This window comes from Miscanthus floridulus, chromosome 14 (assembly GCF_019320115.1).
Source record: "Miscanthus floridulus cultivar M001 chromosome 14, ASM1932011v1, whole genome shotgun sequence".
NCBI lineage: Eukaryota > Viridiplantae > Streptophyta > Magnoliopsida > Poales > Poaceae > Miscanthus > Miscanthus floridulus.
The window spans coordinates 12187866-12259116 of NC_089593.1; the positions used below are offsets into that span (position 1 = coordinate 12187866).

The 71251-nt window shown below is 46.0% G+C and overlaps 3 protein-coding genes and 2 pseudogenes across 8 annotated transcripts; 3 read left to right on the top strand and 2 right to left on the bottom strand.

Annotated features, from left to right (window-relative positions):
* Positions 1-2215: 2215 nt before the first annotated feature.
* On the top strand, positions 2216-4849 carry LOC136505552 (protein LURP-one-related 5-like). The gene is made up of 2 exons (XM_066500725.1): positions 2216-2573; positions 4092-4849. The coding sequence occupies exons 1-2, from the start codon at positions 2283-2285 to the stop codon at positions 4605-4607; spliced, it is 807 nt and encodes a 268-aa protein (XP_066356822.1). The 5' UTR covers positions 2216-2282; the 3' UTR covers positions 4608-4849.
* Positions 4850-6101: 1252 nt separating this feature from the next.
* LOC136504683 (bifunctional bis(5'-adenosyl)-triphosphatase/adenylylsulfatase FHIT-like) lies at positions 6102-8665 on the bottom strand. Its single transcript, XM_066499653.1, has 4 exons — positions 8409-8665; positions 6958-7104; positions 6578-6676; positions 6102-6492 (listed from the first exon to the last, which is right to left on the bottom strand). The coding sequence occupies exons 1-4, from the start codon at positions 8640-8642 to the stop codon at positions 6376-6378; spliced, it is 597 nt and encodes a 198-aa protein (XP_066355750.1). The 5' UTR covers positions 8643-8665; the 3' UTR covers positions 6102-6375.
* Positions 8666-23985: 15320 nt separating this feature from the next.
* Positions 23986-32777, top strand: LOC136502632 (disease resistance protein RGA2-like). 6 transcript variants are annotated; one of them, XM_066497883.1, is made up of 9 exons: positions 23986-28310; positions 28400-28685; positions 28964-29047; positions 29119-29225; positions 29339-29512; positions 29626-29766; positions 29858-30026; positions 31025-31233; positions 32640-32777. In XM_066497883.1, the coding sequence occupies exon 1, from the start codon at positions 24091-24093 to the stop codon at positions 28234-28236; it is 4146 nt and encodes a 1381-aa protein (XP_066353980.1). In that variant the 5' UTR covers positions 23986-24090; the 3' UTR covers positions 28237-28310; positions 28400-28685; positions 28964-29047; positions 29119-29225; positions 29339-29512; positions 29626-29766; positions 29858-30026; positions 31025-31233; positions 32640-32777. The 6 variants fall into 6 exon arrangements, with proteins under 6 accessions (XP_066353980.1, XP_066353982.1, XP_066353985.1 ...); XM_066497885.1 differs by having other exon boundaries at positions 29881-30026; XM_066497888.1 differs by having other exon boundaries at positions 28426-28685.
* A 24087-nt stretch (positions 32778-56864) lies between these two features.
* On the top strand, positions 56865-57662 carry LOC136503048 (EID1-like F-box protein 3; annotated as a pseudogene).
* Positions 57663-57777: 115 nt separating this feature from the next.
* LOC136503049 (phospholipase D alpha 1-like) lies at positions 57778-64276 on the bottom strand (annotated as a pseudogene).
* Positions 64277-71251: the final 6975 nt, after the last annotated feature.

Sequence of the window (71251 nt, forward strand, 5' to 3'; positions counted from 1 at the left end):
TGCTTCCCTGCTGGTCCTCTCTCTCTCTCTCTCTCTCTCTCTCTCTCTCTCTCTCGCTTGCCCACCCCGGCGTCCTCCTTCCCCACCCCGGTGGCTCATTCCCCTAGCCTGGTGCCGCCCCTCCCCCCACCCCGACGTCCTCACTCACCGGGAGCCCCCAATGCTGCAGATCCAGTGGCCCTCTCCCCCGCCCCGACGAGATCCATGGAGCACGAGAGAGATCCATGGATGTGGCGCGGCGGTGTTGCAGGGGAGTGGGAGGCTCTCCCTACCCCGGCACAGCGCCCTCCTCACCCTCGGCGGCGCCCTCTCTCACCCCGGCGACCGAGCTCCCCCACCCCGGTGGCCATGGTGCTCCTCGCCCCCCATCCCCCACCGTCGTCGTCGAGCCAAGCCTGATACTAGTGGCGCTGGTGCTCGCGTGTAGCCGCTCGCCGCCGTATCCGACCCCGACGACTAGATCGACCAGCCCATCATTCCCCTTCTCTATGTTGCAAATGTATGTTCAAGTGTTTTCGGCATTTCAGATGTATGTTGCAATTGTTTCATATGGATGTTGCAAAAGTAGATCGAGGCATGTTGCAAGTGTTCAGAGGCATGTTGCAAGAGTTTATTCAAAATGTTTCACCTGTTTCCAGACGTATGTTGCAATCATTTTGATCTGGATGTTGCATATGTGTTTCACACACATGTTGCAACAGTATGTTCCAAAATGTTTCATCTGTTTTAGTCTTTTGTTGCAGCAAGTGTTTTCATATTACAAGTTGCAAGTGTTATATCTAGATGTTGCATATGTTTTCACACATATGTTGCAAGTGTATGTTCTAGATGTTTCATCTGTTTTAGATGTATGTTGCATTTAAGTGTTTCATGTTGCACGTGTTTCTTGCTATTCGAAAAGTCAGGGGCACCGGGGAATAGGGCGCAGCGAGCCGGTGGGCAGCGGACGTGGTGTGCAACGCACTAGGGGTGACGGTCGGGGGCACGACGGGGTGGGGTGCACCTGCGGGGGCGGGGCGAACGGATGGGGATGGGGGCGGGGTGCGTGGATGGGGGTAGGTCAGGCGTGTTAGGCGTGCGGCGGGCGTAGAGATAAGAATGGTGAGGTGCAGGTTTTTTTATTCGCATATTAACGTTTCAGCGGAAATTTGCACCATCCGACGCTAACTGCCCAGATCGGACGTCCGGGCGCTAGCAACTCCGAAATATCTAATATAATGTTAGAGTCTATCTATGTCACACCCGGGTGATTTACACGCCTCTCTCACACGATTTTTACAGAACATCATTTACCACGTGAACACCACACAAAACATTAGAGAACATCACATGTATATTATATGAATATCATATGTACTATTTTTGGTACTTGGCATTTTTTGTTGCTTTACACGCCTCTCAAACGCGACATTTACGGAACATCGCTGGTATACCATATGAACATCATAAAAAACATCATAGAACAACACATGTATATTATATGTAAATCTGTCAGATTTCAAAAAACATCATTTATATACTATGTGAACATCAAATGTGTATTGTGTGAACATAAAAAAATTCGAGCGACAGCGGCCCAAAAATCTCCCGAGTGACATATAGCTTTACTCTAATGTTAACTTGCTCAAGTCAAACCGTCCTTTACTCGAGTTGACAAGGTGTGACATAATAATCTTGTGGTCTCAAGGCTACAAAATGATACACGCTATCACGTACGGCACAAATGCTCCCCTATCACATATTCATCCACAAACCTTGCTCGCTCTTCGAAGCACTCGCGCGTGTTTAAAGTTTAAACCATACAAATTAAACTATAGTACATTTGTCTACTTGAATGAACGCTACAAGGCCGGTGGTCGTCGGAGCCGTACTGCGACGACGTACTCTCTTGCTGTCTTTGCACCGGCATCACCGGCATCAAGTGGGGGGACGCGGGAGGGGCGATTCTTACGTCTGGTCCAGCTCCAGCACGCACGGTAGGCATCGCCGCATCGGCATCCAGGATTCATTTCAACAAGCATCCGTATACGTACGCCATGTGAATAAATCCTGAATCCTAGCCACGGATGGCGACTCGCTTGCATTGGCGCCACAGCTTAGCCTTTTCACTTGTTCCCATTCCAGACACCTGACCTGCCTGTTCCCTCACGTCAATCTTATATACCCTCTTTCTCTTCGATCGATTCTTTTGCTCTCGCCACACGTACCACTCACCACCACCACCTTCTGTACTTCTTCTTTTTCTTCTTCTTCATCCATCGATCCATCATCTCGCTCCTAGCATGAGTACACGAATACACCCTTCATCTTCGGACGCCGCCGGCCGTGCCCGTCGTCGGGCTGCTGCTGCGGTGGCGGCGGCGGCAGCGAAACGGGAACGCCGGCCGGCGGTGTACACGGTGTGGAAGAGGTCCAGCATGGGCTTCCAGGGCACCGACGGCTTCTGCGTCTACGACGACGCCGGCAGGCTGGCGTTCCGCGTCGACAACTACTCCCGGCGCCGGAAGCTCTGCGCCGGCGAGCTGCTGCTCATGGATGGCAAGGGCACGCCTCTCCTCTCCCTCAGGCCACAGGTACTACGCTCGTTTAATTACTAACCTGCTTATTACGTACACGATGATAGTATAATCACTACACCACCACATCAAAATTCTGACGTCTTTTGCTAAAAGTTAACGATTACCGTTGAACGGTTACTCTCTTAATTTACTGCCTTGTTTGCTTGATGAAAGAAAACAGTTTTATTTCATCCTATTATTTGCACATCCAACACAATATACATACGTGCACTGCTGGTTACAATTTTTTTTTTTTGCACACTTCTGATCAATTCCTTGGAAGCCATGCAAAGGATACGTCGGAAATGTAAATTTGGTTTATAGTCCTTAAACCTTGACAGAATAAGCTACAGTCCACATGTAGTAGTAATCTGTAATCACAAATAAAATGTCGCAATTTCCATTACTGACATGATGATCACGCTACCCCATTTTTCCCTTTCTCAGAAAATGACTGCCCTAATTTTGTTCAATGAGCGATCACTCTTCACTCCAATTATACTTAAAGATTTGCTGACTCGGCAGAAGATTTTAGGCCAACCAATAGGACAGGTAACCAGACATAGAAATGGAATTACCGACAAAAACATCCAAACAAAAATGCTTTCACAAGAAAAGCACTATTATGGGTCTTATTCAGCTGCCACGCATGTACTTTTTTATCTTAACCCAGTAACTTTTTCGCCGCAAGTTGCAAGGCCACTCAGTTGTGCCAAAAAGCACAAAATGATCTCGAAATAAAGTCCTAATCCTTGATCTCTATTCTTAATTTTTCGCCGTCAGTTTTGACTAAGCAAACGCACAGCTACAAAGCAATGTTATATATCGTTTATGATGTTCATTTTTCTCTGTTCATTAATGTCTTGGCACAAGTACAAGGTGTGATAAACTGGATTATTTAGCCACTGTTAAAGCTTGGTCAAACAAATTTACAGTCCACACGGAACTAACGTCATCAACTTACAGTCCTTGTTTCCTCCCTCTTGCCCCTAAATTAAAATGACAGCCCTTTTATCCAATGAACAAGTAGCCCCAGATTAATCAAATATTTCCTGAGTCGTACGAGAGAAGATTTAACTTGGGCCAAGTGAAAAAAAAAGAAGAGCTTAACTACAAAAACAAGCAAGGGCTTGTTTAGTTGGCGAAATAGTACTATAGCACTTTCGTTGTTATTTGACAATTAGTGTCCAATCATAGTCTAATTAAGCTTAAAAGATTCGTCTCGTGAATTTCGTCTAAACTGTGTAATTAGTTTTATTTTTTATTTATATTTAATGCTTCATGCATGCGTCCAAAGATTCGATGTGACGGGAAATCTTGAAAATTTTTGGGAACTAAACACTACCCAACAACCAAAAAGTGATCATATCGGTGTCTTACTTTTACCCCATTTAAAACATTTACTATAGTGCAACACCGATCGAAAGCACAAATTAACATAACCTCTGGTCTGTAATTTTACTGTTATTTTTCTAGTACAAAGCAAAACGACGGCAGCTAGCTAATCAGTGTGAAAAAAATGGTGTGTAACAGCTTCTCAGCCTGCACGACCGATGGAACTGCTACACAGCAACGGAAGACGCCGCCTTCGACAAGAAGGCGTCTTCCAATTCGCCGGCGCAGCAGCAGGTCTTCACGATGAGCAGGTGCTCGGCTCTGCGGAGCAGCAGCGACAACGCAGAGGTCCACATGTCATCCTCAAGAGCTGCAGGCTCTGCTGCTGCTGCGTTGCCCTCCTCCTCCTCGTCTAGCCTCAGCTGCAAGCACGCGCAGGCCGTGTCCGCTGCTCCCGCTCCCGGCTACCGAGTGGAGGGCTCCTTCTCGAGGCGGAGCTGCAAGATCCGGCATGGCAGTGACGGCAGGGAGGCGGCGCAGATAACAAGGAAGAGCGCCGGCGTGGTGTCCAGGCCGGTGGCGATGCTCGGGGACGACGTGTTCAGCCTCGTCGTCCAGCCGGGCGTGGACGTGACCACCGTCATGGCGATCGTCGTCGTCATGGACAGGATCTGTCGCAGGCCGTACACACCGATGGTGTGCTCTTCACAGTAGACAGTTCATGGCGAGACAGACAGACAACCATGTAAACCGTAGCAGTAGCAGATCAAGCAGCAATGCAGCGACAACGACTCTAGAGCATTTTGTGTCGTTGCAGTGTTGATTCATTCCCTCCAAGAGTAAGGACAAATGTGTAAAAAAGTTTTGATTTGACGAAGGTACGCATATACAGTGTGTCCAAAAGGGCAGGTGAAACCGACATGCATTTGCTAATTGCTAGTAGCACCTAGTGGAGGAATGAGGGTACCTGAAGAAAAGCACTGAATTCTTGCCGAGCAACTTCTGTCAATGCTGCATCTCCTGATCAGCAGCATCTGAGAGGGCATACTTATCCCCCACAGCATTTCATTTTCAGCACCGCTATAAAGCAACATTCTGTATTCCCACCACAAAAGCAACCACTTGTCTGCACATGTCAAGTACGCCAGGGCAAGCACACAATTGTAACCAGAAACTGGTTGCTGCAGGCTTGCAGTTGCAGGTGACCTAGCCCAGCGGCAATGTCTTCCGACAGCGACAGGAGACAGCATACCAACACCCTGATCAGTAGACTAGCCATTTGGCAACATGTAAACTTTTGTCGCTACAACTGGTGCCAGACCACGATTCATGAGTCATGACACAATCCTTGATGAACTAAATAGTTGTTCAGCTCAGGGCATCTCATCATGCAAGGGGCATCCAATCCAATAAAACAAAGTTCGAATTCCTGATACCACGCGAGCAGAGCGCAATGGAAGGGATGAAAGCAACTAAAGTCAATGAAATCCAAGACGCAAATCGGTAAAAGTAGGGGATTGAGGATCTATCCAGTTACAAGAGATGTGCTTACGTATGCGTAAAGCAACGCCAAGTGTTAACATTCAAGACAAAGCAAAGCCAGTGCCCCTCTTTACACTCTTATATCACATCCCCCCCCCCCCCCCCCCCCCCCCCCCCCCCCAAAAAAAAAAAGTTAACAGGATAAGACGACAACAAAGACAAATAAAACAAAAAGTGAAAAGCCATGATCCATGTTTTTCAAAGTACTGCTACAAAAGGATATAAAGCTGAAACAATCAGCATGATTTCAATCAGAACATTTGAGTTGTCAAGAACTTACTGTACAACATAAGCATCAGCATGGGGGCATGGAATAAAGTTTAACTAGGCCTACAACAGCTAGGGATGATCAGAATCTTGCATTCATGAATCAGATCAACTTTTGATATTTGGACAGACGCATCATGCAAATAAATAACTTATTCAGTGAAAAGACTGCTGTCAGCCAAGATTCTCCTAGCACAGAACAAAACATAATGAACAGTTGGCGGTAGGAATAAAACTTTAGCTCGCCACAAAAGAACAAAACACAATTTTTCTGTCCTAATCAATTCCGTTTAACAGTATATGGATGTTTGATTTAACTAATCCTGCATAAACTGCTGACAGTGTAAATTGTGACTAATGGTACATCCTCTCTTACAATTTCACAAAGAAAAATATTGCAGTAAAGACATAATCTTCTAGAAAACAGTTGATGCTCCATAGTACACACACAAAAAAAGTTTCTAATCTAAAAGATTTGTCACTTGGAATGCATTCCTTGCAACAAATGATTATTTCTCCACAGTACAAAACATACCACCAGAACTGGACACCATCACAATGTCAGTGTGCAATCGTAACTGAACTGTGACAACGAAGGGCAAGTAGTAAGCCTTATTTCTAGCAAACAGTCAGCTCAACTTAGAATCTAACTACTATACTAGATCATGTAATTCTAGGAGAAAAGAGCACAGTACTCATTGGCCTCATGAGCCATTTCTTCCATGGTTCTATCTTTCCTCTCAATGTCCAGGTCAAGCTTCTCCTTCAATTCTTTCTCTTTCACATCAATCTATCATAGCAAGGAAAAGGGTAAGCTTTGTTTGATTGGATATTGTAATAAAATAACCAGATTGATAGAAAAATGGGCCACGAACCGCGTCATATATTTCATCATTTTTCTCAAAATCCCCTTTTTTCCTCGGGATGAGGTGAATGTGGACATGTGCAACAGTTTGGCCAGCTCGAGGACCATCCTGACAAGTAATATCACTTGTTAATAAGAAACCTCATGGCATCATAACATAACAAAGATAAGTCCATAACAAGCTAATCAATGGTATGAATAGTACAAGAGCAAAATGGAGTTAGCATAGCCTGTATGACATAGTACAAACATATATGATATTCTCCACAATGTTCATCATATTTACGTTTTAGACACCCAAATTGGACACCTTATATACTGTATAAATTTAGTATTGAGCAATGAAAGGATGGGCTGACGACAACAATGAAACTGAAGCACAGACCATACCTGGATAGCAAAGGTAAGTGAAGATGCTTTGTGGTACTGCTCAAGACGCACACCAACTTCCTTTGCAGTAACCCATAAGTCACTAATCTCATCAGAGCTTAGATCAGCGAATCTTTTCACTTCACGCTTGGGGCACACAAGAACATGTATGTATTGTCAAGGAAAAAATGATGCATATAAAAGAACACATTTTCCTCAACATGTGATGTATAAACTTTGAGTCCAATAAATTTATTTGTGTGGGTTTATGAGTTATGGCAGCTTTGCACCAAATGACAACACAACAAAAATTGAATCACAACTCCAATCGCAAAGTCACAAAAAAGTTTTTCTTTAATAAAGCCAACTTAGTTGCAGCCATACAGTTATTCTGCAAGTGGAACTGTTGCATGTCATAGAAAAGAAATAATAATGGCACATTGGCATAGAATTGTAGATGGTCTCCATGGAAAGATGAACAAGATATGAAGTCAGTGGCTCAACAAAACAGAGTCCTTCTCACTAAATCAGTACCTAAAGCAAACTTGATCCCCCTAGATAGACTTGATAATCAGGTCTAAAATGAAGAGAACCAATGCAAATGTTTGATGAAAAATGCTACCGCTTAGTTCCTTTCATATTTGTTTGAATGTTCTTCATGAACTATACTGAAGTGAGCACTGAGCAATCATTAGACAGTGCTCTGACAGAGGAAATGGTTGCACAGGCACCTGAATAGTAAAAACTGCAAAATTGCCTGAAAATAACTTCCAATAAAGTACAGTTCCAGCTTCGCTGAAATAAAAGGATATGACCTGCATAAGAAAGATTCATATTTGTTAAATGCAGTGTCTATGGGGAAAAATGAAATGCAATGTGGTGGTTTAGAGATATGCAAAGCTTAAATGCAATGTCTACGGGAAGCACTAGCCAGTAGTCTCAGGTTTCATCAGGAGAAAATCTTGAATGGGATTGTTATAGCTTGTTCTGTAGGCAGGGATTAGATAAAGCACCATGAGATTGCAGAGAACTTGGTTGGGATTACCAGCCAACACAAAAGGCATTGCCCATGATCCTTGCCTACTGAAACAATCCCTATCCGAGAGGAAACAATCCCTATCCGAGAGAAACAATCCCTATCCGAGTAATGGTGCAGTGGTACACTGTTGCCTTGCCGAATCTGTTAGAAGCAGGGCATGATTCTGAACACACAAGTTTTATTTAGCATTTCGGGAACCAACGTTTGATCAATCTAATTTCCATCAACCACATCTCCGCGAGAAAGATGGAATTTTTATACTTTCCCCCACTTTCTGTCGCGACGACTAATCTTCCAGTTCCAGCAACTCCCAAGCTAAAAAAAATGCTACGGTGCAGTGAGTTCGGGAGTGGCTGCGGCTACGGTAACGAAGCAGGCAAGAATCATGGAAGGCGAAGTGAAAAGGGAGGGAGCATGGGTATGTGTGTTACCCACCCGGGAGCAGCGGGCGGAGATTCACCATGGCGTAGGAGAGGGGCGTGGCGTGGAAGACCTCCCTGGCGTCGATCTTGTAGGGCCCGAACTTGTAGGAAGCCTCCATCCCAGGCGGCGGGAGCGGGGAAGACGACGAGGACGAGAGGGCGCGCGGGTGCGGCAGGCGGCGAAGCAAGCGAGGCGGCGGAGGGAGTGGGAGTGGGAGGAGCAGGACGGCACGGCAGCGCAGCATCTTCTGGAGCTGAAGCCCGAAGGCCCTTTCACTTCCACGGGGAGACGTCGACGGAGCCGGCAAGGATAGGGTACAGATGTGGGCTTTCATGGGGTTGGGCCCGAATTTTGGAGGCCCATTTTGAGCTTACGGAGCAAGTATCAATTTTCCATCGATTTTTTTGTTACTTTTGTTACAGTACCGTACTGTTTCAAGAATGTTTCATCATTATTACCCCCTGACTATTAGCAAGCAAAGAGAATGGTTGCAGTAGGGCAGATGTGTTTCGACACTGCATAAGGATAATGGCGTAAAGACGGAGAAAAAAAGTTAGATGAAAAATTAGACTCCAAGGTGAGGGTAAACTATGCAAAAGCCTCAAAATACCCTGTTTGGTAAGGCTCTGGCTCTTTCTAAAAGGGTTCGGTTTTAGGTCACGTTGAGTAGCTTCTCTAACAATTCTGAAGCAGCATTTCGAAAACGTTTGGCAAAGATAGATGCAGTAGTAGTTTTTTAATAACTTGTATTAGGTTTATAAGGATTACCCAAGGAAAGCTACTTTTTTTTTCTCTAACTCCTCTATAATAAACCGACCTCGACTCCTCCGAGTTCCTTGTGAGGAGCAATTTTTTATGTGCTTTTGACAGAGCCTTGCAAGAAGTCGCAAGAAGCCGAAGTCAGAGTCCTACCAAACGAGGCTTAAGATATAGGTCATGTTCGGCTTACTCCATATTCGATTTGTTCGGTTTCTTTTTTTCAGCTGGAACAGTGTTTTTCTCTCACAATAATTCAGCCGGAACAATGTTTTCAGCCAGTTTCAGTCGAGTTTCAGCCAACGAACGGAGCCTATATTCAGAAAATAAGATACATTTACTATTTGTTGCAAAAGAAAATGCAAAGGTTACTCGAACAACCTAATATGAATATGAAACTTCATATATAGCTCCTAGCATCCGCGCGACGAGAGCGCTGCTGCTACTGTGTGGTTACTGTTCACGAATCGGACGCCTCCACGTGCCTCGTGCGTGTGTCCACATCCTTTTGGGGCGCGTTTGCGGCCCTGTACCTGGCCGACCTGGCTAGCCCAACTGGCCTAGGCCTGGGCAGGCCTGCCCCAAGTGGTGCAACAGCTCTTGTTTGCGCCTGTGTACCCAGTGAGCCCGGCTCAGGCGAGGCTGTGTTTGTCATCGAAGAGACAGCCGGGCTGAGAGGCTAACCGCCACCAACTGCCACACCGAGATAGTGTTTGTCATTTGGCTGTGGTCGGCCAGGCCCATAACAACAAACAGAAATGGACATGAATGAAAGGAGAATGAGGTTGCTCTTTCATAACCGTTACAACAACAGATCAAAGTTTCAGCATGCAATAGTTGGCCTCAGACATGCTAGTTTAACAATTCATAGCATTACTGGCTACATGGGATAATCAAAGTTAGTAAAGAAGAACAGCAGCATCCGCTAGTCAAGTTTTGAAGCCAACAAACGAAGAATTTCATAGAAACAGATAAGAGGCAGCAAAATGATATGTAGCCAGCTAATGCATCGATCCATTGTGTCATCATTGGCCAAAATACAACATTTAACAGTTCTTACACATGGACCACATCATCGACCACATCTCATAAAATAGTAACAAACCGTAGCTTATCAGGTACCAAACCATAACAGAACCAAAGCAGCAGCAGCAACAGGTACCAAAAAATAAAAAACATCATCAGCTACCAAACCCTAATACATGTCGTATCCAGGGAAAACACAAGATGGAGGGGGAGAGGGGTGGTCCATTTCACCTTGGGCTCGGGGTCGTAGAACCGGAGAGGAGGCAGATCTGGAAGTAGAGGAAGCAGATCGATCTAAAGTCGAAGCAGACGGGGACGGAGAAGAGGAGGAACACCAACACGCCACCGAGTACCAGCAGCAGCCGGAGCAGGAACGCGGCAAAGAACCCCCAAGGCGTGGAACGGAGGCAAAGTACGCCGGAGGTCGCCGCCGCCACCACGCACACGAGCTCACCGTCGGTCTCTCAGGAGGGAGGTGGAAGGTGACCAGAGCAAGGAGAGGAAGAAGGAGAGGCAGGGGGAGCGGCCGCACTTATAGGCGCACGTTGGCGGGCGGATTTGCCTTCCCGCGCGGCGGCAAGCGCGCGTGGAAGTTTCACCTTCCCGCGCGAGCCCGCGTCAGCCACCCCGCCGCCGCCCGAAATCGCCTGCGAGCGCCGCGCGTAGCCGAGCTCGCCAGAAACGAACCCTAGCGGCGTTTCTCCAAGGCCAGGCGGCGGCGTCGTATTTGACTCCTGGGAGCCGGGCTCGCTCGCGGGCCAAGGCCACAAACACGGGAGCCTGCAGCCCACGAGCGCAAGGCCGCCCTGGGCCACCCTCGCAAACGCACCCTTGCTCTCTCCCGGTAAGAAGGGAAAATTGATTTCGCATCGAAAGAATGCGAGAATCAAAAAATACTATCGAAAGTTTGTCGTGCTATAAAATACCGTTAAAAGTGAACATTCGTTCCGCAATCTAGCACTCTGTTACTTTCGCTGTTAACGCTGGTTGCGTTCATCCGAGGACTCAGCTTCAGTGCTTCACTCAAAATTCAAAAACGAGCAGGAGCCATGGGAGGACGTCGAGAACAGCCTGTATACATCGCATCAACCTGGGCAGGCCTACGGTGGTACAGCCTCATCCTAGGCAGCTCGCAGCTCAAGCCCAGCGTCTGTCCTTGCCTCGGACGCTGCCGCCTAGCACTCCAGCACCGACGCCCTACGCCATCGGAGACGCACTCGCCCTGGCTCGCCGAAGCTACCTCCGCCGGAGCTACGCCGCACCAGCGTGCGACTCCACCCACAGCAGCCAGCCGCTGGAGCTCGCCACCATGACCCATGGGCAACGGGGCCTTCCCGTCGCCACCCCGCTGCCCGGAGCTCCCCGCACTGGAGCCGAGTGCGGTTAGCACAGAGCACCCCCGTGGTGCGCATCGAAGCCGACGCCGCACCGAACACCGGAGCTGAGTGTCGCCGGCACCAAGACAGTCACCACCGCCAGTCTGCTCTCTCCTTTTCTCTCCGTCCGCTCGCCGTTAGTGGCGCTGTGTGTGACCGTGCTGTCGCGGTCGTGGTCCAGGAGCGACCGACGATTCTTGCACCGGGTACCAGCTCGCCGGACTCCGCCAAAACGAGCGCTTTGGGCTTTCTCGCATGGGAAGGACGATGTGTGCATGCACCAGCCCAATCGATCCGTGGATGTCCTGTGAGGACAGCCGGCTGCTCGGCGTCCACTAATGTGCGTGCTCTCCCAAGAGGACGGCGGAGACGCACGATCCGTTGCTGTCCACGGGTGTCCAATCCGGCATTTTCGCTCACGCTGAGGCCCGCGATCGACGCAGTTACCTGCCCCCGCAGCTACCGGTTGGCGGCACCCATCTCGGACGCGTTCGCGATCGGCCAACCGTCGATCACAGCGTCGAGGCCCACCGAGAACCCACATAGCTCAAGAGGTCGCGGGTGCCGCACGGCGGCACTAGCAGCATCGCCGCTGCCCTGGTCGCCATGTCATAGGCCTTCGTCCTTTTTTGCTTCGGCAAACAGTCCGGCCGACGAGTAGTAGATGGATGGAGGAGAAGAAGAAGGAGCGTACGTCCAGGCTCCCAGCGGGTGGAGACAGACGTCGTTAGCTCCGAAGGTGATGGAACGTGATGGAATGCTACTTTCAGTTAAAGTTTGCATCTTGGAATGGTATTTCACGTGACATAACTCTTTCGATGTATTTTCTGATTCTGGTGATCTTTTGTTATAGAAACAATTTTCTCAAAGAAAAACGCCTCGCCGCCTCCGCCTCCGCCTCCATCTCCCCACCGGCCGCCACGCCCCCGGATACCGCGCCTACCTGCCTCGCCGTTGGCTTCCCTCCTCAGATCCACTTCACCTCCTCCCGTTCCCCAGCTAGGTGCCTGGTGGGCATCTCGGAAGGAGGGAGCGGCTGAGCAAGGCAGAGGTGATGGGGAATTGGGGGGCGATGTGGCAGCCGGTGGCGGCGGCACCTTGCCGGGGTTCTTGGGGAGGAAGAACCGGTACGCACGCGTGGACGGCGTGCTCTTGTAGGAGTCGCAGGACGGCGGTGGCATCCGTGTTCGCGGCAGAGGTGGCAGCTGCTGGAGATATGTCTTTTCCTGTTCCGTCTTCGCGTCCCTCGACCATGTCCTGCTCGGCTACGGTGAGCAGATCTCCACTGGAAGTCTAGAATGGCGTTTCGTTCTTGATGCAAATTTGGTCTTACTCATTGAGCTAAGAATGACTGTAGCTTTCGCTTTCTTCGGTGGTTTATTTAAGCAAGCAAATAAAATATATAATGGTCTAATCTTAGATAAAAAACATATGTTATTTTGCTTAAAAAAGCCATTTAAAACATTTTTCGTAATCAATCTGTTTATGCTCTTGACCGTACTGAAACTGCTCTGGAAATACTTTGGCAGAAATGTTTTCAAGTCTAGCATATGTAATGGGATGATGTCAAACTGTTCTGCAAATTCAATTGGTGTCTCATTTACTGGGATGCTCTTCCTCATACTGATGAAACTGCTGAAATAAACTGCAAAATGTATAGTTTTGTGTCTTTGACATATTTTCACTGACACTATTCTATTCATGTCATCATGTGTTGGTGTGTCCAGACATAGAGGTGCAGCAAGAAGTGCCCTTCCCTCTATTAGATTTTAGGCCTCGCAACATTTGCAGATTTGGACATCTTTTAACTTTTATCGTCTGATATTTCAATTGCAGCTTTACAGAGCTGCTTCTTCTATAATTTACATGCATGTACCTTCTATAGCATAGAGTAAGTTATGTAGACAAGGTTTCTCTATCATTCTTATATGTCTCTCTAAATGGAATTTGATTGATGCTTCACAGGTGCTACCTTATGGTGCCATCATGGCAAGATTTACCACGGCTTGCAGCTTTAAAGCCTGCAATTTTTTCATTTCCTCTTTCATTCATTTTGTTTGATTGACAAGGGAATTGAATTATCGTATGAATTGCCTGCCTGCAACACCTTCATAATAAAAGGTCAGGTCTTCATCTCTGTAGGTGCACTCTTTGATTAGGTGTCTCCTCTATTTAAATAATATATATGTGAATTTTTAATTTTGAGTAAATATTATGTTCAACTTTCGTGGCTGCTGTATGGTGTTTAGGCTAACTATTGGTAACATGAAACTCAAACCATTACAATGGCGTCTTCGAGAAAAAACTACTGTCGTGCCTCCAAAGGTCACACCATACAGGAAAGGCTATGTGTATATATATTTAACTGCAATCTTATTTGAGACAGCAATGAGCATTTACCAATTCTCAATTAGTCCACTCTATGTACAGAGTAGTGTACTTTAAAAGAATAAGGTCAAACAGTTAGCACGGTTCTAATTTATTTATTTCAGTCCACTGTTCTTACTATGAATCTTAACATAACTATGGATATGTTTTTGATAGGACTAGATGCCCTACCGGTGTTACTGCGTAGGTTATAGGGGTGGAAGAGAGGAGGACGTGGTCTGTACTCTCGACGCCGGCGAGGGGCCATGGCGGCGAGAACGCGGCGGCTGCTGCTGCTGCCCTAGAATTCCCATGGTGCTATAGTAGCAGCGACACTGTTCACGCGAGGCATAGTAGGAAGTGGCTAGGGTTAGGAAATCCTAGCTCCCTTCAGGAAGCTGAAAACAATTCTTGTTTCTGCTTGATTATAACTAATACAGGGTTCTCTTTTTATAGAGATGACTGACTTGACCCTTAAGGAAATATCCTAACCGAATCAATCTAACATATCTCTTTCCTAACAAACTAAACCAATCTAATCTTCACGTGCTACAGTACCATGTGCTACAGTACCGCGTGGCCCTTGGGCCGGCTCCACTTGCCATAACATGGGCCTACGCCTTGTATAATGGGTGTCGGTCATAACATCTCTCCCCGCCTGCGCAAACAGTTTGTCCTCGAGCTGGAAGGCAGGGTAGAGGGTGCGGAACTCATCGACGAGGGACTATGCTGTGCGGTGGGAGCCCTGTGGGCTCGTCGAAGATTGCGCACTGCTGCTGAAGCAACAAGTCCATCAGCGGCTGCTGGGCGTCGGCGGAGAGTGCAACGAGGTGCTGCTGTGGAGCCGTCGCGTCGAGGCTGCGCACGCCCTGCCAAAGGACGCGTCTGCCCTCACGCCAGAAGGATAGCGTCATGGCCTCGAAATCCCAGAAGATGGGACCCAAGGTCCGTAGGTAGTCGACGCCGAGGATGAAGTCGAAACAGCCCAAGTCCAATCCGACGCACGTGATGGAAAATGACTCCGAGCCGATGCGGATGGGCACGTGGCGAGCAATGCCCTCGCAAGGGAGCCGGTCGCCGTCGGCCACAGTGACACGGAGCTGCTCACCGCCCGTCGGGGCGAGCCGTAGGTGGCGCATCGTCGCGCCATGGAGGAAGTTGTGCGTGGAGCCGGTGTCGAGTAGCGCCAACAGCCGCTCCCCTTTAACCATCACCGGGAGTAGCATCATATTGTCCGTGCGCATCCCTGCAAGTGCGTGTAGAGAGACCACGAAAGCATTAGCGGCCATAGGCTCCTGGGCGTCTGGAGCCACGGGGTTGGCGACGTCATCCATCGCCGCGGCATCCCTGAGCCCGTCATCGATGTAGTCGTCCGATTTGAGGTAGAAGAGCCGTGGGCACACGTGGCCGCAGACATAGGGCTCATCACAGTTGAAGCAAAGCCCTTGTCGACACCGCTCCAGTTGCTCGTCCGGCGGGAGGCGGCGGAACTGGCGCACCAGGGGCACCCTGTTCGCCGCTGCTGGTCCGCCCCCTGGGGACACAGGGGCTCCAGCTGGAGGAGCACCCGCGCTTGGCACGCGTGGGGGAAAGCCAGGCCGCTGAGGAGGCCGGGCACCCTGCTGCAGAGGCGCTAAAGGCATGGCCGCCGCGCGACGCTCGAATGCCCGGGCCAAATACATGGCGGTCTGAAGGTCAGGTGGATCCCGCATCTCGACGTCGACCTTGATGTGCTCGAGGAGGCCACCCACGAATAGTTCTGCCTTCTGGCGAGGATTGAGGTTGCGAGCATGGCAGAGCACGGCATTATAGCGGTCCGAATACTCCTGGACCGATGACTAGAAGGGTAGCCGGGCGAGCTTGGCCAGCCGCGTGCCATGCGTTGGGGGGCCGAAACGGAGCTGGCACAGGTCACGGAAGCGTTCCCAGGTTGGCATGCCTTCATCTTGTTCCAGCGCATAGTACCAAGTTTGAGCAGCGCCACGAAGGTGGTACGAAGCTAGCCATGTGCGATCCGAAGCCAATGTTCGCTGGCCACAGAAAAACTGCTCGCAGTGGTTGAGCCAATTGAGCGGATCAACAGCGCTGTCGAACGTCGGGAACTCCAGCTTGTAAAATTTGGGAGGGGCATGGGCGCCGTTGGGAGCAGCGGCAGACGAGTCCTCCGCGGATAGGGCGCCGCCGGAGTACCCGCCTCCACCGTAGACGAGGGTACCGTCCGTCCCTCCATAGACGATGCCGCTAGTCGGGGGCGGCTGGTGCACCCCGGAGGACGCCGCGACCGCGGCTGCCGACGGTGTAGGGGTCGTGGCCATCGTGTAGATGGGCGGAGTCGTCGAGCCCATCGCCCACGACGGGATGGGAGACGGCGAGGCCGGCCACCGCAGCAAGTGGAGGGGCACCCCCGTCCCGCTGGTCTGGGGCATGCCGTAGGGGAAGATCGCCTGCGGCTGCGACAACTGTGGAGGTGGTGGTGGTGCCGGCTGTTGTGGAGGGGGAGGTGGTGGGATGAGGGTGGCCAGGGTCGCCTGCATGGCCGCCATGCCGCGGGCAATCGCAGCCACGTCGGTGGCCAAAGATTCCAACGTTAGGGGTGCTCCCGAGGATGCGAACGACAACCCCGACGCGGCCGACGGCGCTGGCGCTGATGGCAGGGACAGGGAGGCGGAGGTGGACGGCGGCTGTGTGGATGTGGATGGAGGACCTGACATCGCTGATACCAGGCTGATAGGACTAGATGCCCTACCGGTGTTACTGCGTACGTTATAGGGGTGGAAGAGAGGAGGACATGGTCTGTACTCTCGACGCCGGCGAGGGGCCGTGGTGGCGAGCACACGGTGGCTGCTGCTGCAGTCCTAGAATTCCTGCGGCGCTACAGTAGCGGCGGCACTGTTCACGCGAGACACAGCAGGAGGCGGCTAGGGTTAGGAAATCCCGGCTCCCTTCAATAAGCCGAAAACAATTCTTGTTTCTGCTTGATTATAACTGATACAGGGTTCTCTTTTTATAGAGATGACTGACTTAACCCCTAAGGAAATATCCTAACCGAATCAATCTAACATATCTCTTTCCTAACAAACCAAACCAATCTAATCTTCACGCGCTACAGTACCGCATGCTATAGTACCACGTGGCCCCTAGGCCGGCTCCACTTGCCATAAACCTACGCCTTGTATAATGGGTGCCGGTCATAACAGTTTTAGTTTAACAAAATAAAATAGCACAAACGTACACATGATATTGTTATGTGGTTTGTTATGATTGAGAGGGAGAGAGCTGAGGGAGAGGCGGCTGCTACAGTACCAGCAGGCACTGTTCATGCGAGGGTGGCTGGAGGCTGGCCGGGGGCCTTGCCCACAGCCGAGCAAGAGGGAAGGGATTTCCTTCTTAATTCTTGCTTGATTAGATTGATACATATCCTCTCCTTATATAGAGAGATTTACTTGACTCCTAAGCAAGCGACCCTTATCTCTAATTAACCCTAACACTAATTGGCTATACATCCAGCCCAGGCTACTTGACTCCTAAGCAAGCGACCTTTATCTCTAATTAACCCTAACACTAATGGGCTATACATCCAGCCTAGGCCCAATAGGCCCCTGCCATACTCTAACAGATATGCTTTGAATTACCTCACTGGCTTAGGTACATTGTTATCATCACCTATATGTCCAATCATTAAAGTGGTCTTCACAGCTTCATCAGTGGAATCAAAGGCATACCATTGTAATTGTTGCTACTGACATCCTAGGTGGCCTTAAAGAGTTGGCAATTTCCATTTTGCCCTCTGATTTTGGTTCATCACCATGTTCTCTTACTAATAGCTGCCTAAATGCCCATGTAAATGGGACCATAGTTTCACATAATGTTTCTTCGAATAATTTTATAGTGATTCTATAAATGATAGGATGGTATATTTGCATTACTTACACATTTTTAGGTTAGGTTGATTTAAATGATTGATGAACTACGATTACACACAGATAATGACATTATTGAGTTAACCTTGCATGACACGATGATTAATCTTTCCCATCAATAGGATATGGGGATGCAATGAGCAGCCTAAAATCAGGCTCCAAATTTTATTTGTTGCATATATATTATTTAGCGTCCTAATACATCCAGATGTTTTTCTTAGCAAAGGTTGCTCATCATTGCTATTTTATATGCAACACATTACTATGCCTTGCTTCGTGCAACCAACTAATTTGTATTACTAATGTAGGATGCAACATGTGTTATGTTACTGCATAATCACATAAATGGAAGATCAGGAGATTGGTTGTTAGGTTCTCTGGTCTACCAAAAATTCTCAAAGTTGACCTTATCCTTCTTCATGAGGTAACTATTCTTTCCCGATCCTCTTTGGTTTAATGTAATTTCTGCTGTCTACATTATTTTTATTACAGGGAAACTCCATGCAAGGTCAGAGTTTAAAAAGAACTGGCTAATTATAAAAGTTGCTAACCTAACCCCACATCCAAACTTGGCCCCAAATAACCATCTGGCCCTGCTAAATAGCAAGGATGAGCGCTTGCGATAGGTATCTAGAATACTTACCTGAATTGATTTCGATCTAGGTTTCAGCTTAACAATAATCATCCAGTTCCTGAATGTCCATTTATCTATTGCAGGGGCAAACGAGGATTGATGCTGCCAAGCTAAGTTTCATAAAAGCCGTTGTCATCGATTATTGCTGCCAGGTTAGGTTTCATAGGCATATCATCTTCAAGTTTTAGCGTTTTGCCTCCGTTTGTCCTAGGTAATTCTCAGCCTTGCAGAGTTGCAGGCATTATCTGCGCCAAACAATGTGCTACCATATGTGGTAAATGTACACTAATGTGGCAGTTACTTTCACATAATAGCATTATATGTTCAACAGAGATTCAACCAATAGCCGTCACATAAATATCATGTTTTTTACTCAGCTACTTATGGTGATTTTGATACTTGCAGCCTCTATACGGTTGTTTTCGATGAGCTTATGCCATCTTCGGTTTTTGTGATTATTTTTAGCCTATGTCGGTAGAGGCAGCAGCTTGGTAACATTGGAAGCCATTTGGTTGATCTGACAGAGAACAAATTGTATACTATAATAGTCAGTGCAAACTAATTAACTAAAACATCGGCTCCTACAGACTGACACTCAATACGGCGCGGTGAAGCGCGTCTGTCGTCCTAGTAGTACATATAAACACATTCTCTGCTGCCTGCTGGGGAATCCCAAAAGAAAACGTAAGACATTGACTGCCCGCGGGTTCTATGGCAAATTAATCAGAAATTCAGGAAAGATGAAATAAAATTCTCTTGAAGTCATAGACATATTGTATATATCGTCGTACAGACACAATACACTTGCATAGGGTAAGCAAATGCAATGCCATGGCATACCTGTATAAAAAATGATGCTTCTAGAAGTCAGATAATGATAATTTATCAGGTTATTAACAAAATGGTACTGCTCGTTCATTAACTTTTATCCATGAAAGTTCTGCAGGGACAACATGAACCGCAGCTGTGTGGCAATGAAAACTAAAAGTACGTATAACCAAACTGCAAAAGGAAAACACCAGTAGTATGTACTTTAGAACCATGTCAATTTATCTGTTTAATTCTTAACAAACCGTTACTGCTGGTTAATTTATTATTAGTTAGTACCCATGCAAGTTCTGCTGTGACAGCAAGCATTACTGCTGTGTTGCAAAGAAAGTTAAAAGTGCGCTAAATTTCATTACACCACAACACCGCATCACTGTCAGATGTCTGACGTTAAAAGTTATATTTATCGATGAATCATTAATCTCTTCAGCAAAGATCTGTGCACATATTAGGTAAAATACCATTATTTTTTTACCTCAAGTGTGACGCTAGCCAAATGGGTGTATTTTCACTGGCGGCTAAAAAAAACTGCAGTACAAATTTATTTTCACTAACGATAACCTTACGTCGTCAACTGCTTGTGCAAATTTATTTTAATAATATGAACCATCAGTGCTAACTTTTGTCTAGCAAAAGAAGCAATTTCAGAGAAACCATATAGACTACATTCACTATGCCACAGCAGCACAAAGGAGACACCTTACCCAGGGGCTGGTTTCCTTCCTTGCGCCGAATTTTTGTCCACCGTGATCCTTTAGCCCCACATGTCAATTGAAATTGAAATCAAATCGGTTGAAATAGACTGAGATGCATTGCGAGTAAGGATTCAAATTGGGAAGTAGATGGGATCAAATTGTCAGGCAGCTGGGGTTGTTACGGGGAGAGGGAAGATAGATCATCTCCTAAATGCCTTTCAGGTTGAACTCATTGCTTGTCTACATGGGATTCAATCGGCTGTTGATTTGGGGATCGGCCGGCTTATTGTCGAGACTGATGCGAAGATGGTGGTTCAGGCGATTGCCACCGATGAGTATGATGATGTTGTTGTAGGTGTTTTGATCACTGAGGTAAAGTCTTTAGTGTCCTCCGCTTTCATTAGTTTCAAGTGCTCTTTTAAGAGCTGGGTTTATAATAGAGCCGCTCATAAGCTGGATACGCTAGGCCATTTGTGTAGTCAAGGAGAGAAACAAATTGTTAGTTCAATTCCTGAATCCGTTCATGTAATTGTTGCTGGCCCCGTTCGGCTTACCTTAAAAGCCGGCTTGTTCGGCTTCTTTTTTTAGTCGGAACAGTATTTTTCTCTCACAATAATTCAGCTTTGGCTTGTTATTTCAGCCAAGTGATCGGGCCCAACAATTTGTTAGACGTTGAGTAATGAGATTACACCTGTTTTTTTTTAAGTTCAAATCCAAAGAAATCCCCAAATCACATAACCCTACAATGAAAATCCATAGCTCTGCTTCAACAAGTATATGATAAGTACAAAACTAGGAAGATTTCCACAAATTAAGAACCTTGGCATTTAATAAATTGAGTTGGGCAATTCTAAAGACGGAACTCATAATCACAACTATTCAGCCACAAGTTAAAGAACCGAACAAGCAAAAGCAATCGGAGATATTCAAAAAAAAAAAAGCAAAGGAGGAGGAGAGAAAATTTGAACTTGGCGGGCAGGGATGCTTGCTCGGTTGCTCCACAGCCACGGTCAGCATAAGCATCCAAGCCACAACTCGAGTGGCACGAAAAAGTCCATGGCGCACGCCTGCATGCCCAGGACGGGACCTAGCCGCTGCTTGTGCAAAATCCTAAGTAGGATCCATCCACTCATTTTCACTGTACAATTCGAATAAAAAATCCAGTACGTACGTGCTACCCGCACCGGAAGCGAGAATGGCTCCACAGCTCCAGCGAACCCGCCTCGTCAGTCGTCACACACATCTCCCTTCTTTATGGGGCCCACTGCATGTCACACACATCTCCCTTGTTCATGGGGCCCACTGCATGGGGCCTCCCGAATGTCGATACAGCACGATCCAATTTGGGCCTTGTTTAGTTCCGCGAAATTTAGGAATTTAGCTACTGTAGCACTTTCGTTTTTATTTGGTAATTAGTGTTTAATTATGGACTAATCAGGCTCAAAACGTTCGTCTCGCGATTTTCCACTAAACTGTGCAATTAGTTTTTTTTTTGTCTATATTTAATGCTTCGTACACGTATCGTAAGATTTGATGTGATAACTAATGTAGCACTTTTTAGGAAAACTTTTTGGAACTAAACGTGCCTTGCTTCTCAAGTTTTGACGTCCGCAAATCCAGTTCTCCGCGCGGACTTACCTTGGGGTCACGCGTGCACACAATCACGGGATTTTCTACTGCATTCTCTTCTCTTCTGCCCTTCTTCTTTTTTTCGAAAGTTCATATATATTAAAACATTAGAACCAGAGTACATAGATTTGGGAAATAAATTCCCAATTACATGGTGGAAACCACTCAGCCGCACTGAAGAGAGCTATGCCTACTTCAAGAGACTGCATCCTAAGAGCAGAAGCTAAGCAAGTAAATTTGAATACGTTCTCCAAATTCGAAACTCCCAGATGTGTTGGAAGGTCTGTTGAATGCCCGATTAGGAAAACGGTGAACACTATCGTCGGGCAATGACGACAAAGAGTCAAAGACCACCTAGGGCCTCCCTTGTGCATTGTAGCTCTAGAGGTTGGAAGCTGAGTGGAAGCTACGAAGTTAGCGACATCGGACTCAGGCCTTGTTTGGATTCAGATAGTAAAGTTTTGAGGTGTCATATCGGATGTTATATGGGGTGCTTGGATACTAATAAAAAATAAATTACAGAATCCGTCAGTAAACCACGAGACGAATTTATTAAGCCCAATTAATTCATCATTAGTGCATGTGTGTACGGTAGCACTTTCTTGTTAAATTATGAACTAATTAGGTTTAAAAGATTCGTCTCGCAAATTAGTCATAAACTATATAATTAGTTATTTTTAGTCTATATTTAATACTCTATGTATGTGTCCAAATATTTGATATGACCGAATGTAAAGTTTTGAGGTGGAAACTAAACAAGTACTGATAGGTGTAGGCAAGGATACAATACAAAATTTTACAACACGTGTTAGATAGAGGGGGGCAGGGTGACGTGGTAGCTAGGCTTCTTGAAGCAAAAATTTCCAGTGCAATGTACACACATTTTTGCTATTAATACAAAGGAACGAAACATTTCTTCTAACTCGCTTCTTTTTATTTCCAAAATAAGTCCACGACCCTTGTCCACTTTTTTTTAATATTTATTTCGTTTTTCTCTTTTCTTTTTGCCCACCCATGGCATCCTGTTTTTTTCGAGAAGACGTTATTTTCATTTTTATTGTCCCTTTTACCATTTTCTTTTATGTTTTTTTGCCCGTCAGATTGACGTCCCTTTTTTGCTCCCTTTTTCTTCCACATAATAAGGGAGTGTTAGAGCTACTGTAAAAAATTCACAGATTTTGGGTTTATAATGAGGCATTTAAGGTTAAAACAATTGAAACAACCGAAATAGAGATCGGCATGTAACTGCTAAACATAAGCCCCATAAATCATGAAACTTTGCAGGAACGCTAATTCTAACATGTGTAACATACTTTAATTTTTCCATGATTTATTGAGGACAAGAACTTCCTATAAGAATATAGCATAGTTTTCATATACAAATAGTGACAACAATTGTTTATTAAACACAACATTATTAAACACATTCGCTGCATATATATACTAACGAGGGTTCTAAAAAAATTTACGAGATTGATTTTCATATACAGATTGATTTTATACGGAATTTACGAGATTGCATCTTTCTAGAAAAAGAATAAACAGCAGATTCTCTCTCTCCTGGCACAGAGGCCACGACCTTCTCTTCCTCTCGATCGGTTCTGTTTGCTTGAGCTTTATCGGTTAGAATCAGTGCTATTTTTTTAATGAAATAATATTTTTTTTCTCTATTAACAAATCAGGACCGCAGATCAGCCGTGGAACAACAAGTCCTGCCGAACGGTCCCACGGCCTTGGAACGAGGCGACATGGGCGACAGGGCGAGCGCAGCCGCTTGTGGGCCGGGGCGTGAGCGCGGTGGTTGGTCGTCGTCGTTCTGCCGGTCCACGGCGAGCACGTGGCGCTTGCGGGCAGGGGCGCGGCACGGCTGGCTTCGCGTGGCGAGGCACTGGGTGGGCGTGGCCGACAGCAGCTGGCCGCCGCGCTGATGGGCCAATGGGAGCACTGGTTGGTGGTGATGGATGATGATGATCACGTGCAGTCTGTTCGTTTGTGAGTTTCAGCAGTATTTTTTCTCACAATAAACTAATATCGATCAGTCTAAATCAGCCCAAAACCCAGACCGATGGTATGGCTTGTACGGGAGGGGAGTATCGAGGCCGAGGTGGAGTTACGCCGCTGTCCCCGTTCTTTTCGAACGCACACAAGTTTTTCCTTCTTTTTGATTCACACCCATCTGTGACTTACTGGTGGGCCCCAGGCATACCCAGTGTTGGGTCCGCCCGTGGGGTGGGTGGGTGGGTGGATTTAGAATTTGGATGGTGCCAACGCTTCCGAGCACGCGCCGTGATGTGATGTGATGTGACAACTCGCAGCCCATTTTATCTTTTCCATCGCATCTTGATGTTTAGTTCCCACCACGTAACTTTACACCGCATCTTGATTGATCAGTCCACCAACCACTCAAACCAATTTCCTCTGCGGCCAGCCGAATCCATCTCTGCCGGTGCCGGTGGAGGAGATGGAGGCGGCGAACTGGCTCCTCGGCCAAGTCCTCAACAAGCTCTCCGACGACTCGGTGAAAGCCTACGTGTCCAGCACCGAGCTCGGCCTCAACCTTGACGAGATCGAAAGGGAGATGCTCTACACCAGAGGGCTACTGGACGAGGTCCAGGGGAGGGACCTCACCAACAAACCTCGCCTGCAGGGGCGGCTCGAGAAGCTCGGCAAGAAGGCCGACGAGGCTGAGGATGCTCTCGACGAGCTACACTACTTCATCATCCAGGATAAGCTGGACGGGACTCAAGAGGCCACTCCGGACTTGGGCGGTGGCCTCGGCGCCAAAGCTCAGCATGCCCGCCATGCTGCTCGCCACACTTCTGGTAACTGGCTCTCATGCTTCTCTTGTTGCCGTTCAAAAGATGATGTTGCTGCTGCCATGTCTCTTGACCACGGTGGCCATGTTGAAAAGTTGCCATTCAACCGGGTGGAAATGTCCAACAAAATCAAGCAGCTCATAGAGGAGCTGCACTCTAACTGTACTCCTGTCTCTGACTTGCTCAAGATAGTGTCAGGCAGTAACCCTCAGCCACACATGCCTGCCTTCACTAAAAGGCCCGACACAAGCCCTGAAGTCACACAGGAGAAGTTGTTTGGGAGGGATGCCATCTTTGAGAAAACTATAGAGGAGATTATCAGTGTGACACAGAGTGGTAAAACCTTGCCTGTTCTTCCTATAGTTGGCCCAGGGGGTATTGGAAAGACTACCTTCACCCAGCAATTAGTCAATGACCCAAGGATTAAGCAATGTTTTCCTGATATTAATGTCTGGATATGTGTATCGACTAATTTTGACGTGCTTAATCTCACCAAAGAGATCCTGAGCTGCCTACCTGCAACTGATAATGAAGGAAATAAAATACCAAATGAAACTACTGCCAACTTAGACCAGCTTCAGAAATCCATCGCAGAGAGGTTGAAATCCAAAAGGTTTCTACTTGTCTTGGATGACATATGGGAATGTAGCAGTACTGAAGAGTGGGAAAAACTATTAGCTCCATTAAAAAAGGACGAGACCAGTGGCAACATGATTCTTGTCACAACTCGGTTCCCAAGAATTGTAGAAATGGTGACAAAAGGAACTAATCCAATTGACCTCCGTGGTTTGGATCCTGATGAGTTTTGGAAATTCTTCCAAATATGTGCATTTGGTAGGATCCAAGATGAGCATGGTGATCGAGAGTTAATTGGTATTGCAAAACAAATAGCAGATAAGTTGAAATGCTCCCCACTTGCAGCCAAAACAGTTGGTCGGTTATTGAACAAAAAACGCTTTAAGGAACATTGGATGAAAATTCTTGACAACAAAGAGTGGCTAGAAGAAAATCATGACAATGATATTATCCCAGCCTTGAAAATTAGCTATGACTACCTTCCCTTCCATCTGAAAAAATGCTTTTCATGTTTTTCCCTTTTCCCTGACGATTATAAGTTTGAGAAGCTTGAGATTATTTGTTTTTGGGATTCAATAGGCATCATAGACTGTACTAGGAAGAATAAAAAAACTGAGGACATAGGATCAGATTATTTGGATGAATTACTGGATAATGGTTTTCTTATAAAAGGAGGTGATAATTTTTACGTAATGCATGATTTACTTCATGATCTTTCAAGGATCGTTTCATTAGAAGAATGTGCCTATATCAGTTGTTCTAGTTTTGACGCAAATGAAATCCCAAAAACTGTTCGTTACCTATCCATTTTCATGCACGATACTCATATTCCGAATTTTGATGAAGACATGGGTAAATTGAAGGAAAGGATAGACATTAAAAATTTGCGGAGTTTGATGATTTTTGGAGAATACAGTAGGTTACGCCTAGTCAATATTTTAAGGGATACATTTAAGGAAATAAGAGGTCTTCGTGTTCTATCTATATTCATGAACTCCCATAGTTCCTTGCCACACAACTTTTCAAACCTTGTCCATCTTCGGTACTTAAAACTTATTTCGCCTTATTACTCAAAAATGCCTTTGCCAAACACAGTGTCTAGGTTTTATCACTTGAAATTTCTAGATCTTAAACAATGGGGAAGTGGTTGTTCTTTGCCTAAGGACATTAGCCGTCTTGAAAATTTACGCCATTTTGTTGCTTGGAAAGATTTTCATTCCAATGTTCCTGAGGTGGGGAAAATGAATTTTTTACATGAATTAAAAAAATTCCATGTTAAGAAAGAGAGTGTTGGATTTGAGCTTGGGGAATTGGGGAAACTAGATGAGCTTGGAGGAGAGCTCGAGATATGTGGGCTTGAAAATGTGAGAACCAAACAAGAAGCTAAAGAGGCCAAACTGATGTCAAAGAGGAATTTAGTTAAGTTGGGATTAGTTTGGAACAGTAAGGAAGAGTTCACTGGAGATGATATCCTAGATAGTATCCAGCCACACTCTAATATTAGAAGACTCTGCATTGTAAACCATGGTGGCTCCATTGGTCCTAGTTGGTTGTGCAGCAACATCATATACATGAAAAACTTGGAGACCCTACATCTAGAGAGCGTGTCATGGGCCAACCTTCCACCTATTGGACAGCTTTATCACCTAAGAAAGCTGAAGCTAAAAAAGATCACTGGGATATCTCATATTGGACCTGACTTCTTCGGTGGCACCACAGAAAAAAGTTTCACACACTTGAAGGAAGTTGAGTTTTGTGATATGTCGGAACTCGTGGAGTGGGTTGGGGGAGCTAACTGTCATCTGTTCTCAAGGCTTGAAAAAATCAGCTGCACTGATTGTCCCATGCTCACTACGCTGCTATTCTCGGGTTGGCCTATTTCTTTTACAGAAGAGAACACCATATGGTTCCCTAGTCTTTGTGATCTTCACATTGATAGATGCCCAAAGTTGTGCCTTCCTCCCTTGCCTCACACTTCGAAGGTATCCCGTATTAAGACGGAGTGCTTGGCTTATGATCGTACTAGCTTGAACTTTTGGAAGCCCTATGAATTATTGGTCTTCCACAATCTTGGTGGTGTACAAAGGTTGACAATTCGGGATGCATCATGCTTCTCATTTATGGATCTTCAAAAGCTACATTCCCTAAGACATATTAAGGTCAGTAGATGTGAGGAAACCTTTTTGAGAGGACTGGATGATGGTGTCGTGCTACACACAGTCCAATCTTTCGAACTGGATCAATTTCCTCTTACCAGAAAATCTTTGTCAGATTTGTTCAAATGTTTCCCAGCTCTTTCTCGTTTGGATGTGAGCGCATCATCAGATGAGGATCATGAGGAAGTGGTACTGCAGTTTCCACCCTCCAGCTCGCTGAGAGATGTCTCCTTCGGTGGGTGTAAGAATCTGATCCTGCCTATGGATGAAGAGGAAGGAGCTGGATTCTGGGGCGTCTCGTCGCTCGAGTTCGTGACCATAATCTATTGTGACAAGCTATTCTCTCGGTGGTCCATGGGAGGAGTTGCATCTCAGACTCAGAGCATCATCTACCCTCTCCCCCCTTCCCTCAAGGAACTCTGTCTTGCGGGTGAGCAAAGCACGCTGCCGATGGCTCTGCTCGCGAATCTCACATCTCTTACTAGTCTAGAACTATTTAATTGCAAGGATATCACAGCGGATGGGTTCGATCCCCTCATCACATCCAACCTTGAGCATCTGCATGTGCACAATCAGAGAGGTGGTGAGACTGAGCCCTATTCTGTAGCAGGAGATCTACTTGCAGCGGTGGCAAGGACCCAAACAATGCCCGCCGGTTCCTTCCAACTGGTGAGCCTTGCGGTGGACAGCATCTCCGCAGTGCTTGTTGCTCCCATCTGCAGCCGCCTGTCCGCTACCCTCCAGAACTTATCCTTCGTTTGTGATTGGCGGACAGAGAAGTTCACGGAAGAGCAGGACGAGGCGCTTCAGCTCCTCACGTCTCTTCAAACCCTGTGGTTCGTTCAATGCAGGTCTCTGCTGTCCCTCCCCCAAGGGTTGCATCGCCTTCCTTCTCTCCAGGAATTACGTATCTGGGGGACTCAAAAAATCAGATCGCTGCCCAAGGAGGGCCTCCCCGATTCACTTCGTGCGCTGCGCATGGATGATTGCAGTCCCGAGATTTATGAGGAATGCCAGAAATTAAGGGGAACAAGGCCAGATATTGATGTTAATTGCTGAGGCGGAAAGCTGAACCTCTGCTTCTGCATGCCTTTCACACCACGCTCAAATCTTCGGTGTACATCGATCTGCAGGTTAGTTACAAATTAAAAGAAAACACCTTTTGCTCCTCTATTTATGATTTCATTAAGTGTGCAAACTGATTTTTTTATTTCTTTTGTAGACTGAATTTACGATCTATAATTTCAGCTCCTCACATCTCTCCAAAGCCTGTCGTTTGAAGACTGCAGGGCTCTGCTGGCCCTCCCTTCTCTCCAGGAATTACAAATCATTGCAATTCAAAATATGAGATCGCTGCCCATACCTGATTTATGAGGAATGCCAGAAATTAAAGGGAACAAGGCCAGATATACATACAATTGCCTTCCTTCATTCCTGACGCGGAAAGCTGAATCTCTGCTTCTCCCTGCCTTTCACGTACTCCCTCTTCACTGGACATCGATCTGCAGGTTAGTTCCAAATAAAAAAACAGCTTATGCTCTTGGATTTGTGGTTTCAATGACTGTGCAAACCGAACTGTTCTAGTTATTTTTTGCATATAGATATGACCCATTGCCATATGCTTCTGTGTTACAAGTGGATCATATCATGTCCAACTATTTATTTCTTTATCCAACAAATTCAATCTCTCCTACAATTTCAGTTCCTGGATCATATCACTTTCTACCATTTTTCCTGAATATTGCATTATTGCACTGAATCTCATACCGTGGATTGGTACTTTTAGGAGGAAAAGAGAATTGTTTCAATGAATAAAGATCTTGGTGCATATGCCTTGTTGATGATACTTTCTAGCAATTTTCCTCTTCAGGTACAATGTTGCATTATTGCACCCTTCTTTAGTTTTATTTGAATCTCATGCCGTGAATTGGTACTTTTCAGAAGGAAAGAAAACTGGCTCAACAAAGACCATGTATTGTGGCACATCATGAATGGCTTCTGACTGTTTGGTTCCACCTTATTATATTAGACGCCCTAAATCATGACACGTAAGCTACTTTGGTGATCTGAATATCTGATATGCACAATCACCTTGTTTGTATCACAGCACTAGTAGTTGGCCCACAGCCCAATGAGATGATATACTGGTTTTCCTTTGCAGGACTCTGCTTCATCATAATGTTACACATCGTTCAAAATCATAAATGAGCCAACCTTGGGTTCTGGCAAACTTTGGAAAACTGGCTCAACAAAGACCATGTATTGTGGCACATCATGAATGGCTGCTGACTGTTTGGTTCCACCTTATTATATTAGACGCCCTAAATCATGACACGTAAGCTACTTTGGTGATCTGAATATCTGACATGCACAATCACCTTGTTTGTATCACAGCACTAGTAGTTGGCCCACAGCCCAATGAGATGATATACTGGTTTTCCTTTGCAGGACTCTGCTTCATCATAATGTTACACATCGTTCAAAATCATAAATGAGCCAACCTTGGGTTCTGGCAAACTTTGGCAAGTAAAGCCAAGGGAATTCTTGACAAGGATGGCTTAGCAACACGGTGCATCCAGAAAATATCAGGTGAGGCAGTAACTGTATCTGAAGATATTGACAGTCACAAATGAACCTTTTGTGTTTGGCATTGTCTCTCACTTCATTAATATTATTCCAGGCTTTCTTTCCTTGTAATTTCAGGCCCGTAACTCTTGTTGTTCATTTGAAAACCACCGGAAGACAGGAGATGCGGCATCACGAGTCAGACCTTTGATCATTTGAAAACCACAGAGGGTCTTTCTGATTTTGTCAACCAGCTTAGTGGATGGAACAATAAAAAATGCATTGTAAGTAATGTGTTTTTACTTAACGCATTTGTTTTTGTTTCTTTATTTCTATAAGAGAAATTTTACGATGGTTGGAAAAAACATGGGTCATCCATTGGGTAATATCGGACGGTGGAAAAATGGAAGGTACCCAACTCAAAGTACCTAGAGGTACCAAACATGTGGGGATAGTACCAAATTAGGTGGGGCTAGTACCAAAATATGTGGGATAAGATCTATTTTCTATTGTATATTTTATTTTCGAATAAGGGTAAATCCGTCATTTTAGTCCTTTTCTTCCTCCTCCGTCTCTTGGACCATGGTCTTCTCTCACCCGTCGAATCTCTGACCATGGAAAGTGTCACGCGCGTGCTCTCTCTCGCTGGATGGCCACGGCCACTAGCAGCCGCACCTGCCCGGTCGATTACGTGCTATTCCTAGCGCCTCCCGAGCTGATGCTGTGCTTGCTCCTCTTCCCTATGCAGCCGGCAGCAGAAGCTGCGCCACCGGGCGAGCAGGCCGTTGGCCGCCGTGCACTTGGCCTGGCAGCAGCTGTGCCGTCGGGCCAGGCTGTCCTCAGCTGCACCATAGTAGTCAGTAACCGTCACAGGTGCCGTGATTAGTAGCGACACGAACACAAGCACCTCCTTTACTCGTACATGGCGGCGGCGGCCCAAACACACTGGATGCCTGAGGTCTTCAGTGCGGGATCGATGGAGATGCACAACTGAGCGGCGGCACCGGGGGGTGGGGGGGGGGGGGGGGGGGGGGGGGGGGGGGTTTGGAAGTGCCCTATTAAACTTGGGCTGGCAGTGGGGTTATGTCAAGTTTGAGACGAACACAACCTCAATTACTAACATACCCTCTGCAATATATTTCTCAATTAATTACTTAAAAAATAGAAAAAGATGAAAGAACCTAGAGGTATTAAGGTACTTTCCCAACCATCGTAAAAGATCTATTTCTATAAATGGCATAACCCTGAGCTGTATTGTAAATTGGCTTCCTTTCTTTAACAGGAAGGGCTCACAATTGTGGATAATAAGAAATCCAGCATCATTGAGTTGAGGAAACAAAGAAAATTCAAATTAGAAGGAAGCCTGCCAGTTCAAGTTCTCATATGTCGAATTCAGCAGTAGATACACATAAACCCAGCGCTCCTGACCTCTCACCATTAACCTGAATCTGCAGCCCAGGAGACTGAACTGTACGCTTCTCGCGATGTCAGGTGCCACGTGCTTATATCTTGATGACAAATACGATATTATACATCCTCTATATAGAGAAACATTTAGTCCTCATTGTTGTCAGATCAACAATAAAGTTTATGTTTTCTAGTTTCATGAAATGGAGTACAGCATTAGTTTTCGGTATAAGGAAAGCATACAGATGTTTGTATTTTCTACTAAAAAAATATTTCTAGTTCCTTTGTTGATCTACTTGTTTCCGGTTCCTTTATTTTGCCAGTCTATTTATTTCTAGTTCCTTCACCCATCTATGGAGTTGTAGTGTAGCCGAGACTCGAGAATTGACAGGGTACCAGCTGAAGTTGCCTAATGTTTTCTTACGATCTGTAGCATTATCAAAACATAAGCATTGCTCCTGCCTGATTTGTTTAAAAAAAGCATCGTGACCATCAGAATAGCAGAGTAAGCTCTTTTCTGTGCTTACAATGAATTAGCAGAATTGTTTTTTTTCCTTAAAACATAAATTTTGTCTTTTCGGAAATTTTAGATGAATGCTTCTGATAAGTTATTCTTTTGTAGTATCTACCAGCAATGATCCCTTTCTCTTGCCCCTATTAATGCTTTCAGGTTGCTAATGCAATGGCTGCTAAAGAAAAACTTCTACTCCATGAACAAAAATCTGTTGAATCTATTAAGTTGCATGCACCAACCAACTCAACCCAAAAGCTTAAGCTGATGGGGAGAGGTGGGCAATTCACTTATATTCCAACACTCCCCCTCACGTGGAGGCTCCCTCAGGCCTCAGACGTGGAATAGGAGCGAGCAACAATTATTTTATTTTAATTGCGCTAACCAGGATTCGAACTCGGGACCTCTGGCTTTGATACCATATTAAGTTGCATGCACCAACCAACTCAACCCAAAAGCTTAAGCTGATGGGGAGAGGTGGGCAATTCACTTATATTCCAACAGAATCGATCCAGATTTTGCAAAGTAGAGATGTGCTCTGCTAGAAGTATAAAATAAGCTGATAAATGAATAGGTGATAACTTCATCACCAAACTGATAAATGAATATTACTACATCTGAATCTTGCAATTAAATAAATTATATAAGTAGCTATTAGTGCTCATCATTTCTGAACACTTGCATAAGGGTTGAATTTTCAGTACTCTGCTTCTTTTGAAAATTGAGCATTACATAAATTTAGATTCATATGAAACTATATTATTATATGGCGATGAGAAGTTTGAGTCCAGTATCTCGTTTCATATTAGCTATAAACTGTTGGTACTGCAAGCTTGTTCTTAACATCTAAAGAGTATCACTACATCCATTAAACTATGGTATATAGTACATGCTGCTGTTCTTGTGAACCGATGAATATAACTTATTTTCTCCATGTTATACTGAAAGAGTCTCTCTAAACAATCCATTGCTGAAACAGATTTGCATGCAACTGGAGATATTGCTGGCCTATGAATCAAGGCTGGCACAGGAAAACTCAACATATGCCTGTGAAAACCGCTTCCTATATGAGATAGTAGATTTTCATCAATTCGCCACCCAGGACGATGCCTTATTGGATGATGAGGGCACAGATGTTGGAATATGATCCGAATTCTAACGTGGGTCTTGCGAGGACACTTGGAGGGCCCGCAGTTCAGGTTATGTGCTTAGCGGATTGGTTTTCATATTGGACTGCAGTCTGTTCGTCCTATATATACATCTTGAAAGCCGCACAGAAAGAGCACAAGACTCATTGTGTATTCTCTGTGTTTTGTAAACTCTCATCATTATATAGTGTAGATCGTTGGTTGGTGCCCGTGGTTTTTTTCCTGCAAGGGTTTTCCATGTAAAATTCTGTGCCTTGTGTTTGACCTTTATTTGCATTATTTGCTAACAACAAAAGACGTATGACCAACATCACACTGTCCTCTTCTTTGCTGAAAATGTGTTGCTGTGGTTGAAGAAAATTCAGCAGATGAACACCACCACCCTGTCCCCTCCAGGCCTGAATCTCCTATGGTCAGCTTGTGTGGACAATCATCGCCCAAATCTAGCAATTTTCATAATGCCTCAAAGTCAAATGCATCAGCATCCGACTTAGCTTCACGCGTGTGACTTTGCCATCTATGATGGGTTTTCAGCAAACATTTTTCAAAGAACCTTCTAAAGAGGTGTATCCTGTTCACGTGGTAAACTAAATCCACACACCTTACCTGTCATAAGCCATTGTTGAGCTGATCAGCAATTGGAGTCGTGTGATAAGCTTAATTGACCTCCTATTTGTCGCGATCTTCACAAATCAACAAGGTAATCACTAATCACCAGGGCTACATTATATTTGCATCATAGTCTAGCGAAAGGCGTGATTACCATTGTTCTGAAACAAAAGAAAATGCTGCATTAAACCCTGTGAATTCAACTTGAAAAATTGCACCTACTACCTCTAGGTTTTGGTGTTAGTATATATATTCTCCTCCTCTATGGTTCCCTCTGCCTCCCCTATCTGTCCTACCCATTCATTTCATGGCAGAGAGAGAGTCAGGCGCCATGGAGAGGCTGGCAGCGGTGGTGGAGTCTTCCTCTACATGCTAACTATGAGTTTACACAGATATGCCTTCACAAGAGTCTGACGCATAGGACAGCGGTCGGCGCACCCAGCCCACCGCCGCACAGCAGAAGAGCACACTGGATCGCCTATTAGATCGCCCCGTAGGCCTAATTCTACCAAGCAACAGTCAGAAAATACAAATACAAAACCATATGCCACCCAGCTCACCGCCTAGCTCCAAAACCAAAAAAAACTCAGCGATCACCCATACGCCGTCGCCAACATCGGCCTACATCGGCTCCGCCATCGGGTCGCGGCTTCTTCTTCCTCCCTCCGCAGTCGGTCCGCGGGAACTTCCTCCAACGCCTCCTACTACTACGGGAATTTTAATCGAGGCGGGCGTTTTTGCTTAACCGAGGCGGCAAGCCAACCACCTCTGTGCAAAGGTCACGGTTAATCGTGGCCTTAACCGGCCAACCCCTCGGTTAATAGATTAACCGTGGCGGGCATCATAAGCTAACCTCGGTTAATACATATTAACCGAGGCGGTTGTCGTAACGTGCCCGTCTCGTTTAAGATTTTAACCGAGGCGGTTGAATAAAGACACCCGTCTCGGTTAAGATTTTAACCGAGGCGGTTTTTATTATCTTGGCCGCCTCAATTAATGATTTCTAGATTTAAAAAATGCTTTTTCAAATTAGAATTTAAATTTTAATTTAAAATTTCGCTAATAAAAACACAGATAAAGCAGAAAATAGATGACAAACATATATTACATTCATTCTCATTCGATGAACCGACATTAAGTTATTACATTAGTGATGTCTTCATCATTGTTTCACAAACACAAATCATTCGTACATCAGCAACTAAGGTCATTCATACATATCATTTTTACCAGAAAAGAGGTCCGGCAAAATGTAATCCGAGATTCGTAACTTGGTGTTCCAGTTTCTGATCCTCTCGAACTTCGGATTCCGCGCTAACTCGTTTTTCTGGTTGAAGAACGTTTTCCCTTCATGCGCGCTCTCTGTGACAAACTTACATATGTCTGCTACTGTTTGTCTGAAGTCTTGGTCGACCTTCTCCCTTCGCCACCATCCTTGTGCTTTCTTGAATTGCCGCCAGCTACTGCTGAACTGCTGCACGTCCTTAGGTACTCGCAAACGTAGAATCCACATAGAACTGAGACATAGGGTTGTTTAGCGCACTGCACGATGTATAATACACAATCATTAGAGCATATATAATAAACAATCAGTAGGAGTAGTAGAACTAGTAGTAGTGAGTAGAGTAGAGTAGAGGAGTAGTAGTAATAGAAGGAGGAGTAGTAGGAGTACTAGAGTAGAGTAGAGTTGTAGGTGTAGTATTAGAAGAGCAGTAGTAGTAGTATTGGTACTTACCGGGAACTCACGTCTGAGTTTCAGTTTCGTGCCATTCTTGACCTTCTTCTTCTTAGATCTTCAATCATAGTAGTCGGGATCTTTCACGTACTTCTTATAAGTGTTGTACGAAAAAACACTAGTGTCAACGACATTTTTAACAAGTATGTTAACTGTAAATGAATAAGTTCGGTCACTTACTATCTCAAATAACTTTCAAATTACTAGTACCCTGCTTTGTTTGTATCCCGCAAAGAGTCAAATATACAGGCCCTTCCGTCCTGAGGATAGATTATAAAGGCAATTCAGTGGCCCATTGTTGTATTCTTCAGGGCTCCGGACTCCATCAGCTCCCACAATCCTCTGCTTTTCGGACACAACCACGTGTTTTTTGCTGTCTTTGGGTATCGGCCAGTAGGCTACTTGCGCGCAGCGGCTTGCTAATACCCACTGATCATCTTTGTAGTCGACACTTTGGAGCTCCACGGTGGTTAGCCCAAAGTCATCCACGACAACCCCCTTTGGTTTGACCCACTGGCATCGGAAGACAGCTAACTGTAGGTCACCACCATAGTCAAGTTCCTGTATCTCTTCAATCTGCCCAAAGTATGTCTTGGTTTGCCCCGTTGACTCGTCGATGCCCTCATATCGAACATCACTGTTCTGTGTCGCGCTCATCTTGTCCTTCTCCTTTGTGTGGAACCTATATCCATTGATGTCATACCCTTGCCACATGGTGATTTGGGTGGATGGGCTAGACGCAAGCCTTGCTTCATCGAACTCTCCATGGGGTATGTCCTATAGCTCTTTGATCCACGTCGTGAAACTAATCTTATGCTATTTCTAGACCCATGCCTTAGTGCGCTGTCTGTCATGAGCGGCACGGATCTCCTCCAAGTTCTTGTCAACATATGGTTCCATAACCACTAGTTGATTGAGGATGCTGTGATGAGCTTCTTGCACCATTTCGTACTGTACATCGGTGTGTACTTTTGTCCCTGTGCAACCCATTCCCAAGGTTCTGCCTTCATGCTAAGGGACAGGTGGGCCAATCGCCCTTCCATCCTGGATGTACCTAGTGCAGTAGCTAACAACCTCCTCGGTTGTGTATGCCTTGATCATAGAGCCCTCCGGGTAGGCACGGTTAAGGACATATATGTTGAGGGTCGACATGAACCGCTCGTACGTCCACATCTAGTGCAGGTACATGGGGACCAATTCCTGTATCTAATCAACCATGTGCATCATCAGGTGTGGCATAATATCAAAGAAAGATGGCAGGAAGCACGTCTCGAGCTAGCAAAGGGTCTCCGCGATGAACTGTTTTAGGCCAGGCAACTCAGCTTCATCGATGACCTTCTGTGTGATGTAGTTGAAGAAGTAGGACATGCGTGTGATGACCATCTTCACGTACTCTAGACCGATAGCCCTGATAACATTTGGAAGGAACACCGTGAGCATGACATGGCAGTCATGTGCGTTGAAGCTGGTTAGTGTGAGGTCCTTCATCAAGACCGGGCTCTTGATGTTGGAAGAGAAACCAGTTGGCACCTTGACACCCCTAAGCCACTGGCACATGGCCCTCTTCTCATCTCTCATCAGGTTGTAGCTCGCGCCCGGAAGGTCGACTTTCCCACTCTGCGTCGCCGGTGTCGGTGTCGATGTTTCACCACCGATAGCCTGCCACGGGGGTACCCGGGGCAGTATGTTCGGGCTTCAGTGTATGCAGAACTCGATGGTAAATGTAAGAGATAGTCGATTTATCCTGGTTCGGACCCTCGATCTTCGATCGAGTAATAGCCCTACATCCAGTCGGCGTTAGCCTTTGCGTTGGATTGATTGTAAAGTGTTGTGTTGTACAATTGTTCTCTCTGAACTCCTCATCTAAGGAGCCCTGCCCTCCTTTATATAGTCAGGAGGCCAGAGTCCTAGTCGGTTTATAATAAGAGTTCCTAGTAGGATTACAGAATAATACTGCTACTAAGAGTATAGGGGAAGAATCCTAATTAGACTAGGTCTTCTCCCTTCCTCGCGGGGTATCCCGTGGGTCCCGTACCGACAAGCCCTCGAGCACTTCATGGTTGAGTTCTGGAAGCCTCGTCTTGTTCCTTCAAGTCTCGTCTGAGTGCTTTCTTGAGCGAAACCGTGTAGCGCTTCGTGAGATCTTTGTGTGGTGTGTACCTTTTTTGAAGAAAAAAGTACTCCCATTTGGATGTAGCCCCCGAGCCTCTTGCTGTTTGGCACAAGGAGCTTGAGGGTCTTTTCTTCAAATTGCCCTGATTCTTCGTCGAAAGGCTCCCGAGCATATACCCGAGTTCTTTTTGTCATGTGGTCTTGAATTTGTCTGTTTTGAAGAAGTCTTCTGAGTGATGTATGCTTTTTGAAGAAAAAAGTGCACTAACTGAGTGTAGCCCCCGAGCCTCTTGCCATTTGGAACAAAAAGTTAGAGGGTCTTGAATCTTATGTCGTTTGAAAAACTATTGTCTTGAAGTAGTTGTCTTCTGAGTGATGTTCACTTTTTTGAAGGAAAAAGTGCGCTCACTGAGTGTAGCCCCCGAGCCTCTTGCTATTTGAAACAAAAAGTTAGAGGGTCTTGAATCTGAGTTGTTTGAAAGGACTGAGATCTTCTCCTGTTGCAGCCCCCGAGCATATATCCAGGTTGTTTTGTTCATGAAGAACTCGGATGCAGGGTCTTGGCATATTCTCTGGTAGTCTTCTGTTGTCAGATATAGTTGTATGGTGGTGGTTGAGTGTGAATGCTGTTTGTTCATGAGTTGTATAGTGTTGGTATATCCTTTTGAATATGCTTGTCCTTGAGTACTGTTCCTTCACGCCTGAGTCCTTTTTCATTGAATTCTATCTTTTCACTGTGTCCTTTGTTAGGCTTGTTTCGTTTGTGCTCCTGGTCCATGTGCACCACTCCTTCGGTCTATAAATACCCTCCTAGAGTGCTATTTTGATTCATTGAGTGTTTTATTGCTTGTTCTGAAGTCTATGTAGTCATGAATATGGCAGTTTGTGAAGTAGAGCAGCCCCTGGGCGTATTTTGCAGTTCTTGTGTGTCTTGTCATAGCTGGAGGGAGTCTTATGATAGGGATTATAGGTAGGCTAATCCCGCAGCAACATTGTACTTGGAAGTACATGGCGGTAGTTGGAGGGAGTCTTGTGATGTGGAATGCGATCCTTCATCTGGCAGTTCTGGGTTGATCCTCGTCGCCTGCCCTGAGACTGTCCGGTGCAGATTAGCATCATATCTAGCATCACATCGGACTTGGGTAGACAGATGCCTGCTGGCCTTCTCTGCTCCATGTTGTCCCGCCGTGTTGTTGATTTCCGCTTTGGATGCACTGCGCCTATCCTTTGAAGAAAACAGTGTAGCCGAGGGCGGTTTGTCCTGCCGAGTAGCAATTTGGAACGCGTAGTCGTTCCAGAGCCTAGCTGTGTCTGGGTTCCTCTTTGCTTCTTTGCTTTTCATGGTACCAAGTTCGTTGGGTCTTGTAAGATGTGTAATCTTATATTTTTGAAACTAGTTATAATGGAAAGAATCTTGTCTTCTGAGTTGCAATTCTTTATTTTCCTGTTGTCCTGGTTGTCGATGAGATTTCCGAGTTCTTTCTTTAAGGACCGGGTTGTTGCGCTCCTTCTGAGATAGCCCTTCTTTGCTCTATTGTTGATGTGTTCTTTTTGGGGTGATATGATAATTCTGCCATGGTGCTGGATGTATAAGTCTGAAATCTGCCCGTTGAACTGTACCGTTGTGTGGATTTGAGCCGTCCGTCATTTTAGCTGCGTCGGTAAATGGACCATTACGTCCTCATGCCATGTTAAAACGGGCCTGGTGGGCCGCGTTTTTACCGATGTAAAATCTATTTAAAGGCCTTTCTCCTCCTTTTCTTTGGTACCCTGCCTTTGCCTTGAAAACCCTAGCCTTCGCAACTCCGCCGTCGCCATTACCGCCGCCATCTGAGCCCCGCCGTCCGAGCCTTCTCTTTCCCTAGTGCCTTTTTGCCTCTGTTAGTACATGGGTAGGAAGAAAGTCACGAGCAAGTCCTAGGTAACCTTTGTGGATGAGGAATCATCACTTTCCGTGATCGAGAACCAAGAGTTCATGGCCATGAGGGCTACCCAGAAGGTTTGGTCGGCTCCGACAACGACTGAAGACTAGCTTCACGAGCTTGTTGGCGATGGCCTGATCCAGAGCAAGGACATTACTAAATGGAGGGCTCCAGGCGAGCATCGGGTCCTTGCTCCAGGTCTTGGTGAGATCATTCTCTTCGTTTCCTTTGTTCGTGCTAGACTTTGCCTCCCAGCTTCTGTTTTTCTTCATCGGTTTCTCGGCTATTTTGGGATTAGCCTGAATCACCTTGCTCCCAATGATGTTCTCCATCTTTCTATCTTTGTTCATCTCTGTGAAACCTTCCTTGAAATTCCTCCTTCTCTTTCCCTCTTTTGTTACTTCTTTCGTTTGAAGCCCCAACCTCGCCGCGATGACACCAGCGTTCTTGGTGGCTGTGGGATTCAGTTTCGCCAGGGTTTTAGAAGTAAATTCTTTGACTATGACCTGGTTGATTCTGTAAGAGATTGGCGTACTAACTGGTTTTATGCTGCCAACTTGATTTTTCCTCTTTCTGTTCACTCCGGGTCTGGTCCCTTGGTTAATGACCGATGGGAAAAGAACTCGGTGATGACTACTGAGCTCCAGACGATCAAGCCCTTTCTCGAGAAGATTTGCACTCTAAAGCAGCAAGGCTTGACCAGCTTCGGTATTATTTCAAGTTTTCTTCGCCGCCGAGTTCAACCTTTGAAGGAGCACGAACATTACGGTTTTGAGTACTCTGGGGCAGAGGACCCTTCTTGTATGGTCCCTACCCTTGAGTTGACCGACGAGGAAGTGCTCGAGCATCTCCAGAAGATGCTGAAAGGAGTAAGCGTCGTTCCGCTTGCTATCCTTGAGTACAGCGCAAAGAACCCGCCCCCTGCTGTGAGTTGTTCTTTTCTTTATTCGGGTACTTTTGATTTTCTTTCGTTGTTTCCACTTTTGCTTAATCTTCCTTGTCTCGTTGTTTTATACTTTTATAGGAATTGGGGCGTAATTTCGCTGATCCAATTCCCCTTGATGATCTCCCTGCAAATGTGGATGCTATGGTAGTCTTGCTGGGGCGTCCTTGACCAGTAAGTTTCAAACTGCTATTATGCTTCCTGATGTTTCTTCCGCATTTTCTGACGTATATGAAGAGTATGTTCCTCGTCTAGTTCCTCGAGGCCCTCGCAGTGTTGGAAAGAGGGGGCGAGCTAAAAGTTCTTCTGGTTTGTCTTCTGCCAAGAAGTCTCGCCAGTCAAGTACTCGTCCAGGTACTCTAGTTGTAGCTAGCATGCTCTTAGGTGAGCATATTAATACGCTCTGTCCCTTTGTTTTTTTTTTGTTTTTTTGTCTTTAACCGAGTACTTTTGTCCTTTTTCAGCTGGTGCTTTGGCAACCTTGGTCGAGAGTGAGGCGAAAGAGGACGATGATGCTGCCCTTGTCACTCGTCGATGAGTTGTTTTCTTGCTTTCCTGTAGTTGAAACCTTCTTTTTGTTCTGACTTTGGTCTTGATCTCTTTGTAGTAAGCGGTCATCGGGTACAAGTTCTTCTGGGGCACCGGCACCGAGTTCCTCTGAGATTCTGGTACCAAGTTCCTCAGAGATTCTGGTACCGAGTTCCTCTAGGGCTCCGGCACTGAGTTCTTCTGGGGTTCTGGTACCGGCTACGCCGCTCCTGCCGCAGAGTGGCGGCGACATCTTTGCTGCCATAGTCCCACCTTTAAAGTCTTCTTTTGGTTTTATGAAGAAGAAGATAGTTGAGTAAGTGATTCCTTGTTATGCTTCTTTGTTTCTCTCTCTGTTTTTCCCTGACTCATATTCTTATCGTCGATTTTTCTTATGATTTTGTAGACCCTCGCCTTCCTTTAACCCTTTGCTGACTTCTTCTCAGTCCTCTGACCCGCCTCTATGCGCTGAGTCTCAAGGCTTGGAATGTTCGGTCGGCGAGGAAGCTGTGGGGGAAGCTGGGTCCCCTACCGCTGTTGATCCTGTTGCTTCGGAGGTGACCGTGGCCACGGCGGTGGGTACTTCTGGGGAGGTAGCCGGGGCTTCCTAGGATACAGCCCTGGTTTTGTCTTCTTTGCCTGCGCCAGCTTCTCCCTCTGCTCCCCTTAGAACCAGTAGTTAGCGTTTGGACGGCGATGTGTTGCTGTAGTTCGACACCACCCATCGTCTGTCAGAGTTGATAGATGCCTGGGGGGCCCTTTCGACTTCCTTTAGTGAAAAGCTTCAGGTGAGTTTTTCTGGAGTTCTTTCTTTGGATGTTTGATCTTTGTTTTCTTCTTATGCCTTTTCTCTCTCTCTCTTTTTGTTCAGTCTTTCTCTCGAGATCATACCGGCTTCTTTTTGTCGTTCGAAAATGAGAAGAAGTTGTCTTCTGAGGTAAGCGCCCTAAAGGCCGAGCTTGACCTCCTCCGGGCCGAGTTGGAGACTGAGCGTCAGATGCACCAAAAGGAGGAGAAAACTCTTCGTGCCCGGGTGGTAGAGGTAGAGAAGCAGAAGGATGCTGCGAAGAACGAGTGCAAATGTATTGCGGGTTCTTTTTATTTCCTTTTGTATTCTAGCTTCCCTTTCTGCTGACTTTTTGTTTTTTCTTTTGTACTATGATTTTCCTTTCCGCTGACCTATTTCTATTGCCTGGTCTAGCTCTCCGAGTTGAAAAGCAAAAGCTCTCGGAGGGTATCGAGGAGATGAAGACGCTCGCTCAAACTAGCCACAATAAGGCTGAGGAGGTAATTACTCAAGCTGAAGAAGAACTCGCGCTTGCTAAATTGATTAGGTGTGGAGCTGATAGAGATCTTGTGTAGGCCCAAAAGACCTTCGAGGACTTGACAGACAAGTTGGCAATGGCTACTGAAAACTGGAAAGCTTTGTGGAAGTCTTTTCGGTCAGTAGCCGACCTTCTTCGGACTTTAGCAGACGATGGTCACTCTTGGGCTCAATTCATTACCCAAGTGCCAACCTGTTTCTAGGAGTTCATGAAGCATTGTGCCCATCTTTGCACCAGGAATGTTCTTGCCCAGGTCCGGGTTCTTTCTCTAGATTTTCCTTTGTCCAAGGTTGCCAATGAAGCCGAGAGCCAAGAGTACTTGGATGCTGTTGAGAGGTTGGAGCCTGAGGTCGATGACTTAGCCAGGAAGATTGTAGATAATCTTAACATTGATGTTTCTTCTCCTGATGACAATGCCTGATGTAATCGACCTTTGCATTCGAGCTTCTGTAACAAAACACTATACTTTAAAACTAAATGGAGAATCTTTATTTTTTGTCAATGTCTTCTTTGTCTGTATTTCTTTGTCTCGTAATCAACTCGGCTTTGGTAAATTATTGTCTTGACAAACTTTCTTGATCTGTCGAGTGTTTGTGTCTTATAAAAAACTTGGTATACGTAGATTGATGTCTTGACAGACTTCCTTGACTTGTCGAGTGCTTGTCTGGCTTTCGTCTGTGACTTGTAAACAACTCGGTATAGGCCATTGTCTCGACAAACTTTGTGTTCTTGTTAGTACTGAAAAGACTTAGGATATCTCCAACTTCTTCTTCTCAGCTTAGCTCGTAGCGTGGTCAGCATCTAGTCCTATCTCTGGTTGCAAAAATATCCTAGGACTATCAAGCCCCCGAGCACTTCATTGTAGAGCTCTAGAAGCCTCGTCTTGTTTTCTTCAAGTCAGGAACAAGCGTTGTCCGAGTGCTTTCTTGAGCAAAACCGTGTAGCGCTTCTTGGGATCTTCTGAGTGTAGCCCCTGAGCCTTTTGCTATTTGGAACAAGGAGCTAGAGGGTCTTGTCTTGAAGTTGCTCTGATTTATGTTCAGGCTTAGTTTCTGTCGTTTTGCTTTTTGGTTCGGGTGTTAGCTTATTAGCTACCCTCATCGGCGTGCTCAAGCATCTTTTCAGCTCTTTTGCTCTCGGCCGGTATGCTCAGGCGTCTTTTCAGCCATTTTGATTTTTGGTTCGAGTGTTAGCTTATTAGCTACCCTCATCGGCGGGCTCAAGCATGTTTTCAACTCTTTTGCTCTCGGTCGGTATGCTCAGGCGTCTTTTCAGCCATTTTGCTTTTTGGTTCAGGTGTTAGCTTGTTAGCTACCCTCATCGGCGGGCTCAAGCATGTTTTCAGCTCTTTTGCTCTCGGCCAGTATGCTCAGGCGTCTTTTCAGCCATTTTGCTTTTTAGTTCGGGTGTTAGCTTATTAGCTACCCTCATCGGTGGGCTCAAGCATGTTTTCAGCTCTTTTGCTCTCGGCCGGTATGCTCAGGCGTCTTTTTAGCCATTTTGCTTTTTGTTCATATTGGAAACAACTCGGGGAAAGCCATAGTGAGACATATGTTTGTCGAGAAAGAACCATCTTTATTGATCATGAATATTGATAGGTCAGAATAGTACATATGTTGTTGATGAGCGCTATCTTTGTTGACCATGAATGTTGATCTCTTATGTCTTGTATACATATTTTCCCTTGAGTTGTTTTCATGCATAGAATCTTTGTAGCTGACTGATGTGCCATGTATTGTTGACTTCTTTTCCGTCTTCGATTATCAACTTGTATGTGCCCGGTCCGATGACCTTTGTGACGATAAAAGGACCTTCCCATGGACTGAGTAGTTTATGGTGTCCGTTAGTTTTTTGTATTCTTCTTAGTACTAGGTCTCCGACTTGTAATGATCGAGACTAGGTATTCTTGTTGTAGTGGCATCTTAGTCCTTGAAGGTATCTTGCTGATTGAAGGGTAGCGTTTACTCTGACTTCTTCTGTATTGTCGAGTTCTAATCTTCGGGTGTGTTCTGCTTCTCCTTCGTCGTATTGTTCTATCCTTGGTGACATCTAGATCAAGTCTGTAGGTAGTACGGCTTCTGATCCGTAAACCAGGAAGAAAGGTGAGTATCCGGTGGCTCTGCTTATTTGAGTCCGTAGCCCCCATACGACCTTGGGTAATTCTTCCATTCATTTTGATCCATAGTCTACTAGTTCTTCATACAATCTTGGTTTTAACCAGCTAGTATGAGTCCATTTGCCCTTTCGACCTGTCCGTTGGCCTCTGGATGTGCGACTGATGCGTAATCTATTCTGAAGCCACAGTCCTGTGCCTAACTTTGGAATTCTATGGCTGTAAAGGGAGAACCCAAATCCATGATGATTCGATTGGGCATGCCGAAGCGGTGCATAATGTCTTGGATAAACTCGACTGCTTTGGTTGCGTTGTATTTTGTGAGTGGTTTGATTTCAATTCATTTGGTGAACTTGTCAATTGCCATGAAGATGTACTCGAAGCTGCCTTTTGCTTTCTTGAGAGGTCGTACTTGATCCAGCCCCCAGCTAGAGAAAGGCCAAGCAGGTGGTATGCAGATGAGGTTGTAAGCTGGCACATGAGCTTATCTTGCGAATATTTGACAACTTTTGCATCTTCTGACGAGTTCTTCTATGTCTTTTAAAGCTGTTGGCCAGTAGAAACTGGTGCGGAATACTTTGCCGACTAGTGTTCTTGAAGCAGCGTGATTTCCATAGCAACCTGAGTGTATTTCATCTAGGATTTCTTTGCTTTATTCAAATGAGACGCATTTGAGGAGTACTCCTGAAGATGTGGCTCTTCTGTAGAGCTTGTCTCCTACTAGGATGTAATTCTTGCTTCTGCGAACAACTCGGGTAGCTTCCTCTTTTTCCGCTGGCAACTTATTCTCTTTGATGTATCAATAAAAACCTGGGTCTATGAAGTGGTGATTACCAAGATCTGGGTGCCTTTGGCTGAGATTTCAGGGGTTATCTCATCGGGTTGTTTGATAGAGGGAGCTGATAACTCCTCTATGAATACACCGGGTGGGACCTTCGCCCTGTCTGATCCAAGCTTTGCGAGGACGTCTGCCGCAATATTAGAATCGCGTAGGACGTGTAGAATTTCTAATCCTTGAAAATATTTTTCGAGCTTTCGTATTTTAGTACAATAAGCGCCCATGTTTTCTTTGGTACAGTCCCAATCTTTGTTGACTTGATTGATTACCACTGTTGAATCGCCGTAAATGAGTAAACGCTTGATTCCGAGGGTAATTGCCACTCATAGCCCATGGATGAGGGCTTTGTATTCTGCTTCATTGTTTGTAGCTTGCCATAATATCTGAAGGACGTACTTTAGTTGATTTCTATCTGAAGAAATTAGGAGGACGCCTGCACCGGCTCTGCCTAGCTTGAGTGATCCATCAAAGTACATCTTCCAATGATCAAGGATGGTACTTGACATAGGTTGTTGAATTTCTATCCATTCGGCAACAAAATCAGCCAGGGCTTGAGATTTAATTGCCTTCCGTGGGGTGAAATCGATATTAAGAGCACCAAGTTCAACTGCCCACTTAGATATGCGCCCCGTTGCATCTCTGTTGTGTAGGATGTCTCCAAGTGGGAAATCTGTCACCACGGTAATCCTGTGGCTTTCAAAATAGTGACGAAGCTTGCGTGAAGTGATCAGGAGGGCGTAGAGTAGTTTTTGCACATGCGGGTACCGGATTTTTGATTCTGACAGTACTTCATTGATGTAGTATATGGGGCGTTGTACTTTATATACACGCCCTTCTTCTTCTCTTTCTACGACAATCGCAGTGCTGATCATAGTAGAAGTTGCCGCAATGTACAACATCATGTCTTCATATTTCTTCGAAGGTGTGAGAACGGGTGAGGATGTGAGATATGCCTTGAGCTTCTTGAAAGCTTCGTTGGCTTCTTCTGTCCACTCGAACTTGTCTGTCTTCTTTAGCAATTTAAAGAAAGGTAACCCTTTTTCGCCCAGTCTAGATATGAAATGATTGAGGGCCGCCATGCAACCTATTAGTTTCTGCACATCTTTGACACTTCAAGGAGGGCCCATCTCTGTTATGGCTTGAATTTGCTTGGCACTTGCTTCGATTCCACGATGACTGACTAGGAATCTGAGTAGTTGTCCTGAAGGAACTCCGAATACACATTTGTTTGGATTCGATTTCCACCTCCATCTTTTTAGGTTTTCGAAGGTTTGCTTTAGGTCTTCAATTAGTGTATCCAGGTTCTTTGTCTTTACCACTACGTCATCCACGTATGCTTCTATGTTTTCGCCGATCTGATCACCGAGGCATGTTTGGATAGCTCTTTGGTAAGTCGCACCAGCATTTTTGAGTCCAAATGACATGGTTTTGTAGCAGTAGGCACCGAATGGAGTGATGAAAGATGTCTTGCTCTGGTCTTTTTCCTTTAATGCAATCTGGTGATATCTTGAATAGCAATCAAGGAAGGATAATAGGGCAGATCCTGCTGTTGAATCAACTATCTGATCAATGCGTGGTAGTCCGAACGGATCTTTCGGGCAGTGTTTGTTGAGATCTGTGTAGTCGACACACATGCGCCACTCGTCTGTATTCTTTTTCTGTACCAGAATTGGGTTTGCTAGCCAATCTGGATGGAGGATTTCTCTGATGAATCCGACTGGCATTAGTTTTGTAATTTCCTTTTTAATTGCTGCCTTCTTGTCTGGTGAGAATCGTCGTAGTCGTTGCTTCACAGGCTTGGAGCCTTCATTGATACCAATTCTGTGCTTAGCCAACTCTCTTGGGACCCCTGGCATGTCGGCCGGCTTCCAAGCGAAGATATCTTTATTGTCCCGAAGAAAATTGGTGAGCGCGAGTTCCTATTTTGCCGACAGGTGGGCGCTGATAGTTGCCATTTTGAGGGATCACCGGTGCCCAGGTCGATTTTCTTGACGCCGGCTTCTTTTGGTGGTGCTAGGATGCTGGGTTTTAGCCGGTATCTCTAGCTCTTTTGGGCTCATTTCTGCTGCAATAGTGGTTATTTCTTTTCTTCCATCATTGGCCTATGCTTTTGCTACAATTTGGATTGCCTGAACATCATAGTCAAATGAGCACTTCAAATCACTCCGAAGAGAGAGAACACCATTAGGCCCTGGCATCTTAAGCAACATGTATGGATAATGTGGTATTGCCATGAATTTTGCTAGTGCTGGGCGCCCGAGGATTGCGTGATATGATGAATCGAAGTCCACGACTTCAAACTTGATGAACTCTGTACGGTAGTTCAAGGGAGTCCCAAAAGTAACCTATAGAGTGATTTGTCCAAGTGGCATTGCTGCCTTGCCAGGTACTATGCCATAAAAAGGCATGCTTGTTGGTGTGATCATCCTGGCGAGTTGTAGTCTCATCTTTCTTAGAGTTTCTGAAAAAATGATGTTGAGTCCAGCTCCTCTGTCGATTAGTACTTTCGTAACAGTCATTCCAGCAATGGTTGGATCTAGAACTAGTGGGTAATGGCCTATGTTTCCTACGCTGGTCCATTGGTCTTCTCTTGAAAATTGGATTGGATACTCTGACCAATTGAGATATCTTGGTGTAGCAGGTTCTGCTGCCATGATGGTTCGTAACGCTAGCTTTTCTTGATGTTTGCTTCTAGAATCTAGAACCCCGGCAAAGATTACTGCCACTATCCCCCTGGATTTTTGGCGCAAGCTCGGCGGGATTCGGTGCTTTTGGGAAAATGGAATGCCTATTTTCTATTGCGCTGGATGCAAATTCTTGGTGGTTAGCACATTGGAGCAAGGGTGAAGAAGTTAGAAGTGAAAACGAGTTGATCGCAAAGATGCTGGCGTTGGTCAACTGACCGGACGCTGGCAGGCTGCGTCCGGTCAGGCTGACGTACGATGACACAGAAGCTGGAGTGTGACCGGACGCTGGCTGCGTCCAATCAAGTGTGACTGGACGCGTCCGGTCAAGGTCGGTACCTTACTGGAAACGACCAGACACTAGGGGTTCAGCGTCCGATCAGTTAAAAGTTGCTGCGTCCAGTCAAGTCAAGTGACCGTTGGAACCAGGACACATGGTCGTCTGCGGGCGACCGAACGCTGAGGTCCAGCGTTCGGTCAACACGACCAGAGCGTCCGGTCGGCCTGACCGTTGCCCAGTGAAGGGGTAACGGCTAGTTTAGCCCTTGGGGCTATAAATAGAAGTGGCCTTCGGCCATGGCTGGTGTGGAGCACCTCAAGGGACTTAGTGTCCATGCTTGTGAGTGCTTGGGAGCCCTCCATCACACATATACTTGATAGTGATCATTCGATTGTGTGAGTGAGCGATTCTAGTGCGATTACATCATGAGGCTGCATCGAGTGGCACTAGGTGATCGAGTTGCAAGCCGGTGGTGCTTGTTACTCTTGGAGGTTGCCACCTCCTAGACGGCTTGGTGGTGGTCTCCGTCGAAGCGCGCAAGAAGCTTGTGCGGCGCTCTGGAGAAGTGCTTGTGAGGGGCATTGTGCTCGCCCCACGGGAGCCGCGAAGAGCAACTCTAGTAAAGCGTGTCATTGAGCTACCCTCACTTAAGGGGTAGGTTCTTGCGGCGCCCGACGTGCGGGCTTAGCGGGTGATGCTAATTAGCCGCTGAACCACCAAGTGAGCGGTCGACACAACGGGGACTAGCGTGTTGGCAAACATGTGAACCTCGGGAGAAAAATCATCGTGTCAACCTTTGTTCTTCCCGTTGGTTTGCATCCCCGTTACACAAGCTTGCAATTACTTTCATATACATTGAGCTTGTGGTGTTGCTTTAGTAATTAGTTAGCTTGTGTAGCTTGCTAATTACCTTCTTGCTTGTGTAGCATAGAAGTAGCTCCCTTGCGTGGCTAATTTGGTTTTAGTAACCTTGTTAGTCACATTGCTTAGTTTGTGTAGCTAAGTTTTTGCGCTCTCTAATTAGGCATGGGTTGCCTTGTTATTGAGCATTGCTAGTGAGCTTGGTTGGCTTTGTGCTTTTGCTTACTAGCATGTGTAGGAGCTCCCTTGTTGCTTAAAGTACTAGTGGCATAGGTTTGTGTAACCTTGCTCTTAGAATTGGTTAGGTGAGCTCTAGCTAGCCTGGCACCTTTGTTGCTTGATTAGTATCTTTGGAAGGTGCTAGAGAACATAGATAGAGGGGTGTAGTCTTGGCTAGACCGATAGTTATAATTCCGCACTTGTTTCGGTTAGCTGACACGTTTAAGTTTTAGAAAATACTATTCACCCCTCTCTAGTCGCCATCTCGACCCTACAGCTGCCTAGGTCTAGAAATAAGCATGGTTAGTAAAAGATACCTATGTTTCTGACATAGCCAGGGAGGTAGGTTGTAGATGGTGAGGATGACAGGCCAAGTGCTGTGCGAGCTACTGAGGCCACCGAATGGATTCATCCCATCAGTACTCAGTGCGAACCTAACGTTCCTCGCCTCATCGCCAAACTTATGGAACTTGGCGTTGAAACGCTTCCACTGCTTTCCATCGGAAGGGTGCCACAGCTTGCCATCGTCCTTCATGCGTTCATCAGATGCATGCCAGGACATCAGCTTGGCATCCTCAGGGTTCTCGAATATAGCACGTAGGTGATCGATCATGGGCAGGTACCACATCGATAGGGCTAGACTTTTCCTCTACGTGTAACCCTCTTCTTCCTTGTCCTCAGGAGACGGGATCTGCTTCTTCACGGTACTCTTCTTAGCCATCTTCTTCTTCGGCCCTCTCTCATCGTTCGCATCCACACACAACCGACATTCCTCGTGTACCGACTCATGCCGTAGTGCGGATAGCTCTGCAAGTTCTCATACTTGCCCCAATATAGGATACAGTGGTTAGTGTAGGCATGGAACTTTTTAAGCTTCATTGCCACTAGCTGGATCAGCTTCTTCGCTCGGTAGGTATTGGCGGGCACCTTGTTACCCTCGGGTATGTGTTAGCAAGGGTACATAACAGGTCGTTGAAGCTAGTGTTGGACCAGCCATGGCGAGCCTTCAGCATCAGCATCTAGAGGTTAAAACATAGCGCCATCTAATTCTTCGGACAATCCTTATAGAGGGGATCAATTGCCACCTCCTTCATCTCTCTGAATTTCTCCAGCCACCTCGGGCTCCCAAATAGAACGTCGTCATGGTTAAGACGATTAGCGATTGACTCAAAAAGGTCTGCAGTCTCGGGATCCCTCACTGGCTCACCACCATCCCCATATCATCGTCAGCCATGTCTTGGAGCAGATCTATCGTGATGTAATCACGATCTGCATTGTCGCCAGTAGCAGCATTGTCGTGCCCATCGTCCGCTGCTGATGAGGTTTGTTGTTCGGCATTCATCGCCATCGTCGTCGTTGTCGACGAGTTCCCTCCTCCAGATGCATCAGCACTCAGATCCTCTACTTCCCCATGAAACTTTCATACGGTGTAATCCTTGACAAAACCATATCGGACCAAGTGAGATTTCACCGCGTCATCTCCCTAGGCATAAAGGTTCTTGCAGCTCTTACACGTACAGATGGTGAGTTCCCGCTTCAGACGCAGACGATGCCTTTTGGCAATGGCAATAAACTTTGTCACATGTTCTAGGAAAGTTGGATCCAGCCTTGATGTCTTGTACATCCATTCCCTGTCCATGACCGCTTACACCTTGCAGACACAAACAACGAAAATGGCCCATATAAGCACAATAGTACGGAAAAAAGACAGCCGGGTAGCTCTAGATCTGATTATTTCTTTCTCCTCCAAATAGATCTAGATCTAGATCTTGAGAAAAAAGCACCCAAATCATGGAAAAGAGAGAGGATTGAGGGTTTAAGAGAGAGAATCAACCTTTTGCAATGCCCCCCTTCAACAAATCCATGGGCAAAACCTCTCCCCCTAAAAAATGACCACTTTTAGGGTTTTGAGGTTAAAACCCTAAAAAATGGAGGAGCCACGAGGAAGAAGGGTGGGTGTGGCTGTATTTATAGCCCGAACTTAACCGAGGCGGGCATTGTAAAGAAAATGCCTCGATTAATCGTCTGTTAACCGAGGCGGTTGTCTTATAGCAAACGCCTTGGTTAATATATTAACCGAGGCGGTTGCCTTAAAGCAAACTCCTCGGTGAACAACGATTAACCAAGGCGGTTCCTTATAACAACCGCCTTGGTTAATACATTAATCGAGGCGGTTGCGTTAGGGTAACCGCCTCGGTTAATTAGTATTAACCATGGTGGTTACATTAAAGCACCCGTCTTGGTTAAGGATTAACCAAGGCGGTTGCTGGCTTGGCCGCCCAGACTCAAATAACTAAGGTGGGCAACCGGGCCACCCGCCTCAGAGCCCAAATGCCAAATGTTGTGGAAAAGAAATCCGATAGTAGTGTCCTCCCTCCGCAGCCAGTCCATGGGAACTTCCTCTAGCGCCTCCTCCGTCCGCAGCCAGTCTGCAGGAACTTCCTCCAGCGCTAGGATCCTCACTTTCCGCACCAAGAACCATAAGATCTTCCTCAAGCGCTGGGATGTCGCTTGAATGCTCAGAGTTCTTCTCCATGGCCCCGCTTGCTCGGGGCAACCACTCGACCAAGGTACCATGTGTCTTCTTTGAGGCCCCCTTTGGAATGTACCATCTGTCTTTCTTTGAGGCCCCATTGGTAAAGATGGCAACGGGGAACTCCCCATCGGGCAATGGCTCCCCGGACCTATCCCGTCCCCATGAACACTGACGGGGACATCTTTCTTCCCATCTCATCCCCACGTGGGGATTAATCCCCGTCGGGGAACCCGGCCCCGAAACAAAATGTCCCATTCGAGCAGAAATGGCAAAAGCGAATCAATGACAAGAACTTTGGTTGTTCTCAATTCCTAATCTCATAGAATCGAAAGAAAGAAACAAGGTTGGTTCTCATCTGTCAAACTCCAAAGAAACGCGAAACATGGATTTAGGAATTGGCACTGTAGTGCCCTTTGGATGGGAGGATTAATTAGGGAATATTAGTCTTGCTGAAATTTTTGTTATATATATGTATACCAGGATGAGAGTGTTATATCCTAGGGCCTTGGGTGACATGCGTTTTCTGAAGAACAGGATGACCTAGAAGTTGTTCCATGTCTTTCCTATCTTTTGGCATCACTAGTTCTTGTATAGGTGTGTTGAATTGCTGTTATTTGTTCTTTCTTTATCTTTTGCGTTAGGTGGTTAAGGTGGAAATGTTTGGAGGAACCTGTGTTTTCTTAGATGTTCTATGCCTGTCCTTGTAAGCTGGTATTCCCAGCAGTACCTTTCTAAGCTTTCAATAGAAGCCGGGCCAATGTGCCTTTGGTCTAAAAAATATCCTGGGGGCTTGGGCTAGATGGCAGCAGATATGCTGAAATTGTTGAAATTTCTGTTATATATGTATACCTGGATGAGAGTGTTATATCCTTTGGGCTTGGGCTAGATGGCAGCAGATATGCTGCAGTTATCAGGTCTGAAGGACTATTTAGTGTTTGCTGTTAGAATAAGGTGTGAAGGCTGCTCAAATGAATCTACAATAGAAGTTATAGAAGTTAACGTGGAGTTAACAGATATGCTAATGGGCTACAACTGAGGGACTTTTCCATGGTATTTTTCTGAAGTATTTCTGCAATACATTGGTGTGGTGTTCTCTATAAATAACAATGAATCTGTGTTGTTCGAATTCTCATTCTGTGTTAGCATTTGTTCTGGAAATGCTCATTTTTGGAGTATTTATATTTGCAGTCCATCTTATATTTGTGCATTTTTTATGTTACAGTACCGGATACCTAAGAACATTAGCTTGGGCTCTGGCAAGGTAAGGAGGCCGCAAGAGAAGTTAGTCTCTAAGTTTGAGAGGCTTGAGAGCCAAACAAACACTTATCTTGATGCAGAGACCCGATCCGTTCAATATGATATAGAAGCCTTCAAGGAGACCCTGGATGAATCAAAGGGATGTATCAAAGTTACAAGGGATGCTACAGTTCAACTGATGGCTAATATTTATTATCTGGGACAAGAACCTCTTCCTTCAAAGAAAGGAGTTGATGAAGATGTCTCTACAATACTGATGATTGTTGTCTAACCCCTGTCGCTCAAGCTGCCACAAAACCTGCCAAGTCTGCTGAGTCCGCTGAGGCCATAATCATCAGTGAGCCCAAGTTTGACACCAGGTAATTAAATTAGTATCCAATATTTGTGACTTTGACTGTTCATTAGTGCTGACTTGCAGGAGGTAATTAAATTAGTGTACAATATTTGTGTCTTCTCAGGGGCTATGGCAATTCAGCTCTCTAGAGTAATGTTGTGGCCGCTAAGGAGTCTGAAGCCACAATGGGGAGAGATGCAATGCCTGCTATAAGGACTAAGCTATAAGGACTAAGCTCACAGTAAGGACAAAGTGTACCATCAGGTAATTAAATTAGGGGCTTTTTGTCTCTGGGAGATTGAGAAAGTATGGTTTTGTGCAGCACACACCCCACTCTGTTTTGGCTTGTTGGACATTTTAAAAACATTAGTTTGGTGTATAACACATCACACTTGATAAAAAAAGTTTGTGCGGCCTGGGAGGTGAGAGGTCTACCACTAGGTAAATAGACCATTATGCCTTTACGTCTAGAATCACGACATTTCTCACAGGTAGATGTTTTATCCATATGCAAACTAATAAGTAGCCTACTTATAGTAGATCGTAGCGTGGATACAAGGCAAGACAAATTCTCGTAGATCGTAGCGTGGATCACCGTACAACCTATCATGCAAACTATAAAAAATACATTTTTCTCAGCGACAATGTCTTGCTTAACCATCGAGACGTACACGGGTTATTCCAAATAACAGAGGCGACCAAAAACCATTTTCCGAAGCAGGCACCCTCGACATCTATGTGAAATGGTGTATGTTAACGAGTCATTTCTAGAGGCGATAAGTTTACGAGGGTAGTCTCTATTTATTTATTATCTGGCGTGGTTGTTTTAACTTGATCACCTCTGTTGCCGGGTTATTAATAGAGGTATGTGTTTCCTGTGGGCGCGTATCTTTGAGCAGCGGTTCGCCTTTATTAATGTAAGCGTCTACTACCTCCGTCCTAAAATAAATATCGTTCTCACTTCCTGAGAACTCAATTGTTTTTAACTTTGACCAAATATATACAAGAAAATATTAATATTTATAGTACATAACTAATATCATTAGATACACCATTGAATCTATTTTTATAATAAACTTATTTGGAGATACGAATGTCGCTAATATTTTCTACAAATCTAGTCAAATTAAAGAAGTTTGACTGGCACAAATACCATAATGACACTTATTTTAGGACGGAAGGCGTATATATCCTAAAACCGATTCTACGGTAGTGGTGGTGATTGTGCAACACAGAAGAATAGGAGTATTAAGTAACACAAACACACATGCATATAGATGTGTTTAGCTATCTTAGAGCATCTCCAAGAGAGTTTCAAAACCCACTCCCAAACTTGTTTTTTTGGCAAGATTGAAAAAAATTGTTCTTCAACAACTCTTAACTCCCAATCTTTTAGCACTTGAAAAAATCGACCCAGTCGCGCAGATTTATATGCTCACGTATCCATCGTCCAATCTAAAGATGGAAGGTTGTGTGAAAGAATAAGAAATATGATAGGGTTCCCAATGCAAATGCACAAGAGAGGAAAAAAATATGAAAGTGATTAGGTGATTTGAAAAAAAGTCTAGAATTCTTGATGAGCGAGATTTTGAAAATTGTTGAAGAAGTTCAATAAATGTACTCTCAATTTTTTTAGCCACTTGAAAAACTCATTGATTTACCAGTTGATTTTTGTTTGAACTACCAACCCTGCCTGAATGCTCTAATGGAATGGAACTCTGCTATCCATTTAAAAAAAAATGCTTGGACGGACACATGGGCTTGTGCTGTGACAGCTAGCATCCTCGCAGTGGTTATCAGCTACTCCTACTCTGTAGTTCAGTCGCTGTTCCCTGCCAAAATTACATGCTGTGTGTCTGTTCCGCAAGTCTATCTATTGCTTGTCCAGTTGGCCTACATGTGGGACAACGTAACTGTTGTACAGTACGAAGTTTTGCTCGGCAGGCAGGGGACACGTCCCATCTCTTGGAACCTCGGCTGTACGGAGTAAAGTGCCAATCTGTTCGATCACATATCACTGCATACAAACAAGAGGTAAAAAAAAAAAAGATAAAAAAAGAGCGCGCGCACACAAAAGCCAACGCACGCATGCATGAACATGAGAACGAGGTCCGGTCCTTGCTTGTCTATCTAGTTGCAGTGTTGTTAGCTGGGCAAGTTAACATGACTGACCATGCGTGTTTGCTTGTCAAGGGAACAAACGCAACAAAGCTCTCGCGTGTGCCGCCGCCGTGTCTAAAGTCTGGACACGTGTGTCATTTTTCTAGTAGTAACTAGCAGAAAGCGTACTATATATAATCATGATCAGCAGCTAGCGACTTCTTCGATTGTTCGATGTATATACCTAACTGGGCAAAATAAATTAACATGGAGCCGACGATCGAATGGATCGGAGCCGGAAAATGTGTAGCCACCCTTCCCAACTCCTATGCAATGCAAGCTTATTGTATTCTACCCGATCGGGTGCCGGCCGGCCGGCCGTATCCATCCAGTCATCCACGTACGATGGATCAGCTTGTTGTTTATTATACGAATCGAACACGTACTCTATCAAAGTTACAGTGGAAAGGCGGGATCGAGCTGCATGTGTGGCACTCATCACGCCCTGTTCTTTTGGTGTAATTGCAACAACTTCAACTTGTACATTCATCTCCAAATGCTCTTAGCCTTTTTCAGCTTTCACACAAAATTTCGGATATGCATGTTTCCTTTCAGCGGTATGCATGTGCCGGCCGACGAGGCACGGAGTAAGAGCATCTCCAACATTTGGAGAAAAACTCAACCCCAAAACTAGTTATTGGGGAAGTTATAATTTTGTTTGGAGGGTGACTTGGAAGACGCCAGGTGCATGCTACTGTTCGTATTGGGGGCGAGTCTAGGTACCTCATCTTTGAGGAATTGGAGGATGGATTTTGAGGGGCTGAGAAATTTTTTTTCTCATTAGGAGCTAGATTGGGGTACTGTTGGAGCTCTTAAATCCCTCAAATCACCGTCTTTTCTTCTTAGGGGTGAAAATTAGGGAACTGTTGGAGATGCTCTAAGCCCATATCCACCATGGACATACAACACTCGTTGGTCTGTTGTCAAAACATACACACACACTCGTTGGTCTCAATCGCGCGCGCGTGCCTTTTAGGCCCACAGCGTGTAGTGTAAAAAAGAAGAAGAAGTTGGCATCTTGCATCGAAGATCACGGTACGTCAGTATGTGCTAGCTAGCATCACCCAACCAAAGGCTACTGCATGCTCTTTTCTCTACCAAGTCGGCTCATGATTTTCTCTATATCCCAGGTCTACTACTTCTCTATCCTCTACAAAGGCATCGGCCCAAGAACGTTCTCCGTTTCTAGTTTTTCTAGCTCTAGTATATATTACTATTTACAACGTGTGAAGTGATGCTTCTCTCTCTTCTTTTCTAACTTCACTCAGAGACAACATTGTGGAGGGCCTTAGGTAGCCAATGCAATTAAGCATCATTTATTTTGCAAGTAGAACATGTCAGGTCGATGGATCCAAGCACTTCCACTCGCAAGGTTAAATTTGAAAAGAGTTAAATGCATCATTGATCCGTTAACTTTTGCTCATGTTTCACTTGGATCCATCAACTGTGAAAGTGGTTTTTTGGATCAATAAATTTTTAAAGTGATGTATCTCTAGTTCATACCCCTTCGTTTCTTTTTTTAATCCGATGTGGCAGTCCACATTGGCACTGACATGTCCTTTGAGGAAGTTGTGGCTCACGTGAGCAGTAGACGAGGGCGATGAATGAGGGCGTGCGGAACACGCGGCAGTTCCTCGGCGCGTCGAGCAGCGGCGCGGGCGGTAGCGGGAGTAGCAGCGCGAGCTACCGGAGCGGCGGCGCCGACTACCAACGACGTGAACACGGGGATCCTGGACGAGAACGTCCTGGCGCTGGTGTTCCGGTCCCTCAACTTCGACCCAAGGCGCTGTGCACCGCCTGCTGCGTCAGCCGGCGGCTGCGGGCCGTCGCCGAGCGCGTGCTGTGGCGGGAGCTCTGCATCTCCCGTGCACCGCGGATGGTGGCCTCGCTGACGGGCGCAGGCGCAGGCGGCGCGCCCCCGGCCCCGGGGCGCGTCGTGGGCGGGTGGCCGGCGCTGGCGAAGCTGCTGCTCTTCTGATGCGGCGCGGCGGCGGCGGCGGTGCGGGGCCACTTCACGGGGGTGTCACGCTTCTCCAAGACGTCCAGGCGGAGCTTCCTGTCGCGGCGGTGCCGGGGCGACCTGCTCTACGTGTCGGACCCCTGCGAGCACGCCGTGCCGGGCGCCGACGACGACATGGGCGCCTACCGCGGCATGTTCCGCGGGTTCATGCGCTCCCGGACGCGCGCGTGCCTGGTGGGGCGTCAGGCCCCGCTGGAGACGCGCGTGCGCTGCCCCTACTGCGGCGCGCGCGTCTGGAGCATGGTGGCGGCCGGGTTGGCGCCGCGCAGCGCGTGCCACAGGCTGGGAGCCTACGAGGGCCGCCTCGAGTACTACGTCTGCGTCAGCGGACACCTCCACGGCAACTGCTGGCTCGCGCTGGTGGGCCACTCCGGAGCAGGTGGGCCGCGCAGTTCCGGCGCGGGGAGAGGTCGTCGAGGTCGTCCGCGCCGCTGCGCCGGGTGTTCGGGGACGCCACGCTCCGGGACACCGTGGTGCCGCAGCTGGTGCCCTGCTACGACCTCGCCACGGCGGTGCCGTTCCTCTTCTCCCGCGCCGACGCCGTCGAGAGCGACAGCTTCGACTTCCGCCACCGCTGCTCAAAGTTGGCGAGCGCGTCCCACGCCGCGGCACCTTCCAATGTGCAGTGCATGTCGTGCCACGGCTCTCGCGGGCCGCCGCGCTGCAGGGAGGCATGCTTGTAGTTGTTCTGCATGAAGTCGTGGTGGTACGTCGTGTCGAGGTCCCTGAACAGCGTGTGGTTCTCGTCGTCGTACCTGGTCGAACACCTCGCATCGTTAGCTCAGCTTCGGGCTCTGTTGTAGCAGCCAGAGCAACTGCATCAGTACCTGCCGTCGCAGAGGTCTATGCCGCCGATGAAGCTGACGACGTGGCGTTCGTCGGTGCCCGGCGTGGCTGCGTCGAGCGTGATAGTCTTCTGGTGGTGCGCAAACTCGGCGCTGGTCTCGACGTGCTGCACCATGGTCAGCGACGCGTCGGCGTTGCGCGGGCAGAGGAAGCACCTCACGTTGGTGCCCTCGAAGAATCTCCGGGTCTCCTCGTCGTGCGTCTTCATCAGGCCGGCGTTGCCGAGGAACGACACGGACGTGTTGTCCTGCCACGGCATCACCAGCACGGCCACCCCCTCGTCGGCCTTCCGCTTCAGCAGCTCGCCCAGCGTGACGCCGTCGGCGCCGGGGACCACCGCCCGACGGCCCGCGTCGCGCACCAGCGTGATCTCCGTGTTCACCGACCACCCCGCGATGTACATGAACCGCCGTGCGCCACGGATGGCGGCGAACAGGTCCTCCCTCAGCCGCGCCGGCCGGTACGCCAGCCCGCCGTCGAGGCGGACCCCCGGGTCGAACGCGTCGGATAGGTGCGCGTTCTGGTACATCGTGACGCTGCAGTTGGTCCGCTCCAGGAAAAACACGGGCTTGACGCCCGCGAATTTGGGGAGGCGGACGCCGGCGCCCCAGTACGGGTCACGCTCCACGTCAAAGAAGTGCAGGCGGACGCGGAGGCTCGGCGTGTGCGTCTCGTGGGCGTGCTCACCACCGCGGAGGTCGAGCCAGCACTCGAGCGGCTGTCCGGAGACGACGCGGGCGGCGTGACGGACCCGGCGCCGAGGACGCCCGCGCCGATGAGGTGCTGGACCGTGAAGGTGACCGCCATGGCGGCATAGGCGCAGTGCAGGCGGAACGACTGGTTCCAGGCCAGGCTGGTGGGGTGGAACTCCACCTCCCGGGTGCGCGCCACTCGCGCCGCGCTGATGTCGATGTCGACGTAGAGCCGGCTGTGCTGGAGGCAGTGCACGCCTGGGGACTCCTGAATCTTCTCCGTGGCTGCAGCCGGAGCTCCACGGCGTCCAGTGGTAAGGCCGCAGGGTCGTCCCCGTCTGTGGTTGGTCCGCCTGGTCCACGTCGCCTTCCTATACAGCGACGACGTGCCACATCAGCACGAGAAGCCAACGTGGAGAGGTATGGATCTAAGTGATATGGCGTACAAAGTTTATGGATCCAAAAAACCACTTTGAAAGTTGATGGACCTAACTGAAACATCGTCACAAGTTAATGGATCTCTGATGCATTTAACTCATTTGAAAATATAGTTACTAGTTAGTTTCAAGTGCAAAAAAGAGGAAATCGCTGGCTAATAAATAAAACAATATATACCAATAAGACTCCATATAGGTTGCCAATAATACCTATCATATATGCTATATATGTTGCCAATAAGTTTTATTTCCTATGTCCCACCATTCAAAGATGTCTTCCAACATCTAAACCGTCAAAAAAAACTTGAACCAAGCACACAGCCTTCATCTCCGCATCAGCTGCCAGGATGATGCTTGCGCCGTCTTTCGACGATGTCCCTCACTGGGATAACCCTAGTCATGCATGTTGTCGTCATAGTCTGCTGCAAGCCTTGTAGTTCCACACCATCGTTGTTGCAAGCACCATCTTTTGATGTAATTCCTCACTGCATTTGTCGTTGCCATATGCAGAGCCAGCCTCTATGGTTCGCTGCTAGCAGCCATCCCAACAAAGCACGCGATAACGCCTGCTTTGATGGTCGTCAAATGTTTGATTGCTCATCGTCAGCCATATGCGGTATATGGCATAATAATAATATGGCTGGCTTTATGTCGTCGAAGCTCGATCGTGACATCGCCATCGCCACGTCAGAATAAAACGGAACATATTGTTGATGAAGGGGATGACTTTCGCCTCGTCGGTGCCCAGTCATGTATGCCGGCCTTCATTAACAAGGATGTGTGTGAGTTGCCTTTGCCTCGTCGGTGCCCAGCAATGATGTGGCAGATCCTGTTAATTGGGACGTGTCGATGGAGTAGTGACCTCGCCTCGTTGGCACTTGGCCGCAGTCTCATCTAGCCTCGTCGGCACTAGACGAGTAGTAGTATAGGACAATCCACAACAATTAGCGATATGAATATTGCTTGGACAAAGCTTGTTAGATGACAGCCTCCCGGCGTTGATATTTTTATCATAGCAACGAGCAGGGAAATCCTGACTCGCGTGTCCTCATCCCGACGGCCGGGGTTTTCCCGTCTCGCATGTCTCGATTTTCATCATCACGACGAGCGGGGGTTTCCCGTCTCGTGCGTCTTGATTTTTCGCCGTCGCGACAAGCAGGGGTTTCCTGTCTCGCGTGTCTTGATTTTTCGTCATCGCGATGAGCGGGGGTTTCCCGTCTCGCGCGTTGCAACGAGTGGGGTTTTCCTGTCTCGCACGTCTTTCGTCATCGCGACGAGCGGGGGTTTCCCGTCTCGCGCGTTGCGACGAGCGGGGTTTTCCCATCTCGCACGTCTTTCGTCATCGTGACGAGCGGGGGTTTCCCGTCTCGTGCGTCTTGATTTTTCGTCATCGCGACAAGCGGGGGTTTCCCATCTCACGCATTGCGACGAGCAGGGTTTTCCCATCTCGCACAGCCATTGTTGTGACGAGCGGGGTTTTCCCGTCTCGCACGTCTTTCGTCATCGCGACGAGCAGGGTTTTCCCGTCTCGTGTGGCCTTCATTGCGACGAGTTTCTACCCGCGAAGGCAGAGTTCACACCAGGAAGATATCGTATCAAAACACCAAGCTCGGTGAGGGCAACCCCTCGCTGTAAGTACCAGCGTCCCGAGCTATCGAATTCGTGATCATGGACAGCCGCCATCATCAGGCGCTTTGCTATCAAGATCGAAACATGTCGTTGAAGCGCGAGGTGGTTCTCGACGATACACATGTAGATGCAGACGTGCAGCCGTGTGGCAGAATTGCCATCCGGCAAGACTTGCGCCGGGTAGAAGTGCAGCAACTAGCACGATCATGGAGCAGCTTTTTGGCCTCTGGGTGTAGGCATGGCGTGGAGCAACTAGCAGGCGCCGCCAGAGCTGGCAGGGCACGGCATCCTCCCTGAGAACTAGTAGGGCGACGGCGTGTATATGCGTATGCCGAAGAGCAGCGGGGCTTGGATAGATGCGTATGCGTGCGTAAGATGCGGCCGAAGGAACCCCTCTTGTTGACCAGGTTGCCGCTTTATATAGGGAGAGGGAGCAGGCCCATTGACCCCTCGGCCAAGCAACGCTACATCAGATATGATTTTCAGAGGCAACTAATGGGCATTTGTAGGAGCGGTTCGGAATGGGCATTTGTAGGAGCAGTTCGGACAGCCGCTCCTACCATATCGTCTCTACAAATCATGTATTTGTAGGGGCGGTTCCCAGACCGTCCCTACAAATTGATTTGTAGAGGCGACTGGTGTTATCAGCCGCCGCTACAAATTGATTTGTAGGGACGGCTACAGTACCAACCGCCCCTGCAGTGTATTTTTTCGCCAAAAAATCAAATTACCAACACGTGCTCCCCTAAATCATCCTGTGACGAGTAAAATACATGATCAAAGTATCTTGACAAACTTGACTATAATATTGTGTCCCAAACAAGATTGTTTAGCGAAAAGTTTTTAAACATCTTCTATAGCACTGTTTAGCCAAAAGTTTTTAAACATCTTTTATAGTACAAGAATCACAATAATAACAAACAGACTCATATTATGACAACAAAACATATATATATATATATCACAAAAAGACCATGCAAGCATGGTGCATTGAGCTGTGTAGATGGCAGCAGCTGCTAGCATAGACGGGCAGAACTGGAGCATCTCGTATTCGACAAGACTCAGCTCGGTCATGAAGAAAGACATGAGTTCGAGGTGTCCAGTAGTATAAAGATTTTGTTAGGGTTTATGTACTTGTACAGCAAACCTATAGCTTACATGATTTATTGATCACAAAAACAGGAGTATGTATTAGTATCTTACCTTCTTCTCAGATTGTGCTGCCTTTAGAAACCTTCTCATGAAACAGTATGGAGTTGGCACCGACATATTGAAATTAAGTGTGTTCACTATCCTCCTCTCCTGCAGAGATTTCAATGTCAGTTATCTGTTTTTTTTTTTGCACTAAAAATCAACATGCAACACATTTTTTACCATTTCAAGAATATCAGCCCTTGTGTAGGCGCGATCACATATTAAGATCAGATCCTCGACCACCGGTACGCTCACTTCTTCATACTTGCACGCGAGCAACATAGCAGTTACACCAACTAACTGAAGCTTCTTCCGCACCACAGTTTCACGTGCCAAGAACACAGTATGTAGTCTACTCAGTAGCGAAGCCACGCAATGGTTTATTGGTATGTTTTCCGCTAAAGAAGATGTAAGCTTCCATGAAACTGATCATGTCACATATAACAGGATCCCACGAAATAGTAAAATCTTATATATATATGGAAGAAAGAGTATGAAATAGTGGTCAAACTATTATTGACTTAACCTTCATCGTAAACCTGTTGAAAAGATAGCATATTAGCATAACTAAGATAAAGCACTTTCATGGGCACATTTCATATGAACTGTTCTTTAAGATCATAATATGGGAATCAAGGAGTTGAAATCATAAATGTAATTGAATTGAATTTTGATAATTATACAAAGGACCTACTGACACCCTTCACATATCACTCACCTCTGACATACCGAGGAAACCAAATTGGCAGAGAAGTCTCTAAGTTACCAGTGGTTATCTGATAGCCTATGCCCTAGCCTTTTTGCAACAATGCAAGTGATCATTGATGGCATCAGCTAGTGCAACTACAAATCAAGATAATCATTGCTAATTTAGGACTAATATGATGAGAAGAATATACAAAATGACTAAAAAATAAGTCATGCACATGAACTATCAAAACTTTATGGTTTGCCACTTACATAAGGTTCAATATGAATATGTGGATTACGGAGAAGACTTTGGACTACTCTCATTAGAGCAAATAAAACAGGAAGATCACCCAAACTCCGGGTAACCTGAAATTCAGATGGTTACACACTTAATGCCATCTCAAAAAAAATAACACCAAAAGCAAGAAGCTACTGTAAAACCTCATCTGCAATGAAGTAGGAAAAGTAAGGAACCAAAGGATGAAGACCAGAATCTTTTGCCAAGCTCACTAAAACTTCTTTAAAAAGGGATGTATCAGATCTACTCATAGTAAGCTCAGCTATTTTATCAAAGTACATCTGTAAAACCAAACAGTGAAGAGGTATATAAGTTTCTTGGAAATATATGAGTAATACAATGCACGGTATCATAATCAAAGTACCTGTAGTTCTCTAGATAATACATGCTTAACAGGAAGCTTGACATCAACCGGAAGTCCATCAGACCTTTTATTTTCAGTCAGTGATGAACATTATTGATTATTCCTTATTTCTGGTTAGGACCTTCAGAATAGGAAAAGGTAATGAAACTAGTTCTTCCACTACTAGCTTGTACATTTTTTTTATATGCCAGTTCTAATTGCATAGCAAGTTGCATGAGTAAAAATTCCCATCTGGCCAACTGTTGTAAGCCCAAAATAATGGATGGGCCTGCAGGTCATAGAACAGGCACAACCATCACCAAATCTATAGGGGATCAATCTAGCCAGACTAATAGACTTATCAGTTATCGCTTGATCCTAATCATTTCAACACAACACGAAATCTAAACCACCATCACCAAATCTATACGGAGTATAGGGGATCAATCTAGCCAGACTAATGGGCTTATCACCTGATCCTGATCATCTCAACACAACGCGAAATCGAAACAAGCTAGCCCTGCTCTACTAACGCCAGGCTCAAATCAAACAACCCACCTAGACTGCAGGCGTTTTGATGCTAAAACAAGACAAGCAAACGAACTAGCCTGAGTTCCTATCACGAATCCCATAGTAATCGAACAGATCTAAGCGCCACGCGCACCATTTCCACATAAAGAAATCTGCATCTATGGCTACCTAAGCTTAGATCTGATCCGCTAAGGCCGCGGCAGAGGGGGGGGTCGCTCACCTTGCTTGTGGCCGGCGCCCTTCTCGACCATGTGGCACTGTGCGCACTTGGTCTTGAAGATCTTCTCGCCCACCTTGGGGTTCCCAGGGGGAGCCTCCGAGAACGACGCCATCGCCGCAAGCAGATATCTGAGTCTAAGCCGACGAAGAAGAGGAGGAGGCCAACCGCAACTTCTTCGCCTCCTTGAGGACCTTCATGGAGCAGACGAAGAGACAAGCACATCTGGAGAGAGAGATCAAGACAGAGGGAGAGGCAGAGGAAGAGACAGGAACCTAGGGTTTCATGGAGCAAACGAGATGTTGCATCGGGGGCAACTGAGCCGGTGACCACCGGTAGGCGCCGTGCCTAGGGACAGCAGCCATTGGGGCCCCCATAGCTAGGGGCAGCCACCCACCACCCGCTGCACTGGTGACTTGGCTTCCACCGACCTTCTTACCGCCTCCCCGACTGAAAGCTCTAGTTTGGTTTTGGTTAATTGATGAAACCCTAAGTGCTAACCTAGTTTATCAAAGTGATTATGAGATAGGTAGCACTACTCCAAGTGATGAATCAATGACGAAGATCATGACAAAGGTGATGGCATGGTGATGATCAAATACTTGAACTTGGAAAAGAAGAAAGAGAAAAACAAAAGGCTCAAGGCAAAGGTATAAAATGTAGGAGCCATTTTGTTTTGGTGATCAAGATACTTAGCGAGTGTGATCACATTTAGGATAGATAGCCGTACTATTAAGAGGAGTGAAACTCATATCGAAATATGGTTATCAAAGTACCACTAGATGCTCTAATTCATTGCATATGCATTTAGGATCTAGTGAAGTGCTAACACCCTTGAAAACATTTGTGAAAATATGCTAACACATGTGCACAAGGTGATACACTTGGTGGTTGGCACATTGGAGCAAGGGTGGAGAAGTTAGAAGTGAAAAGGAGTTGGTCGCGAAGACGCTGGCGTCGGTCAACTGACCGGACGCTGGGTCTGAAAGCACCGGACGCTGAATGCCTGCGTCCGGTCACGCTGACTTGGTGGTACAGTGGCTAGGGTTTACCACCGGACGCTGGGCTATGTTCAATCGAGGTGGACCGGACGCGTCCGGTCGAGGAGAAACGGATTTTGACCCTTACTGTACTCGACCAGACGCTGGGGGTTCAGCGTCCGGTCAGCTTCGTAGCCGTTGAAATCTGACGAACAGCGTTTGAAGCCAGTGACACGTGGCATAAATCAGTGGACCGAACGCTGAGTCTAGGGTCCGATCAATATGATCGGAGCATCCGGTCAGAGCGCGTTTGCCCAATGAAGGGGTATAACGGCTCTATTTGATGGGGGCTCTATTTATAGCTCCATGGCCGGCTGAAGCTCGATGACTTGCACATTTTCATTGACATAGCAACCTTGTGAGCTTAGCCAAAGCCTTCCCACTCATCTCCATCATTGATCCATCATCATTGTGAGATTGGGAGAGAATCTAAGTGCATTGCTTGAGTGATTGCATCTAGTGGCACTTGGTATTCGTGTTGCGCTGCGGATTTCGCTTGTTTCTCTTGGTGGTTGCCACCACCTAGACGATTGGAGCAGCGGTGGAGGATCAGCACGAGTTGATGATTGTTCGTGGCCATCTCCATTGATTGTAAGGGGAGTTGTACCTTCCCTGGCGGAGTGCCGAAAGGTAACTCTAGTAAATTACTCGTGTCATTGAGTTACCTCACTTGTGGGTCGGTTCTTGCGGTGTCCTATCATGTGGACGAGGTTTGTGAAACACCTCTTAGCCGCCGAACCACCAAGTATTGGTCGACACAACGGAGACTAGCATGTTGGCAAACACGTGAACCTCAGGAGAAAAATCGATTGTCTCTTGTCATTTGCATTCTCCTGGTGATTGGCTTAATCTTCATCTTGTGATTGGTTCATCCCTCGACACGTCGGTATAATCGCCCTACTCACTTATTTACATTCTTGCAAACTAGTTGATACAAGCTCTTTAGTGTAAGTAGAATTGAGAGCTTGCTTTGTTGTTTACATTCATCTAGTTGAGCTCTTAAGAGTAGCAAGTTTGTGTGCCTAAGTAATCATTGCAACTAGAATTGTTGATAGGTGGCTTGCAACCCTTGTAAAGCTAGAGCAAGTTTGCATTATGCTATTTGTCATACTAATCAAATTGCTCTAGTTGATTTGTAGATTTTTAAATAGGCTATTCACCCCCCTCTAGCCATATTAGGACCTTTCAAGTGGTATCAGAGCCATGGTCACCGTTTGTTTGAAGGCTCAACAACCTCGGTGTCAAATTATGGCTCAAGTTGTGTTCAACTATGTGGGGGGCAAACCACCATTCTTTGATGGCACATGCTATGGTTATTGGAAGAGAAAAATGAGGATGTATCTTGGTTCAATCAATGATTAAGTATGGGAAGTGACCGAGAATGACTATGCTATCATTGATCCCGATGATCCAACCAATCAAGATAAGATCAACAAGCAATGCAATACAATGGCTCTCAACACCATATACAATGCCATTGATTCCAAGGTGTTTGAGCAAATCAAGGATTGTGATAGAGCAAATGATGTGTGGAAGAGATTAGAGGAAACATATGAGGGCACACCGGCGGTGAAGAGTGCCAAGTTATACATTCTCAAGGACAAGTTGACAAGTTTCAAGATGAAGGAAGATGAGAGCATTCTGGAGATGTTCCATCGATTGCAAGTCATAGTCAACGACTTGAAGGTATTAGGAGAGAAGATCAAGGATGATGATGTCTCCCATCGATTCTTGATGTGCTTACCTCCAAGATTTGAGATGTTAAGATTGCTCATCATAAGAGGAGGATTGAAGGACATTACCCCCAACCAAGTACTAGGTGATGTCATGACATAAGAGACATACCATGTGGAAACGGAGGGGATGACAAGGAGGACAAGAAGGAAGAAGAGGACAAGAAGAAGAAAAGCATAGCATTCAAGGCTAGTTCATCATCATACAAAAACAAGGGCAAGTCCAAGAAAGAATCAAGTGATGATGAAGATCTAAGTGATATTGATGATGAGGCTATGGCTCTCTTTGTGCGCAAGATGGGCAAGTTCATGAAGAAGAAGGGCTATGGTGCAAGAAAGAGAAGAGATCACACCAAGAAGAAAGAGTATGTAAGAAGATGCTACAATTGCAAGAGCCTTGATCATGTAGTAGCAAATTGTCCATACAATAGTGATAATGATGAGGATGAGAAGAAGAAGCACAATGAGGATAAGAAAGAAAAGAAGGAGAAGAAGGAAAAGAGAATGATCTTCCAAAAGAAGAAAAAGGGTGGAGGCTATGTAGTCACATGGGATAGTGATGACTCATCGGATAGTGATGACTCTAGTGATGATGGCAAGAAGTCTATCAAGAGAGCACTAGCAAGCATCGCCCTCAACAACAAGCCCGCCATCTTTGACACTTCATCAACATGCTTCATGGCAAAGCCTACCAAGGTAAAATATGATGAGAGTGATGATGATGAATGTGAAAGTGACTCTTATAGGAATGATAATGATGATGATGAGGAGTACTCTAAGGAGGAGCTCTTGGACATGTGTGAGCAAGTGCACGCTTGCAATGAGATGAAGAGAAAGGAGTGCAAAGAATTGCGCAAGAAAGTAAAATTTCTTGAGCAATCCTTTGTTGAGCTCAATGCCACTCATGAGGGGCTAATGGATGCCCATGAGAAACTTAGCAAAGCTAACTCTAAGCTTGAAAAGGCTCACTCCTCTCTCATTGAGCAAGTCAAGAAGGAGGAAGCCAAGAAGGAGCAAGTGATAGTAACATGTGATGTGGGAATAACATGTGACCTTATTGATGAATCTTTTCATGAACCCATTATTGTTGTTCCTACTAACACTTCTTGTAGCACAACCATTATCACTCCACCTATGAATGATACATCACTAATGGTGGAAAATGAAACCCTCAAGAAGGAGGTGAATGAGCTCACTCATGCCTTAGGCAATGTCTATGGTGAAGATGTCCGCTTGCTAAAGTGCTTGGGTAGCCAAAGGTTTTCTCTCAATAAAGAGGGATTAGGCTATACCCCCAAGAAAGGCAAGGCGGCCTTTGTCACTCCCAAAGTTAGCTTTGTGAAGGGCAATGGTCGGTTTTGCAATAGATACAAGCAAGTTGGGCATATAGAGCAAAATTGCAAGGCTAACAAGAACAAGCTACCTAATGTATCCTCAATCAAATTTGATTCTTGTTACATGCTTTATAAGGGTGCCAATGGTGTGAAGGCTAAGTTCATTGGTACACCAATTATGGGCCCAAAGAAGAAGGCCATTTGGGTACCAAAGACCTTAGTGACTAACCTACAAGGACCCAAGCAAGTTTGGGTACCTAAAAAGAATTGATCTTCTTTTGTAGGTAAATTATAAAGCCGGAGGAAGGCATTGGGTGCTTGATAGTGGGTGCACATAACACATAATCGGTGATCCAAGAATGTTCAATTCAATCAATGAAAGCAAGAGCAATGGGATTGATAGTATCACATTTGGTGACAATGGCAAAGGCAAGGTCAAAGGGCTCGGTAAGATTGCAATATCCAATGATTTGAGCATTTCCAATGTGCTACTAGTAGAGAGCTTGAACTTTAACTTATTATCGGTAGCTCAATTATGTGATCTTGGTTTCAAGTGCATATTTGGTGTGGATGATGTAGAGATCATAAGTGTAGATGGATCCAACTTGATATTCAAAGGATTTAGATATGAGAATCTATACTTGGTTGATTTCAATGCTAGAGAATCTCAATTATCAATATGTTTGATCACTAAGTCTAGCATGGGTTGGTTATGGCATAGAAGGCTTGGTCATGTTGGAATGAAACAATTGAACAAGTTGATTAAGCATGACTTAGTTAGAGGCTTGAAAGATGTCACATTTGAGAAGGATAAGCTATGTAGTGCATGTCAAGCCAGAAAGCAAGTTGGTAATACACATCCTAAGAAGAGCATGATGAGTACATCTAAGGCATTTGAGTTAATGCACATGGACTTGTTTGGACCAACCACATACACTAGCATTGGTGGAAACAAATATGGATTTGTAATTGTGGATGATTTCACTAGATACACATGGGTGTTCTTTTTTGGTGACAAGAGTGATGTGTTTGCAACATTCAAATCATTTGTCAAAGGCATTCACAATGAGTTTGAAACAACAATCAAGAAAGTTAGAAGTGACAATGGTAGTGAATTCAAGAACACTAGAGTTGATGAGTTATGTGATGAATTTGGAATTAGACATCAATTCTCGGCCAAGTATACTCCTCAATTAAATGAGCTAGTTGAAAGAAAGAATAGAACCTTGATTGATATGGCAAGATCAATGTTGAGTGAGTACAATGTGAGTCATTCATTTTGGGCCAAAGCAATCAACACGGCTTGCTACTATAGCAACCGACTCTATTGTCACCCCATGATGGAGAAGACACCTTATGAGCTATTGAATGGAAGAAAGCTAAATATAGCATACTTCTGGGTCTTTGGTTGTAAATGCTTTATATTGAAGAAATGCACTAGATTGAGCAAGTTTGAAAAGAAATGTGATGAAGGTTTCTTGCTTGGTTACTCCACTACTAGCAAGGCTTATAGAGTTTGGAATTTGGCTAGTGGTACTCTTGAGGAGGTTCATGATGTGGAATTTGATGAAACAAATGGTTCCCAAGAGGAAGATGAGAATCTAGATGATGTAAGAGGCACTCAATTGGTCAATGCAATGAAGAACATGGACATTGGTGATATAAGGCCTAGAGAGGTGATTGATATTGAAGATGACAAGAATTAAGTGCTCTCTAACTCAAATGTGCAAGCTAGTGGTTCTCATGATCAAATCCAAGTAAGCACTAGTGATGGCAATATGCAAGATCAACAAATGGCTAGTTCATCATCTCAACCAAGTGATCAATCTAATGCTACCAATCAAGTGCAAGTGCTTCAACCAACAAATGTTGCAAGAGATCATCCATTGGACACTATCATTGGTGATATTTCAAGAGGTGTTCAAACAAGATCAAGATTGGCTTCATTTTGTGAGTATTTCTCATTTGTGTCATCCATTGAACCTAAGAAGATAGATGAAGCATTGAGGGATGTTGATTGGATCAATACTATGCATAAAGAGCTAAACAACTTCACAAGAAATCATGTATGGGATTTAGTTGAGAGGCCTAAGGATCATAATATGATTGGAACTAAGTGGGTCTTTCAAAACAAGCAAGATCAAGATAGGATAGTAATAAGGAACAAAGCAAGATTAGTGGCTCAAGGTTATACTCAAGTTGAAGGTCTTGACTTTGGAGAAACATATGCCCCGGTTGCAAGATTGGAAGCAATTAGGATCTTGCTAGCTTATGCTTGTGCCCACAACATCAAATTGTACCAAATGGATGTGAAAAGTGCATTTCTCAATGGGTACATCAATGAGCTTGTGTATGTTGAGCAACCTCCTGGTTTTGAAGATGAAAAGAAACCCAACCATATGTTCAAGTTGAGAAAGGCTTTGTATGGATTGAAACAAGCACCTAGAGCATGGTATGAGAGATTGAGGGATTTCCTACTCTCCAAGGGATTCAAGATGGGAAAGGTTGACACCACTCTCTTCACCAAGAAGCTTGGAAATGACTTGTTTGTAATGCAAATCTATGTTGATGATATCATCTTTGGATCAACAAATCAAGAATTTTATGAGGAGTTTAGCAAGATGATGACAAGTGAGTTTGAGATATCTATGATTGGAGAACTTAGTTACTTCCTTGGTCTTCAAATTAAGCAAATGAAGAATGTCACATTTGTGAGTCAAGGCAAGTATATCAAGGACATGCTCAAGAAGTTTGAAATGGATGAGAGTAAAGCTATTAGTACACCAATAGGGACAAGTGGAAGCTTGGATAGTGATGCTAGTGGCAACATGGTGGATCAAAAGATGTATAGGTCTATGATTGGAAGCCTACTCTATGTGACCGCATCAAGGGCGGATGTGATGTTTAGTGTATGCATGTGTGCTAGATTTCAAGCCTCACCAAGAGAAAGTCATTTGAAGGCAACAAAGAGAATATTGAGGTA

Coding starts and splice junctions, on each gene's coding strand:
- LOC136505552 (XM_066500725.1), top strand. CDS start 2,283: ATGAGTACACGAATACACCCTTCATCTTCGGACGCCGCCGGCCGTGCC. Junction 2,574..4,091: donor TCCTCTCCCTCAGGCCACAG/GTACTACGCTCG, acceptor GGTGTGTAACAG/CTTCTCAGCCTGCACGACCG.
- LOC136504683 (XM_066499653.1), bottom strand. CDS start 8,642: ATGCTGCGCTGCCGTGCCGTCCTGCTCCTCCCACTCCCACTCCCTCCG. Junction 6,677..6,957: donor CACTTACCTTTGCTATCCAG/GTATGGTCTGTG, acceptor ATTACTTGTCAG/GATGGTCCTCGAGCTGGCCA. Junction 6,493..6,577: donor ATGATGAAATATATGACGCG/GTTCGTGGCCCA, acceptor TTGCTATGATAG/ATTGATGTGAAAGAGAAAGA.
- LOC136502632 (XM_066497883.1), top strand. CDS start 24,091: ATGGAGGCGGCGAACTGGCTCCTCGGCCAAGTCCTCAACAAGCTCTCC.